General features: G+C 39.5%; 1 long non-coding RNA gene across 1 annotated transcript, besides 1 other annotated feature; it reads right to left on the bottom strand.

Annotated features, from left to right (window-relative positions):
- Nucleotides 18,010–18,511: an enhancer, noted in NCBI's record as "H3K4me1 hESC enhancer chr8:137207595-137208096 (GRCh37/hg19 assembly coordinates)". NCBI's record gives its function as "activates a minimal SCP1, AML or CMV promoter by ChIP-STARR-seq in primed H9 embryonic stem cells {active_cell/tissue: H9 hESC(primed)}" and the evidence as "EXISTENCE:reporter gene assay evidence [ECO:0000049][PMID:30033119]".
- On the bottom strand, nt 47,659–51,391 carry LOC107986979 (uncharacterized). Its single transcript, XR_001746101.1, has 3 exons — nt 51,330–51,391; nt 48,520–48,641; nt 47,659–47,929 (listed from the first exon to the last, which is right to left on the bottom strand). It is a non-coding gene; the product is annotated as an uncharacterized LOC107986979 (long non-coding RNA).
- Nucleotides 51,392–72,089: the final 20,698 nt, after the last annotated feature.

Raw genomic sequence — 72,089 nt, 5'->3', positions numbered from 1 at the left:
TTGTTTTTATGGCCTCATAAATTTAGGTTCTTTTTGTCTACAGATCATGATTCACAGAGAAGAACAATTTGCAATAGGGGGAACAATAAGAGTCTTGCTAAACTTAACATAAAATTAGGCACGTTTTCCCTCAATATATTACTTTTCACACCTTTGAAATTCTATTGCTTCTGCTGCTATTACTGGCACTACCACCATTAACACCACTACCACCATCACTGCCACCACCATAATGACCACCATCACCACCACCACCACCATTGCCATCACCACTATCACCACCACCATCACAACCATCACCACCACTATCCCATCATTATCACCATCACCACTACCACCATCACAGCCACCACTACCATTACATCACCAAGACCTCCACCATCACAGCCATCACCACCACTATCCCATCATTATCACCATCACCACTACCACCATCACAGTCACCACTAGCATTACATCACCAAGACCTCCACCATCACAACCATCACCACCACTATCCCATCACCACTACCACCATCACAGTCACCACTACCATTACATCACCAAGACCTCCACCATCACAACCATCACCACCACTATCCCATCACCACTACCACCATCACAGTCACCACTACCTTTACATCACCACCATCACAACCATCACTACCACCCTCAACATCATTACCAAAACCATCACCATTACCACCACCATTATCACCTTCGCCAGCACTATTACTATCAACATCACAACCATTTCACTGCCACCTTCTACTGAAGACTCTTTTTTGCCTTATATGCATTCTTAAATTTAGTTTAATGTACAATGATCTTACGAAGTAGATACCATGGCTATCCCTATTTTATAACTAAGGCAAGTGAGGCTTAGTGAATTGTTTTAAATGTTCCAGGTTTTCACAGCTAATAAGTAATAGACTCTGAAATTCAAATCCTGGAATTTTAATGTCAAAACTTAAGAACTTAAGCAATATACAAATTATCTCTAAGTGGTGTTAATTTAGTTAGGAAGTACATAACTTGTCTTTCTCCATGATAGCAAAAACAGCAATAGTAACAACAAAACAGTGTTCCACTTGTTTCACTGTTATTGACTGGTAGTAGAAAATCACAGGGTTTGGTACCAGAAGATGTCTTTTCTTTTCTAGTTTCACTTCCAATTGACTGTGTGACCTTATAGAAATCTGTTAACTTCTCTGAGGTATAGCTGTAAAATTGAGAAAATAATCTTAGATTGCTTTACCCAGTACTGGTAAGAAGGATCAAAAAATACATGTGAAATCTCAATGTGAACTATCATTCTTATAGAGCATAAATTACTATGATTTCTGCTTAATTTTTCTCTCTCTGGAAAGCTAGTCTCTCTCTCCATCACATAATCTTAGATTCTTGTCTCTAGTCCATCTCTGGAGGGATACTTACAATATTTACTACAAATGATTATCATAAATATTTGAACTTACTAGCTTTTCAATAGCAGAACAACTACCATTTTTCATCTTGATGTCTAGCAAAAGAGGCTACATACTATTGGACAAGGTCCTCAGAGGGAGCAGGACATCAGGAAGTTTCCCAAATGCTCCCAATTCAATTGGAGGGCAGGTGATGAGGGAGAAGTAAAAGCTCCTATTCACCCCAAAGAACCATTTCTTAAAGGAGGTTCTCTGACTCATGAGGTTCCAACAACTCTTTAATTATTCTGGACACAAAATGACTATCCCTTTATTTCATCCAGAAAGAAAATGAAGGAGATATTCTGCATCTCCACAGGTCAGCTTCTTATCTGGCTTATCTTTTATGGACAGAATTGACAAGGTCCTACACGGAAGAGAAGACCTCAGGGGACACGCTGCCTTGGAGTGTATTCATGAATGATTGACTTCTTGGAAGGACACTTTGAGCTTATTCTGCACAGGTGATGTGCTGTTCACAACCTCCTGAGTCATTCTGGACCTACCTGTAGAACTTTACTGAATATAAACCGCCATAGACATTAAAGAAGAATATATACAATTCCACAGAACTCGCTCCCACTCCCTTGACATAAGATTCACCAACTACAGAATCTTTGCAAAAGTAGACATGACTTCTTTATCTGGATAAGGCTTCATTTTTATTATTTTAAATGCAATTAAGAGTGAGTTATGGGATGCAAAGATATAGGAAGCTGTCAAAAGGCTTTTACTGTTCCTTTTATATATGCATAGTTCTGTTAAGCAGTACTCAGCTATTTCCTGCATTTATTTTATTACTTTGGCAAGGAGGAAATTATTTCAAACATGGGTAGAATCCTGCATCCTCACATGGTCTAACCTACTTTTTAAAATGGGTGAATACTTAAGAGTTCGCCTATAATTCTCAGCCCAAATCCAAGGATTCAAACACACAAAGGCTTCCAAAAAGTAAAATGTTCTAATTTATTTATTTTCCCATATGGAGCAGAAATTGTGTGCCACAAAACCTCCATTCATAACTTTTGAGCTTATTTGAACACTAAGATACATATTTCACTATATTCTCTAATTAAACTGAACAAATTTTTTCTGAAATAGAGAGGGTTTTCATTGGCATGTTGCAAGCTTTACCTGTTATCTTCCCTTATTGCAAAGTGTATAATTTGTCTTCTCAGCAATGGCACATATATCTTAATGTGACTTATGTTAGAAAAATAGCCCATCATCAGAGAATATTAATTGCTCTTGTTTTCTCCAAAAAGAGAGGAAAAAAGTGGTATTCATTGCAAGAGCAGATTCATCTTCAGGTTTTAAAGGGAACTTAATGCAATGTTTCCCATAATATCATTCCAATAAATGTTAGGCCCTAGAATCCTTCCAAGTCGCCAGTTCTGTTTCTCCATTATTCATTTACAAAAAACCCTTCTCTGTAGACAGTCAGATTGTCTCCATTTTCTAGATTGTCTCCATTAAGTACTTATTTTTGTCTGAATTTCTACCTTTGAAAGAGTTATAACATGTTATTTTTGAGTTCATATTCAAAGTATTGCTGTATGTCTTACACTAAGGGACAACATTGTAGCTTTAGAGATTATATTTTAATTTATTTAAAGTGATAGGAAATATTTTCTCACTGCTGGGTTGAAAAAAAAAGTCAGTGTGTGCAGAGTGCAATGCCAATAATAAAGTGGCAGGCACATATGTGAATAAAGCATTGGCTGATTTTATTGTTCTTACTGGTGCTTCCTCTCCCATTGCCATAGGACTAAACCATTCCAAAAGTATCTCAAAATTCTGCAACAAAGTTTTCCCTGATCCTCATACTTTAATAGTTTTTATATCTATGGTTTTTCATAGTACTCTCTTCCTGACCACCTCTTGTTTAATATGTGACTGTTAACAATTGTTGCTTTTGCAAATGTATAATCCCTAGAAATAGACTGTAAGCTTCCTGAGAGTGGGTCTAATTCCTTAAGCAGTTTAATGTGACCTAAGTTACCTGGACATTGCTTGACACTAAATAGGGACTTACTGACCAAGTAGGTCCTTAAAATGATTATTGAATATATATTTTAAGAATAAGATACCAGATGATGAAAAATATTTATACAAAACAAGAGCCCATAAGCCCCTTGTAAGCAGTATGTCAGTTATCTCCCCAGGCTGTTGGGAACATAGAGGAATAAAGTCATAGAGATGGTGAGGTCTTAAGAAACACAGAGTTGATTGTAAAGCAGGAAGTGTCTACATTGTCGCATTTACTATATTTGTTTTTCATGTCCTTCCATCAATGGCTTAGATTTCTAACACTCTGGAGAGAATGACATTTTGGATGTCACTGGGTCACCATTACAGCACAATTCAGGTTTCATCTGGTGCAAGGAGAAGGGGGTTGGCTCTCATAAACGTTGGCAGTAGGAGATAGGCATTTTCTCCCACCAAGATTACACACAATGTAAGAAACGCTAGTTTTCAAAAGCAAACCAAGGTGATACTAGAAGAATATTGAATATTGGAAAATCAAAGATGATAAACATTTATTAAACCTCAGTTTGCTTAATAAATGGAATGTAGAAGATACTTAACGATAAATACGTCACTAAGAATTCTTTGCAGGCATTTAAACCCAGAACTTGAAGCATATCACTTCCAGATTTATGAGTGTGCCTATGTATCTGTAAATAAGGTATCACTAAACTACACTTGACACTGAGAACAAATTATGTTATATTCTAATTAACTCAATTATAGCCAGGTCAAGTTCACACTATTCATAGTCAAACACCATGGCTCTCAAAGTATTTCTAAGCATCTCACAAAGTTCTCATGAATCTATTCTTTCCCATGCTTTATATTCTTTAGTGAATCAAAAACGTATATGCCCCATTCCCTGTTGATTCTCAATAACACTGGTATTGTCATTTTCTGAGGATCTGCCAAGTCTAGGGTTTGCTATTTCTACCCCAATTGTTTTCCTGAGTAAACTCTTATCTAAGCCAGGGTTGAAATTGCTGAACTCAAAGCTGGAATTGTGTCTATTCAACTACCCATATCAATCTAAGACCTCCCATTACTTCACAGCTGATAATTTAGACCACAGATGTGTTCACACCTCAAGTGTCACAACAAATAAATAAAACACTACAAGGAAAAGGAAAGCTCCCATTCCTCTGAGCCAAATTCTTTTCAACTGGTTCCATAGCATGCTTGCTTGCTTTTCAAGCTATCACTAAGTTTAGGTATATATCTTCAATAGAACATCTTTGTCTTGGAACGTTGCAAAGAGCTATTTGATTACCTTTTAATGCCTATATGAAGAAGTGAGTACTTGTGCAAAAATATTTGCTGGTTTTCCATAGCTCTAGATGATGAGGTAATAGTTCAAAGATTATTATCTCACCCTGATTATCCTTTTTGAAATTGCAGTCTGCCTCCATGCCCTTTATGCTATTATAATTTTTCTTTTTCACATCATTTATCACCATCTAGCAAGTAATACATCTAATGTTAAATATATTATTTGTTTTCTGTCTTCCTTTGCTAGAACATAAGCAGCATGACAGCAAGAATTCCTTTTATTTCTTGGCGTATTTCAAGGGCCAGAATTGCACATTCCAATACTAAGTTCTTAATATACATGTGTTGAAAGAATAAAAAAGTGGATTTGTTTAAGTTACATATTAGTCTTTATTTATCCTCAGGGACAATCATCAGCTTCTTTAGTTTCTAGCTTGGAAAAGACTCAGGCATCAGCCTCACTTTGTCCCTGGCACTGGTTTTCTCCTCCAGATCTCTGGTGTCTCTTGGAAATCTGAACATTTTAGCACTCCTTAGACTAAATTGTTTCTCAGGATTTTCCATTCACTCGAAGTCTGCCAGGTAGACTCAGTATGTCTTAATCCCAGTTGTGGAAACGAGTTGAGTTTTCTGTTACTTTCTGTTACATTCTGCCCATTCCCAAAAAAAGTTCCATCACTCCTACCTAAAATAAAAATAGGCATGTGGAAAGGAGAAGAATAGCCTACCTGCACTGCACATGCCAAATACACAGAAAGCTTTGCTATAAGCATTTTCTTTTATAGAGAAAGACAATGATAACGAGAACATTGGAAGACTTGCTTCAGAGAGCCAATGCATCAATGTTTGAGGAGGAATTGTTATATCTTCCCCAACTCCCCACGTTGGTCTATAATCAAGCAATTTCCATCCTTATAGACCTATTGCAAAGAATGTGAATGTCTGTCTCATAGGGAAGGCCCTTTTGGGCTTGAGAAAAACAGATGAGCATTTGGGCTGACTATAGAACAAAGAGTGTTAGAAAATGGTTATGTCATCTGGTGGAGCTGCTGTGCAGTGTATGTGGAATCATGTAATGAGAGACAAGGTAAGAAAGATGAGCAGGGGTAAGCAGGACTGGGCAATAAAATGGGAGGAGATCCCGAAGGTGTGGCATCCCAGAACCCAAGTAGAAAAAATATTTCAAATAGAAGGAGATCTGCAATGTCAAATGCTGCTGAGATACCTGATCATCAGAGGATGGAGAAGCAGGGAATTCATAGCATTGAGGTCTTTAGAGATCATGCCAAGAGCAGAAACAAAGAAACTATGATATAAAAGCCTGAATGTGAAGAGTTAAAAAAAAAAGGACAGAAGGTATAGAGTAATCAAATATTTAGGACATTTTCCGTAGCTTTGTTATAAAAGAAAACTTGAAATGAGTAGAGAAGGGAATTAGCTAGGTTTATTTTGTAAAAGACAAAACTATCACAGATTTTTGTAGGCAAGCAGAATTGATCCAATATAAAAAAAATGTATTATTTTAGAAGAGGGGATTTTATATATATATATGTATATATGTATATACACACATATATGTATATATGTACATACACACATATATGTATATATGTACATGCACAACATATATGTATATATGTATATATACACACATATATATGTATATGCATGTATATATGTGTATATATACACACACACACACACAGTGTTTGTTTGAGTAGGAAAAGTCAACAATGTAGGAACAGTTCAACCTTGTAACAGGAGTGAGAGCAGAGTATATAGGTACAAGCTAGACGCTTGGTAGGGAAAAGATAGAATCATTATTTTTAGATGGCTCCAATTTTCTCCATGAAGTAAAAGGCAAGGTTATCTCTAAAAGTGAGAAGGGGGTGGGCTTAGTGGCAGCTTGAAGATGGAGGAAGCTGACGAATAGCCATTTGGGATTGCATATTTAGGATACATTTTAAAGGTCACCTGAATAAGTAGTTCCCAAACTTAGCCAATCATCCACATGGATGGTGTCCACAAACATACTTGGTCCCAACTCATACTTAGAGAACAATACTTATGCAAAATAGATCCAAAAAATATTCACTTAAAAAAATAAAGGAAAGGTCTTTTCAGGAGATTCCGATGACCTGCCAGATTTGGAGACAGCCATTATTGTTATGTTGCAGCCCCACCTATGGCATATCTAAAGAAGCACGCTTATCGTGAAAAGAAACAAGTTCATCATTTACAAAATACAGGAAATGACAGCCCCATATTCTCAGCTCTGAAAGCCTCACGTTTGCAGATCATCATGGTGGTCAGTTCCACTTCACAATGTTGTCAGTTATATCTCTGCTTTTTCAAAGCTTAAAGACTGCTTTACTTGAGTATCTTTAATATTAGCACAGAGACTGGCACATAGAAAACACTTGATACAAAGCGTATTCGTTACGGAACCTCTACTGCTAAAACGGAAAACCTCAAATTTGCAGTAATTTGCCATAAGTACAAGGTATTTCTCGCTTAAATAATGTCCAGTCATTGGATGAGTAGATGAAGGAATTCCTTCCAATCCAATCAATTATGGAAGTAGATAACAAAGACTTTCCCATCTTCATTGACCACATGGCTTCCATGGACACTCTGGGAATCTAGTAGTCAGGTTGGGAGAGACAGTATGTGAAGAATGCCACAGAAAGTGGTTTAGCCTGGAAGTGGCTCATATGACTTTTTCCTACCTTCTCTTGGTCATAGGACCTTCTTAGTAATAGGACCCCACCTAGATATAAACTGGTGCGGAACTTGTATATCCTGGCTGGGTATCTGCTGCCAGCAAAAATTATGAGACTATGGAAGTGGAACATAAACCATTGATGGCATTTTTGACCAACTCTGTCAAAAAAATTGTAAAGAAGATATTTTTTGAAGCTTTCTCAGAGTCCTTTTGCAACTATTACTAATTCTTAATAATTTTCATGAGAATAACAATCTTATATATTTTATAGTGTTCATGCATTATTCAACATGTACTCTGCACAAAGATACACACACATATGCCCTTGTAGAGTCATATGGGGGTTGCATTATGAATACTCATTTTAAGAAGCTCATAATACATAAAGCGACGGAACATATGGATAAACCATTATGATAAAGCCTGGTATGTTCTGCGATGCTGACTGTATGAGCAGTCACAGAAAGTGCATCTTCAAGTCAGTGGCATTAAGGCAAGCTTTCCAGGAGAGGTGTTTCAGCTGATCTTGAAAGGAAACTGGGAATAAGATGTTGGAGAAGAGAGGGGAAGTACCCCAGATACTGTGGCAGAGGAGCTATGGTAGTTTTGTACGGCTGGAGTGAAGAGTTCATGGGGAAACAATGGGAGATATGCTTGGAACGCAGGCATGGAGACCATCACAGAGGGACTTGTGACTGTCTCTTAGGTCTTTATGCTTGCATATTTTAGCACATGCTATTTTTTGTGTTTTTTTTTCTTGTTTAAGTTCCAGAATACATGTGAAGAATATGCAGGTTTGTTACATAGGTATATATATGCCGTGGTGGTTTGCTGCACCTCTCAGCCTTCATCTAGGTATTAAGCCCTCCATACATTAGGTATTTGTCCTAATGCTATTCCTCCCCTTGCCCCCGACCCCCACAACAGGCCCTGGTATGCGATGTTCTCCTCCCTGTGTCCATGTGTTCTCATTGTTCAACTCCCACTTATGAGTCGAATATGTGGTATTTGGTTTTCTGTTCCTGTGTTAGTTTGCTGAGAATGACGGCTTCTGTTTCTTCTACTTAACATTAATTGCCCACTCTTTACCTGAATTTACGTGTTGTTGTTTTTTTGACACTTAGATTTCTTATGACATCTTCTCAATTTAGGTGTTCTTCAGGTTTCTGCTAAAGATGACTTTTCCTTAAGATGCTTTTCTGGATCCTATTCTTCTTTCAATTGGTATTATATTTTCATGTTGTTTTTTTCATAGCAATTATCACAAGGACTATTTTAAAAATAATATGTGTTTTTATCATGTATGTGTTCCTTGCTGGGTTGCATTATTTATGAGACTGAGAGCTGATCTGTAGTTGTCACAGTCATATACCTCTCACTAGCACAGAGCCTAGCAGAGAGGAGGTGACATGAAAGAAAGAAAGAAAGAAAGAAAGAAAGAAAGAAAGAAAGAAAGAAAGAAAGAAAGAAAGAAAGAAAGAAAGAAAGACAAGAAAGAAAAGAAAAGAAAAAAGAGGAAATTGGGTGCTCTCACATACCAGACATTGTGCTAAATGTTTTAAGGTTATTTTATCTCATCCTAACTTCCGTGATTGATACTATCAACACCCTCAATTATACAGACGAAAAAACTGAGGCCAAAAGAGTTAAATGAATTGCTCAAGGCCATATACCTGGTAACAATGTTATTCATTTTCATTGTTATTTTAAAATTCCATTATCTCAACTACTGTAAAGCACAGTAAAGACTACTGTGACATTAAGCAAGCTCTGTGGGCTTCATGTGTTTCACTTATAAAATGAAGGGGTGATTTCTATAATCTCCATTTGAAAATAGATTTATATCTGAGGACACAAAAACAGGTGGGCTTAGAAGGGTTAGATGTTTTACCCAATGTTATTGAGCTGGTATAGATCAATGACAGGAATCCTAAACCCCTGATCCTCATAAAACACATTTCAGGGCCAGGCGCAACGGCTTACTCCTGTAATCCCAGCACTTTGGGAGGCTAAGGCTCTGTAAACCTAAGGTCAAGGGTTAAAGGCCAGCCTGGGCAACATGGTGAGACCCCATCTCTACTAAAATTACAACAATTTACACCGTGTGGTGATGGGTGTCTGTAATCACAGCTACTCAGGAGGCTGAGGCAGGAAAATTGCTTGAACCCGGGAGGCGGAGGTTGCAGTCAGCTGAGATCCTGCCATTGCACTCCAGCTCGACTCTGTCTAAAAAAAATAAAAAAATAAAAAAATAAAATTCAGGAAGCCTTTCTGGGTGACTTCCAAATGGGTCCAAAATACAAGAGAAATAGTTCATGTAGTTCTAGGATTACCAGAATCATGAATACAATGAAGCAATCCAAGGAATTTTCCATTTCATTCAATTCATCAACATTTAATGAATTCCCAGTATTATGGATCTCCCATGCATTAGGCATTTCATACTGGCTCTCAAAGCACTGACTCACACTTTAAAAATAAATTCCCATCATTTAGCTCATTCTCAGGATGGGTTTTCTCATAAAAAGTTTTCTGATCAGCTTCTGCTCAGTTCTTAGCTTGCCAGGTGCACGACAAATGGCAATGTGGTGACGTGGACTGGTGTATTCTTGTTAGTACCAACAAGGAGATACAAAAAGACCCTTCATTTACGCGTGTGTCTGACTTTTAAACTGGTCTTGAAAACTGTCAGTTCAGATCTTTGTTCTGTCTTAACATGAAGAGTCACAGTTTCTGGCTGCTTATCCATAAAATACCACTTGATTTTTATATATGTTGTGATTATAAGGATTTTCATAGGTGCACAATTACAAATAAGCAAGAGAATTCTATTACACACACACTTCATACCTTACACTTAGAAAATTCTGAAATAAGTTTTTTTTTGTGAATTTCTATAGGCCTGATGAAATGCCTTTGTATTCATGAACTACACATTGGAAACAATACAGATAGCACTGGGCTTGTATTAAGGAAAGCTGCATTCAAATTCTAGCTCCCATATCTGCTGGATGTGTGTCCTTAATCAAGTTATTTTATATCTCTAAAATTTGGTTTCCTTAACTGAAAATGAGTATGTTGAGACAATTCAATCATATTTCAGAAGAAGATCACTGAGAATGGCTAGTACAAAGTAGCCATTAATAAATCCAAGTTGAATTTGAATCTCAGGTTTATCTCTCCATACCCCCTTCCCATTTACATACACTTTCATTTTTAAGGCAACGCTCCACATCATTTTGCTGAATATATCCTATGTGTCAAATATATCCTATGTGTCAAACAAAATACTGACCCAGAATAACTGACTTGAAACAATAATTAGCTATTTTCAATATAAGCTCTGAGCTGGGCTGAAGGACAAATGTCCTTGTTCAAATATCACTGGTGCTCCTTGCCTTGGTTAAACTCCTCAGGCCTCAGCTTCCTCATCTATTAAAATAGCATGGGTATACTAATGCCCTTCTATAAAATTACCGGGAGCATCAACTGTAATAAAATATAAGCTAGTTCTCAGAAAATCCATAGACATTTTACAAATAATGCTATTTTTGGTCTGTTTTTATTAATTTTATAAGCCATTCACATTCAGGGCAGAAATTGTGAAATCTCATGATATCAGTATAGCCAAATATAGAGCATAACAGGGAATACTCACTATCCCTTAGATACAGCATGAAGACAATGTATGAAGAGACCATACTCTTTTTGGTCAGGGCAGCCATTAATTATTCATAATTAAAAAAATACTGATGTTTATATTGTGCTGCTATTATGACATGATACACGGTAAAATACAGATCATATATTTTTGTTTGTTTTAGTACAATTTTGACAGTTTTTTTTTCGTGACAGTCTCGCTCTGTAGCCCAGGCTGGAGTGCAGTGGAGGGATCTCCGCACACTGAACATCTGCCTCCCAGGTTCAAGCAATTATCCTGCCTCAGCCTCCTGAGTAGCTGGGACTACAGGTGCGTGCCACCAGGTCCAGCTAATTTTTGTATTTTTAGTAGAGTTGGGGTTTCACCATGTTGACCAGGATGGTTTCCATCTCTTGACCTCATGATCCACCCACCTCAGCCTCTCAAAGTGCTGGGATTACAGGCATGAGCCACCACGCCCGGCTGACAATTTTTTATCCTTTGGAAAGTTGAACAAGAAGAGCTGTGTACTCGTAATGTCAATCTTTACTGATTTCTTAAAGCTCTGTTTACGAGGATGACCATAATTCCACTGGTGTTCATGCTTCTATGATCACCATTTGACATAAGCAGACAGAAAATAAAAAAGCCAGCATAGTAAGAAAGAAACATCCTTCCAGGGGTCTCCCATATGCTGAACTGGCACTGCTATTTACCATAATTTTCTGAAAGTTCATGAAAATCCTTAAACCTACATATTATCATTGCAGCTTTAAGAATCAGAAAACTTGACCCAAAGAAGCCATAATATACCACAAATCAAAGAAGTAGTAAGATGCAGAAGTAACTCAATTGACTCCAAACTGTTGGAATCCAAACTCCATTTCCTTTTGCTACACTAGACTGCCTTCATGTGATGCTGACTGTAGATTAACCACACACATGTACAGCAGGTCACTGTAAAGGCCCAGCCTTGATCTGCCCAATCCTATTATTCAAGAATCAGACTGGAGTTGAAAAATATTTATTTTCTCACAACAAATTATAATGATTAGCTCAATGTGTAATCTAAGAGGCTGAGCATACACTAAGCAACAAATCTGATACTCTCATAATTTCTTCACTTCCACAAGCTACCCTTAGAAATCAGCACTATCTTAAACTACCAGGACAAGGCAAATACAAAATAGGGCCTGACATTTCAGCAGTTTTATAGACAGGAGAGTCTAGATTATCAAAATCAAGTCCACATATAATTATATCACATACAAAATAAAATGTAGCTCCAGATAACCCCAAATCACTTTTGTTACTGTGTGTTTTTCTTTAAATAATACTTCTATGACCATAGGCTTATTCTCTTATATAAAATATGGCATTATCATATTGTTGCCTGAGAAAAAGACACACACACACATTCACAGACACTTAATAATGAATCAGAACCAAGAGTGATTATTTGCTTTTCACTTTTTCCTCTCAAAGCATATAAATGAGTCTAGACATGACCAAGTAAAGAAGATGTACTATCTTGAGTTCATGAGATCTTGAGCTGCTTGCTTAAATTAATAGAAGAGAAACACAGCAAAATAGGATTTTAAAAGCTTATTTATGCAAAAAAGTACTTTTCATGGTTTAACAATTTTAGCAGAGCATACATGAAGAGAACTCTGCTGAGATCCCTAGAAAAGAATGTCACCTATTCCTGACCCTCAGGTGGTCTTCATGGGTGGGCAAAGTAAATAGCACCCATGTGGCATCATTGATAGGGCACAGGAGAGTTTCCAGAAAACAACTGCTTAACTCCTAAAGATCCACTTCTTCTGTTTCTACGGCTGTTTAAATATAGCATTGACTTTCAATGCATGACATTATATAACTATTTGAAATGAGTATAAGCTCTTGGAAGCCCTTTACATCTGGGTATGAATTTATACTCTGCACTGGGGAGCTGCAGGAGCCTGTCTCTTCCTGCATAAACTGTGAAATACTCCCCTATCTGCCTCACATAGTTGTCACGTACATTTAGTGAACCAATTATCTGGTCCTTATATTCTGCTTTATTTATCCAGCACCACTCCTCCTCTACCCAAAAACATCCCTTCCCCTCATGTCAGTCCGCATCTGAGAAATGCTCTTTCTTCCATCCCAGCCTTAGATTTATCTGGAAGCTTCCAGATTCTTTTGGAGTGCTTGATTATGATTAATTGACCCAAGATGGTATCCCAACTTTTTTTTTTTTTTAACTGGAACTGAGAAAATTTACTACGTTTTGGTTCTGTTCCCCTCTGGCAGCAAATCTCTAAGATGTCAGTAAGATGCTACTAACAGCAAAGTTCATGGTCATTCAAAATTTGAGTCCCATTCATTGAAAACATTATTAAAACAGTTGACCATAGTCCCTTTTTCCACTTGCTGATCTCACATTCTACTTTCAATTAACTTCCATTAGGTTTTTCCCTCTACCTCTCTACTAAATATGTTCTTACCAAGGACATAATTCCCTCCATTTTGCCAAATTCAATGGTTGCTTTTCTGCTCTTTTATTTAATGGCATTACAGCCACATTAAATGTAATAAATACCCCCTCTGCCTCAAAACACTTTTGTTGTTGTTGTTGACTTCCAGTACACCACCCTATCCTTTTTACACACCAGATTCTTGGTGACTTTTTCTCAGCATCTTCTCTGGTTCTTTCTCCATTAAAGCCCTAACTGTAAGAATACCAGCATAGGACCAAGATTGATCTAGCCCCCTTTCCTCTCTCTCAGAATACTCTCCTTAGCTAACCTTGCGAGCCCTTGGGCTTTAAATGACATTGGCATGCTTATTTTCCTAACCCAGAGCTTCCAGCTCTGACCTCTCTCTAGAAGTCCAGATTTATGTGCACAACTGCCCGTAAGTCATCTCTATGTAGATGCCTAATGGATATCTCAAGGATCTGAATATCACTTTTGATTACCCTTTCTACTCTTTGATTTCCCTTCTCTACTCTTGTCACCTAAGTAATACCAAATCAGCCAAGCCAAAACATGGAGAAATTATCTTTGATTTGGTTTCACAAGTCCCCCTTCTTTTCTGCCTTCACTGACTGTTTCCCGAGTGCCTTCTAAGTATAGTCCCATATAAGGCCCACAGTTCATACCTTCCATTTCTTATCCTTGAGGGCAAAGAGCATCAAAAGGAAGCCCTCCTGCAGACTTGAGTTTAACTCAAATACAGACCAATGATTTTTCTAATGCCTTGTCCTACAGACTTGAACTTAACTTGGATAGAAGCCAGCTATTTCTCTAACACCTGGTCCTATAGGTGCAATCAGGGCCACACAGGACTTTCTACGTGCTGTCATTTTGGGTGGTCTCTGATCACAAGTCAGCCTGAAGTAGTTGCGACTGATGTCTCTTAACTCGCTATCTACAAGACATGATTGTTGTCTCTCTCTGGGACTCTGGACTCTGTGATCCTCAAGGATGCTCTCATTATTGGATTGTTCTTCTCTGTAAAAAAAAGAACAAAAGCTGAGCCATTTCCTAATTTTACACTGAATAGACCTTTTCTGTTTGCCTACACTTATTCTAAGTATTCTACGTGTGTAAACTTTTTAATATTCACAACAAACCTTTAAGGTAGGAATTGCAATGCAGCTAAAAGCTACTTGACAAACTATAAGAGAGGTGCTCCTCTTTCACTCTGTGAGTTTGGGCTTGTGGTTGCATTGCATTCTGCTCTACACTACAGGCCTAATTGGCACAGAGCCTGGCACACTTTAATGCTAATACCTAACATGTGAATTAACATGCTCAGTGTGATGGAGACAGGCAGGTGAATCTACTCTAAAGATCACTGTTATAGGCTAATTGTGTCCCTCTCAAGATTTATATGTTGAAGTCTAACCCCTAGTACCTGAGAATGTGACTGCATTTGGAGACAGAGTTTTTAGATAGGTAATGAAGTTAAAATGAGGTCATAGGGTGGGCCCTAATCCAACATGACTAGTGTCCAAATATGAAGAGGAGATTAGGACACAGATATGAAGAGAGGGAAGACCATATGAAGACACAGTGGGGTATAGTAGACACTTGCAAGCCAAAGACTGGGTCCTTAGAAGAAATCAACCCTGCTTACACATTAATCTCAGACTTCCATCCTCCAGAATTGTGAGAAAATAATGTTCTGTTGTGTAAGTCACCCAGTCTGTGCTTGTTATGAAAGCCCAAACAAACTAACAAAGTCACTATGGTGGATGCCATGGGCTCCAGTAATTCATGAGCCACTGTCATGCAGGTGAGTCACCTTCATCCAGACTCAGACATTGAAAAAGCTAGCAGAACAGAGGACACTTAGATGGAAGACAAGAGAGAGTCTATGGCAGAAGAAACACCTCACCCGTTCTACACATATGGCCTTACCTAGACATATGTGTAAGTAACTTGCCGTCTAGAAGACATGATTGCTCTCCCTCTCTCTAGGGACTCTGGACTCTGTGATCCTCAAGGATGTTCTCATTATTGGATTGTTCTCTTCTGTAAGAGAAAGAACAAAAGCTGAACCATTTCCTAATTTTATACTAAATAGACCTTTACTAGATAGGAGCACTGGTAATAAACTGGAATAAGCCTAAGCAAGGACCCAAAAGACTGGGCTCTAGGCCTGACAGCTGATAGTCTGTAACAGTGGGGAAGACCATCGATGTGTCTAAAATCCAGTCACTCCACTGGACAATTTATTAACCATTTGCGCTTTACAGGACAACTCAAGGGGATGACGACTAGCAGGTGACTTTGCTAATTCTGGTATGCTCTGCAAATGTGAGGGGTCACTCTTATTATTTTTACTCCTGTTTTTATTTTACAAAATCTAACCAGTGGCCCAGGACAAAATGCATCCAGCTGCACTGATGAATACTGCCTGCCTCTGCAATTGCCTTCTTCATTTGTTTCTATTTCAAACACTCTGTGAACAGAGTAATTGAGTTTGAATTGCTTGGGGGATCCTCCCCCCTCATGATTCCATTCAAGGAGAAGCTCATAGTTGTTAATGATTTATTATTTTCCCTCCTAAGTATATTTGGTACGTGTGCCCAGCACAGTAGCTACATAAGGGGAGCACACACGTGCCATCACTTCCAATACAGACATGAATAAATCCAGGGCAGCCCTTCTGCCTTGATCACTTATGGAAGCAGCTCTTGTATACTCTAAAATGGATTATTTTTTTAATCTCACAGCCCCTCTCGTGGGAGCTGTGTCTAAATTAACTCCGTGTCCTCAAGCACCCTGGCTTCCACCCAACCCTTAATGTTTCCACTGCTCTGAGAAGGCAAGAAGGACTCTGTAAGTTTTCAATTGCAGAGATATTCCTGTGAATTTCAGCCCACCTGTAAATAAAAACAGCTCAAGTATTTCAGATCAGTCATTACATGCTAAGCTGTGTCATAAGCTTTTAACAAGTGTAGCTTTTTTTTAAGACTTAAAACTCAGTGAGGTAAGAATTATTATTGTCTTATTTTATAGGTGCAGTGGTTTTAAAATATGACTGTGAATTCTTAGATATTTCTTCCATGATAAGGTGACGTCTATGCCCTCTTCCCTTATATCTGGGCAGGCTATGACTGCTGGCCAATAGAAAACAATAGAAAAGACACTCTGACTCCAGAAGCTTGGTCATCAAAGGCCATGTAACAATCACCTTCATTACTGGAAATCTCACTTTGGGATCCTAGAACCATCATGTAAGAATTTCTAGCACTCTACCTGTAGAGGCCCTGCCTGCCCTTTGGTCAATAGTTGCATATGAAGCCAGTCTCCCAATCATCACTGCCAAGGTGCCAGACATGAGAGAAGCCTTTCCTGGATACCCTAGACCAGCCACCTACCAACGGAATACCATCAAGTGACATCTGTCAACACTGGGGAGAAAAACAACAGCTCAACCAATCTCTGCCCAGATTCTCACCTGGAAAATTATGAGATATATAAAAATAGATGTTAATTTAAGACATTAAATTTTCGGGGAGTCTCTAGACACACAACAGTAAATTACCTAGATACCAGTTGAAGAAAGTGAGGCAAAAAATAGTGAAGAACTTATCCAAGGTCGCAATGATATGTCATGAATTGGAATTAGACTCCAGAGAGTCTGATTCTAGAAACTAACTTCATATATAGCCTTTTAGTCATAAATCCATAACCATATGATAATGACATTTTGAATATAGACTGGAGAAAAAAAGTAGGATCTGACTCAACAAAAGAAGTGAGTTCTTACAGCAAATGCTGTCCAAACAGTAAAGTCGGGACAGTTTCAGCTTTTAAAGATATGGGATAGTCAAATATTATAGCTTTAAATTCTTCTCCAACCCCCTATCAATTGTGTAGCCCTGACCCAATAAGTGAACTTTTCTAAACCTCCACTTTCTCTTTTGTAAAATGTAAAGATAATAACTGAGAGATTCACATGAGACCAGATCTAGCACATAGTATACACTCAATTTTAAATGTTGAAAAAAATCTTAGAAGATAATTTCCTTGGGGGGAGGAGCCAAGATGGCTGAATAGGAACAGCTCCGGTCTACAGCTCTGAGCCTAAGCGACTCAGAAGATGGGTGATTTCTGCATTTCCATCTGAGGTACCGGGTTCATCTCACTAGGGAGTGCGAGACAGTGGGTGCAGGTCAGTGGCTGCGCGCACAGTGTGTGAGCCGAAGCAGGGCGAGGCATTGCCTCACTTGGGAAGCACAAGGGGTCAGGGAGTTCCCTTTCTGAGTCAAAGAAAGGGGTGACAGACAGCACCTGGAAAATTGGGTCACTCCCACCCAAATACTGCGCTTTTCCGATGGGCTTAAAAAACGGCGCACCACGAGATTCTATCCGGCACCTGGGTCGGAGGGTCCTACGCCCACGGAGTCTTGCTGATTGCTAGCACAGCAGTCTGAGATCAAACTGCAAGGCAGCAGCCAGGCCGGGGGTGGGGCGCCCGCCATTGCCCAGGCTTGCTTAGGTAAACAAAGCAGCCGGGAAGCTCCAACTGGGTGGAGCCCACCACAGCTCAAGGAGGCCTGCCTGCCTCTATAGGCTCCACCTCTGGGGGCAGGGTACAGACAAACAAAACGATAGCAGTAACCTCTGCAGACTAAAATGTCCCTGTCTGACAGCTTTGAAGAGAGCAGTGGTTCTCCCAGCATGCAGCTGGAGATCTGAGAACAGGCTGACTGCCTCCTCAAGTGGGTCCCTGACCCCTGACCCCCGAGCAGCCTAACTGGGAGGCACCCCCCAGCAGGGACAGACTGACACCTCACACGGCAGGGTACTCCAACAGACCTGCAGCTGAGGGTCCTCTCTGTTAGAAGGAAAACTAACAAACAGAAAGGACATCCACACCAAAAACCCATCTGTACATCACCATCATCAAAGACCAAAAGTAGATAAAACCACAAAGATGGGGAAAAAACAGAACAGAAAAACTGGAAACCCTAAAAAGCAGAGCGCCTCTCCTCCTCCAAAGGAAAGCAGTTCCTCACCAGCAATGGAACAAAGCTGGATGGAGAATGACTTTGATGAGCTGAGAGAAGAAGGCTTCAGATGATCAAATTACTCTGAGCTATGGGAGGACATTCAAACCAAAGGCAAAGAAGTTGAAAACTTTGAAAAAAATTTAGAAGAATGTATAACTAGAATAACCAATACAGAGAAGTGCTTAAAGGAGCTGATGGAGCAGAAAACCAAGGCTTGAGAACTACGTGAAGAATGCAGAAGCCTCAGGAGCCGATGCGATCAACTGGAAGAAAGGGTATCAGCGATGGAAGATGAAATGAATGAAATGAAGCGAGAAGGGAAGTTTAGAGAAAAAAGAATAAAAAGAAATGAGCAAAGCCTCCAAGAAATATGGGACTATGTGAAAAGACCAAATCTACATCTGATTGGTGTACCTGAAGGTGATGGGGAGAATGGAACCAAGTTGGAAAACACTCTGCAGGATATTATCCAGGAGAACTTCCCCAATCTAGCAAAGCAGGCCAACATTCAGATTCAGGAAGTACAGAGAACGCCACGAAGATACTCCTTGAGAAGAGCAACTCTAAGACACATAATTGTCAGATTCACCAAAGTTGAAATGAAGGAAAAAATGTTAAGGGCAGCCAGAGAGAAAGGTCGGGTTACCCTCAAAGGGAAGCCCATCAGACTAACAGCGGATCTCTCGGCAGAAACCCTACAAGCCAGAAGAGAGTGGGGGCCAATATTCAACATTCTTAAAGAAAAGAATTTTCAACCCAGAATTTCATATCCAGCCAAACTAAGCTTCATAAGTGAAGGAGAAATAAAATACTTTACAGACAAGCAAATGCTGAGAGATTTTGTCACCACCAGGCCTGCCTTACAAGAGCTCCTGAAGGAAGCACTAAACATTGAAAGGAACAACTGGTACCAGCTGCTGCAAAATCATGCCAAAATGTAAAGACCATCGAGACTAGGAAGAAACTGCATCAACTAACGAGCAAAATAACCAGCTACCATCATAATGACAGGATCAAATTCACACATAACAATATTAACTTTAAATGTAAATGGACTAAATGCTCCAATTAAAAGACACAGACTGGCAAATTGGATGAAGAGTCAAGACCCATCAGTGTGCTGTATTCAGGAAACCCATCTCACATGCAGAGACACACATAGGCTCAAAATAAAAGGATGGCGAAAGATCTACCAAGCAAATGGAAAACAAAAAAAGGCAGGGGTTGCAATCCTAGTCTCTGATAAAACAGACTTTAAATGAACGAAGATCAAAAGAGACAAAGAAGGCCATTACATAATGGTAAAGGGATCAATTCAACAAGAAGAGCTAACTATCCTAAATATATATGCACCCAATACAGGAGCACCCAGATTCATAAAGCAAGTGCTTAGTGACCTACAAAGAGACTTAGACTCCCACACATTAATAATGGGAGACTTTAACACCCCACTATCAACATTAGACAGATCAACGAGACAGAAAGTCAACAAGGATACCCAGCAATTGAACTCAGCTCTGCACCAAGCAGACCTAATAGACATCTACAGAACTCTCCACCCCAAATCAACAGAATATACATTTTTTTCAGCACCACACCACACCTATTCCAAAATTGACCACACAGTTGGAAGTAAAGCTCTCCTCAGCAAAAGTAAAAGAACAGAGATTACAACAAACTATCTCTCAGACCACAGTGCAATCAAACTAGAACTCAGGATTAAGAATCTCACTCAAAACCGCTCAACTACATGGAAACTGAACAACCTGCTCCTGAATGACTACTGGGTACATAACGAAATGAAGGCAGAAATAAAGATGTTCTTTGAAACCAATGAGAACAAAGACACAACATACCAGAATCTCTGGGACGCATTCAAAGCAGTGTGTAGAGGGAAATTTATAGCACTAAATGCCCACAAGAGAAAGCAGGAAAGATCCAAAATTGACACCCTAACATCACAATTAAAAGAACTAGAAAAGCAAGAGCAAACACATTCAAAAGCTAGCAGAAGGCAAGAAATAACTAAAATCAGAGCAGAACTGAAGGAAATAGAGACACAAAAAACCCTTCAAAAAATTAATGAATCCAGGAGCTGGTTTTTTGAAAGGATCAACAAAATTGATAGACCGCTAGCAAGACTAATAAAGAAGAAAAAAAGAGAGAAGAATCCAATAGACGCAATAAAAAATGATAAAGGGGATATCACCACAGTAATACAAACTACCGTCAGAGAATACTACAAACACCTCTACGCAAATAAACTAGAAAATCTAGAAGAAATGGATAAATTCCTGGACACATACACTCTCCCAAGACTAAACCAGGAGAAGTTGAATCTCTGAATAGACCAATAACAGGAGCTGAAATTGTGGCAATAATCAATAGCTTACCAACTAAAAAGAGTCCAGGACCAGATGGATTCACAGCCGAATTCTACCAGAGGTACAAGGAGGAATTGGTACCATTCCTTCTGAAACTATTCCAATCAATAGGAAAAGAGGGAATCCTCCCTAACTCATTTTATGAGGCCAGCATCATTCTGATACCAAAGCCAGGCAGAGACACAATCAAAAGAGAGAATTTTAGACCAATATCCTTGATGAACATTGATGCAAAAATCCTCAATAAAATACTGGCAAAACGAATCCAGCAGCACATCAAAAAGCTTATCCACCATGATCAAGTGGGCTTCATCCCTGGGATGCAAGGCTGGTTCAATATACGCAAATCAATAACTGTAATTCAGCATATAAACAGAGCCAAAGACAAAAACCACATGATTATCCCAATAGATGCAGAAAAAGCCTTTGACAAAATTCAACAACCCTTCATGCTAAAAACTCTCAATAAATTAGGTATTGATGGGACGTATTTCAAAATAATAAGAGCTATCTATGACAAACCCACAGCCAATATCATACTGAATGGGCAAAAACTGGAAGCATTCCCTTTGAAAACTGGCACAAGACAGGGATGCCCTCTCTCACCACTCCTATTCAACATAGTGTTGGAAGTTCTGGCCAGGGCAATTAGGCAGTAGAAAGAAATAAAGGGTATTCAATTGGGAAAAGAGGAAGTCAAATTGTCCCTGTTTGCAGACGACATGATTGTATATCTAGAAAACCCCATTGTCTCAGCCCAAAATCTCCTTCAGCTGATAAGCAACTTCAGCAAAGTCTCAGGATACAAAATCAATGTACAAAAATCACAAGCATTCTTATACACCAACAACAGACAGAGAGCCAAATCATGAGTGAACTCCCATTCACAATTGCTTCAAAGAGAATAAAATACCTAGGAATCCAACTTACAAGGGATGTGAAGGACCTCTTCAAGGAGAACTACAAACCACTGCTCAAGGAAATCAAAGAGGATACAAACAAATGGAAGAACATTCCATGCTCATGGGTAGGAAGAATCAATATCGTGAAAATGGCCATACTGCCCAAGCTAATTTACAGATTCAATGCCATCCCCATCAAGCTACCAATGACTTTCTTCACAGAATTGGAAAAAACTACTTTAAAGTTCATATGGAACCAAAAAAGAGCCCACATCGCCAAGCAATCCTAAGCCAAAAGAACAAAGCTGGAGGCATCACACTACCTGACTTCAAACTATACTACAAGGCTACAGTAACCAAAACAGCATGGTACTGGTACCAAAACAGAGATATAGATCAATGGAACAGAACAGAGCCCTCAGAAATAACGCCGCATATCTACAACTATCTGATCTTTGACAAACCTGAGAAAAACAAGCAATGGGGAAAGGATTCCCTATTTAATAAATGGTGCTGGGAAAACTGGCTAGCCATATGTAGAAAGCTGAAACTGGATCCCTTCCTTACACCTTATACAAAAATCAATTCAAGATGGATTAAAGACTTAAACGTTAGACCTAAAACCATAAAAACCCTAGAAGAAAACCTAGGCATTACCATTCAGGACATAGGCATGGGCAAGGACTTCATGTCTAAAACACCAAAAGCAATGGCAACAAAAGCCAAAATTGACAAATGGGATCTAATTAAACTAAAGAGCTTCTGCACAGCAAAAGAAACTACCATCAGAGTGAACAGACAACCTACAAAATGGGAGAAAATTTTCGCAACCTACTCATCTGACAAAGGGCTAATATCCAGAATCTACAATGAACTCAAACAAATTTACAAGAAAAAAACAAACAACCCCATCAAAAAGTGGGCGAAGGACATGAACAGACACTTCTCAAAAGAAGACATCTATGCAGCCAAAAAACACATGAAAAAATGCTCATCATCACTGGCCATCAGAGAAATGCAAATCAAAACCACAATGACATACCATCTCACACCAGTTAGAATGGCAATCATTAAAAAGTCAGGAAACAACAGGTGCTGGAGAGGATGTGGAGAAATAGGAACACTTTTACACTGTTGGTGGGACTGTAAACTAGTTCAACCATTGTGGAAGTCAGTGTGGCGATTCCTCAGGGATCTAGAACTAGAAATACCATTTGACCCAGCCATCCCATTACTGGGTATATACCCAAAGGACTATAAATCATGCTGCTATAAAGACACATGCACACGTATGTTTATTGTGCCATTATTCACAATAGCAAAGACTTGGAACCAACCCAAATGTCCAACAATGATAGACTGGATTAAGAAAATGTGGCACATATACACCATGGAATACTATGCAGCCATAAAAAATGATGAGTTCATGTCCTTTGTACAGACATGGATGAAATTGGAAATCATCAATCTCAGTAAACTATCGCAAGAACAAAAAACCAAACACCGCATATTCTCACTCATAGGTGGGAATTGAACAATGAGATCACATGGACACAGGAAGGGGAATATCACACTCTGGGGACTGTTGTGGGGTGGGGGGAGGGGGGAGGGATAGCATCAGGAGATATACCTAATGCTAGATGATGAGTTAGTGGGTTCAGCGCACCAGCATGGCACATGTATACATATGTAACTAACCTGCACAATGTGCACATGTACCCTAAAACTTAAAGTATAATAATAAAAAAAAAAAGTCAAAAAAAAAAAAAAAAGATAATTTCCTCCCCCAGGGAAATCCACACACCAAGTATGTATAAAACAGTGGTTGGGACATTTGTCAATGGCTGATCACTGAGGAGGTGCTAGTGGAAACCACTCAGTAGAGGTCGGAAATTGTGACAAACATCCAGCAGTGCACAGGCGAGTGCCTGTTTCTGCTCCCCACTAGCAAAGAATTATCTATTGTACAATTTTGATATTGCTGCTGTTACTAACACTTTATAAAGGGATCTTTACATTGTGTAGAAGTTGAAATAGATAATACCTAAGATCCCAGCAAGATTCAATTGCAGGACTCAAAAATGCTATTATTTCAGTTTTCTAACACACTTGGATTCTGACCTTTAACAATTCTATGATCCCAAGATTATAGGAAACCTATAAGGTTTTAAGTGATATGATTCTAAGAAGCCACAATTCTAAATTTCTAAGATTCTATTTATTATTGTAAGGTTTCTTTCAGTATAAGACTGCTTTTCTAAGCTTCTATGATGTTAAGATCTTGAGAGGCTTTTTATCTTAGATTGTAAGGTATCTTGAGGTTATGTTTCTAATAAGCTCTATCTCAAGAAACAGGGCTGCTTTTATTCTAAGATAACGAATGCTGCAGTTCTAAGATGCTAACGCATCGTAATGTACGTTTCTAGATTTATGTATCCAGAACACGGAAATGTACTGTGTTGAGGTGAGGTGTTAGTCTATATCCCATAGCTTAGATTCCCAAACTGTTTGATCTGGTTTTATAATCGACAAGCAATGTTTGAGGAATAAGATGGGCATTGAAATGCTTCTTTCAGTAAAGGAAAGTTTAGTAGCTATGATAGAATATAGAGTTGCTGGCCCAGTTTTAACTAAGTTCATGTTCTTGGATATAAAGAGGACACTAACATTTATATCCATTACCTTGAAAAAGCATATCTCATGGGATACACTTATAAGGTAACTTTATTTTTATCTCCTGTTTTCCCTTTACATTTATTCTGCAGTGATGGTTATGTTCTGCCCCTGGATTGCATTTAGGGTAAGTCTTGTACTTTTTCTGGTCATGCATAAGTAAGTAGTATATAGGAAATTAAGAAAGAATTAGTTTGTCTAGATGTTCCAGTGGAATAATCAAAACTTTTTTTTTTTTTTTTTTTTTGGTGAGACGGAGTTTCACTCTGTTGCCCAGGCTGGAGTCCAGTGGTGTGATCTCAGCTCACCGCAACCTCTGTCTCCTGGGTTCAAGCGATTCTCCTGCCTTAGCCACCTGAGTAGCTGGACTTACAGACATGTGCCACTCTCAGCTAATTTTTGTATTTTTAGTAGAGATGGGGTTTCACCATGTTGGCCAGACTGATCTTAAATTCCTGAGCTCAAGTGATCTGCCCGCTTCGGCCTCCAGAAGTGCTGGGATTACAGGCGAAGACTTTAAACTTAATCAATATTGCAGCTACTTCTCTTTCCTGGGTCTGGCTCCCTGAACTCCAAGAGAGGTGCATGGTTGGCTTCGTTTTTCTTCCTCTAAATTGCTCTTTTACTATCTCATCCTATCTTCCTAAGCCTGATTCAGACCCCTCCAGGCTAGAGAATAGGAATGGGGCAGAAGGAGGGAGAAAAGAGGTGGAGAATATATTACTTAAGTAGAACTGTTGAGAGAGAACACAGGTTCTCCTTGAGGCTGGCAAGTGTCTAACCCTGCCTCTCAGAAAACATCTGTGAATTTCTGCAGATAATGTTAGCACATCTGTATGGCTGGACTCTCCCCCTTGCAGTGAGACAGTGCATTTCTAGTTCAGCTGATCATGTAGGGCTCCTCTTTTAGCTTCTTCTTTTTGGTCTGGCCTTTTTCAATCAAGTTCACTCACCCTTCCCAAGCAAGAGCTAAGACAACTCTCTTACGTGAGGCCCACATTGGTCCGCAAAAGACCACAATGCATCCTTTGTCTTTAGAAATGCTGAGTTCACGTGAGTCCCAATTCAGCTACTTTCTTCTCCCTTCAAGCTATGGGCTAGCAGGTAATGTCTCAGGTGTGAGTGAGACACAAGTTCACAAAGGCTCCTCTTTGAGTGGTCTCTTCAAACCCTCTCTCATCTGAGATGAAAAAGGATGCTCTCCAACCTGCTACCCTGTGCTTGGTGTGCGAAGGGGGTGATAGGGTAATCAGGGACTCACCAGAAATGAGTCCTTTAATCCCCAATCTTCTGCTAATCTCTCACATTTTTATCCATCTGCTCCAACCTCTTTCATAGTCTAGAGCAGGGGTCAGTGAACGATCGTATTCTAGTCAAGTCCTGCCCACTCCCTATGTTTATAAGTAAAGTTTTATTGCAACAAAGCCACATTCATTAATTCGTACATTGCCTGTGACTACTTCAACTCTGCGGCAGCAGAAGTGAACAGGTGCAACAGAGATTATATTGTTCGTAAAGTCTGTTTACTCTCTGGTCTTCTACAGAAAACGTTTGATGAACTCATTCTGGAGACAAGAGCACAAATCTGGTTCCTGCCACCTTTTGCAGATACAGCAGGTGCTTCTTGCTTCTCTTTTTGGAAGGTATTATGTTGAGACCTATATGAAACTGAGACTGAAATAGATTTGCTTTAACCTTCTTTCACTCTGTTGAACATTTGTCAAGTATCTACTGATAAGCCAGGTATCGCACTGGAATATTTACCCAAGTTACCTTGTCTAATCCTTATAAGGTACTGTGAAGAAAGCAACATGTTCTCATTTTACAGAAGAGCATATTTACCCTCAGAGAAGTGTGGTAACTTGCCTGAGGATATATGGATAGTAACCAGCTAAGGTAAGAAGAAAACTAGTTCTGACTATGAAGGAAATGCCTTTACACTTGTCTCAATTCTGTCCAGCTGCATTTTCCAGAGACTAGAAACTGTGTTGCAAAGTTCTTCTCACATTACTGGTACTTATTTTCCATCCCAGAGATGTAGGGTGCTGTTATCATCACCATTCCTAGAACATGTGATCTGCTGTCTTTGAAGGTGGTGACTGGAGTGATCTGGGAGCAGTGGAGACACTTCTTTGTTTGAATAGCATGGGAACTATATATCTAATAACTCCCTTTCAAATTAGGATTGAGATGGATGCTGTCAAAGCCACCATCTGCAAGTGTACATTCCAGCTTCATTTCAGAACACTTTGTTATGAATTTCCTCCTGGGGAGAGTGTTGTTTTCTGACTTCTGCTTGTGAAAAGTGACATCAAAAGAAGACAAAATAAACCCCTAGGACCTTTCAATTCACTTTTATTGCAAGAAAGAATGTAAAAGTTAGAAAGAGATTTTTGACATAATGTAGAGAACTCCCAACCTTACTTCCGACTGTCCTTTTTTTTCTTTTGAGACGGAGTCTCACACTGTTGCCCGGGCTGGACTGCAGTGGTGCGATCTGCAAGCTCCGCCTCCTGGGTTCACGCCATGCTCCTGCCTCAGCCTCCCGAGTAGCTGGGATTACAGGCGCCTACCACCATGCCCAGCTAATTTTTTGTATTTTTAGTAGAGACAGGGTTTCATCATGTTGGCCAGGTTGGCCTCAGCCTCCCGAGTAGCTGGGATTACAGGTGCCCACCACCAACCACATCCAGCTAATTTTTTGTATTTTTAGTAGAGACAGGGTTTAATCATGTTGGCCAGGCTGGCCTCGAACTCCTGACCTCGTGATTCACCCACTTCAGCATGCCAAAGTGCTGGGATTACAGGCGTGAGCCACCCCGCCCAGCCTCACTGTCCCATTTTTTAGATGAGAACAGTGAGATCTAAAGGAAACAAAAGAAAAATAGTGAAACAACATGCACAGTAATTAACTACTGAGTTAAGAGAAACCAAATTTCAGACTCCAAACATAGTTTTTTCTCTGACTGAAACAAAAGATAACCAAGCCTTTTGCCTTTTTTCATCTAACAAATAATATTCTGTGTTTGCTTATTAGATACCCATGGTTTTTTGACGCTATAAGAGAAAAGGGTTAAAAACAAGTCAAGATTTCAGAAGTTAATAGAATAGGTCAAGTTTATTCAGTGAGAAGATGATCAAGCCACCTTCAGGAAGACCAAATTGATCTAGAGTATATGGGAAGCAGGGAGTATACAAGACAGCAGCGAAATAAAGTCCAAAGAGGGCTTGGGAACAACAGAGATATGACAGAAATTTGGTGGGGTTGCAAGTAGGAAGATTTGAGTGCGGGGCATAAGCACATTGTACACAGGATTTTGAAAGATCAATCGTATTTAAAATTATGCAAAATCTTCCATTTTTATTATATAAATAAACTAGTAAATTTCCAATTACTTTTTATTTCTCTTGCAGATGTCAGACTAGTGTTTCTTTCAAATACAACATATGCTGAGACATAACAGATGGCTTTTTTTGTTCAAGATAATTTAATATCCATCAGTCCTTTGTCCTTCATTCATCCAATTCATTTGTTGACTCATGCCACATGTATTTCCTGAACACCCAAAATTGTCTCGTACAGAACTCTCACTCATTCCCTCAGGCATCGTTTTCATCCAGAAGCCTCCTAGACCTATATTGGGCAAGCAACATGTTGCAACGTACATGTCTTGTTTGTGTTTTTGTCATGCCTGTCATAGCATGTAGTGCCTGTGGTAACCTTCAGGAAACATGTTTATATGAAACAATAACTGGGGACCCAGGTGACTGACTCAAAACTTTCATCATTAAGTGAGTCATGATAGATTTGGGAAAGACAGGCAAGTAAAAATATATTACAAAACACTATGGTGAGAAGTCAAAGAAGATGAAAGAACACGCAGAAAGTACATAAAGAGGCCTTGCTGAAAGGCCAATCACATGCTTTCACATTGTGTAGATGAGAACAGAAAGGTCACTCCAGCTGCCAGAGAGAGACACTTGTTCTTGAAGAAAGAACAAAATTAAAATCCTGAACCTCTCATCCTACTTGTTGTCAGGTACACTGCACTGATTACTTACATTTCTTGACTGTAAGAGGCTTTGACAAGCAACAAGTGTGAAACATGCTGGAAGTTGATTATTCTATTGAATTGGCTCTAGATAAGTTGGATAAATGAAAGGCATGCTGCTTGCCTCTGAAATCCAGGCTGAGGAAATAAAGTGGAATTGGCAAATACAACATTTCGAATGAACTCCAGTCACCACCTTCAAAGACAGCAGAGTCAAACCAATGCATCAAGTTCATAGTAGAATCCAAGGCGCTCAGTGCATATTAATTGGCAGTGTCACTCCTGAATCCACATTACATACAAATATGTTGAATCTCAATTCCCACTCAACACACATTTATTAAAACCTGGCTCTTCATTTATTTATGCATTCAGCACTTGTTGTACAAATGTTTTCTGTGCCCAGATTATGCTTGAGACTATAGAAACAGGGTCGAGCTTAGCCAACATTGCCCCACCCTGAGGAAGCTCCTCATCTAGTGAATGATCTCACATAAGCATTCACACAAATAATCAGTTTAGATTTTGATAAAAAATACTAAGAAGAAAATGTACAAAGTGTGAAAAGAATGTACAATTAGAGGCCTGGAGGTCAGTGGATTTCTCCCTGAGGAAGGGATGTTTAGGAAAGGACATGAAGGTGAGTTGGAGGAAACCAGGTAATAAGATGGGCTGTCTATTTAGGAGAAACCTCCATCATCTGCCACAGTGCTGGTGACTGTGTGTAGGGAGGGAGAGAAAGAGACTAACAAGACCCGTGATAAGCCATTGTGATGGCTAATATTGAGCGTCAACTTGATTGGATTGAGGTATACAAAGTATTGTTCCTGGGTGTGTCCGTGAGGGTGCTGCCAAAGGAGATTAACATTTGAGTCAGTGGACTGGGAGAGGCAGACCCACCTTCAGTCTGGGTTGGCACAGTCTAATCAGTTGCCACAGTGGCTAGAATAAAAGCAGGCAGAATAATTTGGAAGGACTAAACTGGACAAGTCTTCTGGCCTTCATCTTTCTCCCTTGCAGGATGCTTCCTGCCCTCGAACATCAGACTCCAAGTTCTTCAGCTTTTGGAATCTTGGGCTTATACCAATGGTTTGCTAGGGGCTGTTGGGCTTTCAGCCACAGACTGAAGGCTGCACTGTCAGTTTCCCTACTTTTGAGGTTTTGAGACTAGGGCTGGCTTCCTTGTTCCTCAGCTTGCAGATGGCCTATTATGGGACATCACCTGGTGGCTGTGTGAGTCAATTATCTGTAATAAACTCCCTTTCATGTATACATCTATCCTATTAGTCCTGTCCCTCTAGAGAATACCGGCCAATACATCCATATCAGTCATACCAATACATCCATGTCAGTCATAATGACCAATACATCCATATCAGTCATAACGCTTTTACAGGCCACATTGGAAATTATGAAAAAATTAATGAAAGGGTGAATAATACAAAAGTTTCTCTCTCTCTCTCTCTTTCGCTATTTTAAGCTCCAGCTTTTTCCTGATTCTGAGTCTGGCATTCCTTGCAGTCACAAGAGGGCTACCAAAAGCAGAGAATGTGCTTCTATGTTCATATTCAAGATGACAGCACAGAGGCATCTCCCCAGACATAGACTGTTGGACCTATCATTCAGTTCTCCTGGTCTAATTAAGTCATTCCTATCATAAGGGAATATAATGCACTGAATGGTTTAGAACAATAAGGGGCTACACTTGGAAGCAGAGCATGAAGCCAACATCCACTAGAAAGGACAGAGGTGAAACAGAAGCAAAGCTCTGGAAAGACAGAAGCAGCAGGATGTGTGATACAGGTGCTGAGGTACCTGCCATTAGTGTCACTACATCAATGAGCCCAGAGAAGCCCAGAGGAGACTCATGGTCAGCCCATGGCTGGATTAGGACATTAGGGCATCAGCTTTGGTCTTGAAAAGATCTGGATTCTATTGCTGTTCTTCCACCTGCTAGCTGTAACAACTAGAGTAACAACTCAGCATCTCATTCTCAGCTTGATCATCTTTAAAACAGGGAAAATAATTACAAGTGTATGGTAGGTTGTTTTTTTAACCATTATGGTACATTTTTTGATAAAAAAAATATGGTATAAAAAAACATATGGTATGTTTTTCGATAATACAATGATACAGATAATAGATAATGTACTTGATACATAACACACAATCAATGTATGTTCTTCCTTCCTCGTGCCTTTCATCCATCCTGTCCCAGAAAAGGGGGAAAAATTAATTCTCATATAAAGTCATAGTGAAGCTATGAAGGTTCAGTGGCAAAAGTGGGTTAAAAAAACTGGGAGAGGAGGTCGTGCAGAGAGTGACGCTTTCACGTGACGCTGGTGATACAGCAGCACAACTTAACATTGAGGAACAGAAAGACAGGCAGGATGTCTGGTGTGGATGCAGAGGATGTATGTGGTTGAGGTGAGAGATGTAGGGCAGAGCAGAAATGTATCTGGTCTGTTTAAGAACGGTCACCTTCCTGGACTCAGAATCAGCCTTTCTTTTGAACGCTAAGGCCTCTTACCATATCAAGTTCACTGTGTCCTTTTCTTCAGCAGGAATTCCCTTTCGGGAGGTTCCTCAAGGCTCATGCAAAGAGGCTGCATGTAGGCCAGCCCTGCCAGTTCACCCAAGTGCCCAGGCATGCATCAGTGCTACCTAGACTCACCCAAGAGGTCACTGTAGGAGCAGGATGTGCTTAAGCAAAGGTAACAAAGACTGACTCAACAACGGCATGCAATGCGGTTTCTTTAGTGTCACTGCCAATTATGGAAACAGAATCTGATTTTGCTCGTTTCAACAATTCTGAAAAATAAATAATAAGGTCACACACTAAAGGAGAGCAGAAAACATGGGGAGAAAACAGAATTCTAAAGATAACACTCTCATGAAATCCAGAGGGGTTGGGAATCTTTTCTGTGTGAAGGGGGTTAAGGAATGAAAGTAGAAATGTAATATGGCCCTCAGGGTTTGCTTTTGGAACAGGCTGGAACATTGTAAATGTATTTTGTGAAGCGGGGAATGGGAGAAGTGCAACATAGCATATTTGGGGAAAAGTAGGTAGCTCAAAATTGCTGGAACATATGTTTTGCATAGGGGCTTTCAGGAGATGAGGCTGCAGACTCATAGGCATTAGGAAATAAACAGGCTCTTCTCCCATACTAAGATGTTTGCCCTTTATGCTGAAGGTGAAACAGAATCTCAGGATGTCTCTAAAGTAGGGACATATTATTTATATTTTTGAAAGATCATTCTAGCTGCGTAGGAAAAATAAATTCAGTGACTACAGACAGAGAATAGATTTCTGTAAAGATCTGAATGAGAAGAAACATCATCCTGAAAATAGGAAGAAATAAGGAATGGCAGGAAATGAAGCTGGAGAAATGGGATGAGCAGATAACAAAGGGACTCCTCTGCCATCTTAAGTGACTTCTGTTTGAAAAGTCAGAAAAGCTTGAGGTTGGGAAAAACAGGCTGTGGTCATGGTGAGCGTCAGTGAATCCATTGTTTGTGTAGACATGTTCCTTGGTTCGGGTGTTGAAAGTGGAGCCCGGACTCCATGTGGGTATCTGCCTGAGACTCCGTTACCTGAAGCTGAGAAGACAAGAAAGAAAAGGGATGTATTGAGAGTTAAATTTTTCTGAAAGGGATGATGGGTTTCTGTTTTGAAAGTCTGATCTGACTGTGAGGAAATCAGTAATAAAATTTCCATATTATTCACATTTCTGGCATTTATGTTGCTGAGCATGATTATTTGCATTTCAGTTCTGACACATGAAATTTCGTGGTATTATGGGCTGAACTGTGTTCTTCCAAAATTCATATGTTAATGTTCTAACCCCCAATACCTCAGATTGTTTAGAGATAGGTAAGGCCTTCAAAAAATAATTAAGTTAAAATGAGGCCATTAGGGTGGGCCCTCATTCAATATGATTGTATCTTTATAAGAAGAGACAATTAGGACACAGATATGCACAGAGACACCATCACCATCTGAGGACACTGGCAGAAGAAAGCCGAGGAGAGAAGCTTCAGAAATCAACCCTCTACTGGCACCTTGATCGCTTCCCTCCAGCCTCCGGAGTGGTGAGAAAATAAATTTACATTGTTTAAGCTACTCAATCTGTGGTATTTGTCATGTAAGCCCTATTAGTATTAAAAATTAGTGATTAGCAATTAATATTATAAAAGTAATACACTTTACATAACCTATTGGGAAAGCTTAGTTGGACAATTGAAACTACTAAATGGAATGAATGGTAAATTTTTGGATAGTGTTTTTTTGAGGTTATCTGAATTAAGGTATTTTTGTGATTTATGATCTAAAAAACATTCTTTGGCTATTACTAAAAAGTCAAAAAATAACAGATGCTGATGAAGTTTTGGAGAAAAAGGAATGCTTTTACACTGTCGGTGGGAGTGTAAATTGGTTCAAACACTGTGGAAGAAAGTGTGGCGATTCCTCAGAGACCTAGAGACAGAAATACCATTTGACCCAGAAACCCCATTACTGGGTATGTATCCAAAGAAATATAAATCGTTCTATTATGAAGACACATACACACATATGTTCACTCCAGCACTGTTCACAACAGCAAAGACATGGAATCAACCTAAATGCCCATCAATGATAGACTGGGTAAGAAATATGTGGTACATATACAACATGGAATACTATGGATTCATTAAAAGGAACAAGATCATGTCCTTTGCAGGAACATGGATGGAATTGGAGGACATTATCCTTAGCAAACTAACACAGGGCAGAAAACCAAACACTGCGTGTTCTCACTTATAAATGGGAGCTGAATAACGAAAACACATGGACACATAGAAGGGAAAAACAAGTCTGGGGCCTATCACAGGATGGAGGATGGAAGGAGGGAGATGATCAGGAAAAATAACTAATGGGTACTAGTCTTAATACCTGGGTAATGAAATAGTCTATACAACGAACACCCATTACACACATTTACCTATGTAACGAACATGCACATCCTGCACAGGTACCCCTGAATTTAAAAAATTTAAAAGAAAAAATCCCACTATCATGTCCCTTATATTAAACATAGTTTGAAGAAATAAAAATAATAAAAACCCTTATTTAAGAATTACTAGAATTTGAATGATACATTTCAATGGTCACAAGAGAATGTGTAGAACATAGGAAGGTTTGGAGAAAGCTGCCCAAGGTGGTGAGCAGGACTTTAAGATTCCTATCATCTCCTTCTACCAGGGCTACAGCCAACCCTGACCAATCATCCAGAAACATTACTATTAATTTAAGTAATTACTATTAATTTAAGTAATTTCATTAACATGAAAAACAAAAATCAATAAAATGGCTTCTAGAGAGTGCTCATTCTTACCATACCTCTCTCAATGCACCAAACACCAATCTTTTTGATTCAGATAGGGTTCAAGATTTTAGGGCATTTTTGTATGACCTAGCCCCTGTGTAATTACCACTGGCATTGTATTTCTTTTCCCCCTCTGTGATCCATCTGCACCAGTCTCATTTCGAATCTTACTCTACACTCTGGCACTTTGAACTTTCCTTTCTCTACTTTGTTTCCTCTACAACTATGTTTATCGGGGATTCTTTTCTTCCTTTGAATCTAATTGAAACATCACTGTATTAGAAGACTTAAAACGTCAGCCCAGTTATGTGACATATTAGAAGAATTCCAAGAGGACTGTATTATCTGGGACTGGTGACAGGTCATACCCAGGAGCGGTTTCCTATGCCAATCCCCATTTTATGGTTCTAGTTCCTTTTTACCTGAGAAAAAGGGGTTGTCATTTCTTCACATCATGGCTATAAGATCAGAGCTATCAGGTTAGGTTTGAGGAGTGGGAGCTTGGGAATCATAGAGAGGGAAATAGCCTGGCTAGACTTGGTGAATCTTGGTGAAACATTTAGTTTTAGTAAAATTGATCTTTCCATGAGCTCGGCTTTGTTTATTAGTTCATATCTAAGGTTTTGCATTAAGGTTTGAGGCCAGAGCCTTAGTAAATACTAAAGGGTAATTTGTTTTATTTTCCTTCTTATGCGTGTAGGCCTCACAAGGGGAGTGTGATGGGATAGGGGAAGGTTTGACTATTCCTAAGTCACTTGGTCAGAATATCATCATACTATTTTAATTCTGTGCCTTTGACCCTCCCAATCTTGTCATAATTCCTAAGCAATAGCAACCATTGATGGCATTTAAGTGAATCCTTTATGGTAAGATCTGCTTTAAAGATAACATAAGGGGGTGAACTTGAGGTAGAAGTCACCAGAGGCAGAAAAACCTACTAACAGGTTTCTCCAATGGCCCTTCATTTATTCTATCCATTTATTTTACAAATATTCATCAAGGGCTTATTTTATGACATTCATCTTGGATCTGAGAATGTACTCATTGAAAAAATTCAAGGAAGTGCCTACACAAAGTTTTATGTTAGTAGAGGGAATCAAGGGATACATATGTTTATGTGTGTAAGTCCTATCAGGAAAGAGATACAACGATGCCATTGGGGGCTGCTGTTATATTCAGGGAGATCTAATCAGTCCTCATTCATAAGAAAATATTCAGCAAAAATGAAATAGAATGAGGAAGCAAGCCACAGGGACACCTGGAGAGGGAGGATTTTAGGCAATAAGACCAGGTGAAAAGTTTGTGAGGCAGGAATATGCTTGGCTTGCTAGGGAAAGGGTAAGGAGGCCAGGGTGGTTGGAACAGATTCATTAATGGGGAGCAGGATAGTAAATGCATTTGGAATGTTAGCAGATATGGGAAGAGGAATAGCAGATCATATAGACACTTACAAAAATATCTCTGTGTCTTTTGGTCAAAATTTCATCATTATGATATTTTAGCTTTTTTACTTCGGTGTTCCCAATCTCATTTGTCACCATTCCTGAGCAATGGGAAGCTGCTGAGGGTGTTGAAATGGTCATTGACATTGTATTGGCATGATAAGTGTTTGGCAAGTGGCCTGAGTCAGCATAGCAGCTATAGACATGGACAGATAAGGTTGAACAAGGTTCTCAGTGACTTACCCAGAAAGGCAGCAAGGCAGTTAAGGTGTCCTGAGTGGTCTTATTGAAGAAGTATGGAGGAGGTGAAGAAGGTTCTCTTTAGTCTTGGTCTGAATATGCCTTTTGATTCCTCAGTTTATCTGGTTTATCCAGGCATGGCTGTTCCCATGAACACTCGCATATGGTAACAGTACTGAAAGCTGTGGAAAAATGCTTTGATGTGTGAGCTGTCAGCAAATGTTGACTTCTCAGCAAATGCTCTGTCACTTCCTGACAGCCATGCTAGCAGCTCTGCACCTGGCAAGAGGCCATCTCCTTTTCTTGGCAGCTGCCACAGTTCTTGGCCTTCACAGTTGCACCTGCAAGTGGGTGCTGTATCATGTTTGTATTGAAGAGGCAACAGGAATAAATGGAATTGGATTCCTTTTACGTTCCTGTTGATTCTATCATCACATCATCATCATCATCATTGCAAGCATGTATTCAGTGCTCACTGTATGCCAGGCATTGTAGTAAATCCTTTACTTGAAAATCTTATTTAATTCTCACAACTCTATAAGGTCTTATCATCCTCCTATTTAGATAAGAAAACAAAGAGACAGAGAAACTAAGTAATTTACCCAAGTACACAACAACTAACCTCCTAGTCACACTGCAATCCTGTAATGATAGGAGATTGATAGAGCTGCACACCTAATGATTCCACACTACTTTACAAAGCGAAGACCTGGGAACCTTACGTAACTTATTTAAGGCCCCACAGCTGGTTCATTTCAGGAGTTAATTGCTTATGTGTTTCTTTTAAAGTTAATCCTCACAAGAACCTAAATTTTACAGATGAAGAAACAGAATGCAGGGTCCAAGAGCCATCAGATAGTTGGCAGGAACTTGAACCCATGATGAACAATGGAGTATTTGCTCCTGGCACCCACACTATCAAAACTTTCTTTGAGTAGAGCCTATCCTAGGGCCCAGATTTTCAGGGTGCAGATTTGGCTTAAAGAAAGTATTCAAGTGCAACACCATATGATAGAAATAGGATGTGAGCTATACACACAACGGTAATGCTTCAGATAGCCACATAAAAATAAGTTTAAAAAACAGGCAATATTAGTCTGTTCTCACACTGCTATAAAGAACCGCCCAAGACTGGGTAATTTATAAAGGGAAGAGGTTTAATTGACTCACAGTTCAGCATGGCTGTGGAGGCCTCAGGAAACTTAGAATCATTGTGAAGGGCAAAAGGGTTAACAAGGTACCTAAGTCACAAGGCAGCAGGAGGGAGAAATGAACACAGGAGAAAACACCAAACAGGGATGAAACCATTAAATCTCATGAGAACTCACTCGCTATCATGAGAACAGCATGGGGGAAACTTGCCCCATTATCCAATCACCTCCACCTGGTCTCTCCCTTGACACATGGGGGTTATGGGGATTACAATTCAAGATGAGATTTTGGGTGAGGACACAGCTAAATCATATCACATATCACAGACCAAATTATTAAGAAGGTAAAAAAACTGAAGACAAGAAAAGCATGGATAAAGGAAGAGCTCTGCACTTAGAGTCAAGAGAGCTGAATTCAAATCTCCCACCTGCCACTAACTGTGTGTCTCTGTGAAACCTATACAAAGTCAAAGATTTTGCTGCTTCCCTCTGTGACTTGATGCTCTAAGAGAATCAAGCATCCTCAGCACTCCATGACCTTACATGCTTCCTGCCTTGTTCAGGCTTGACTTTTATCTGAATGTTCCTTCTGCTCTCCCTACTACTCATCTATTTGCAAGAAGGCTGCTTATCCAAATAATACTGACACAATAACTGATTTAGTTAAGCCAATACTTACTCACTAGTGCCTCATTTAAAAAAGGCCACTACTAATCAAATATTTTTTCCTAAAAGCTATTAATTCAGTTAAATAAATGAGTCTGTATTCTCTCTCTCTCTCTCCTCTCTCTTTCTGTGTATGTGTGTGCGTGTGAATTTTTCCCACAGTATAGTTGATAGTCGGATAAGTTGTATTGTTGGTTCATAAAAGTGCCAGAGAGTTCTGAGCATCTAGGGGGGCTCAGTAATAGATAAATATCCTGAAATAAAATCCGTAGCCACAGTAGGGCCCTCAATAGACCTGAGTTTACATTTTGCAAAATAATATCACCAACTTAATGGTCAGTCTTCATATTGTCACTTTCTTTCTACACATTGACTCTGTTTTCCCTTTCCCCTTGCTCTCATATATTCTAATGCCTATTTTGCTGGTAATTTCCAAATTAGTATTTCTGGCCCCAACCTCACTTCTGATCCCCAGACTTAAACAACCAAATGTTCCTTTTATATCTCTTTAATGCCTCATAACATGAACATGTCCTAAACAGATCCATGGTTCTTTCCTGGAGTGTCAGAAAAAGAAAATAAGGCAATTGAATAAGGAGCACATGAGTAAGTAAATAGGTTGTATTTGTTCATTTTCACTCTGCTATGAAGAAATACTCAAGACTTGATAATTTATAAAGAAAAGAGGTTTAATTGACTCACAGCTCTGCATGGCTGGGGACGCCTCAGGAAACTTACAATCATGGCAAAAGGCAACTCTTCACAGGGTGTCAGGAGAGAGAATGAGTGCCGGGTGAAGGGGGAAGCTCCTTATAAAACCATCAGACCTCATGAGAACTCACTCACTATCAAGGACAGTATGAGAGAAACTGTCCCCATGATTCAAATATCTCCACCTGGTCTCACCCTTGACACATGGGGATTATTACAATTCAAGGTGAGATTTGGGTGGGGACACAGAGCCAAACAATATCATAGGTAGATGTAATAAAGAAAACATATAAAAAAGCTGCTCTCACTGAGAACAGGGCTCTGTAGCCTGCACTGACATTGCTGAAACTCAGATGTCTGTCTTGCTGTGACTGATTCTGTATGCCTCCACCTTCTTCTGGATACTGAGTCTGACCTGATGTCTCCTAGAGCACATCCAATTGCAGCAGCCAGGGAATGTGCCCACTTGCCTTCACTGCAAAGAAATCTGATAAAAATTCCATGTTCCTGATTGTGGAGCTTGTCCTGCAGCTCATGTGCTTGGATGATCAGAATCAAACTCAACCAGATCCTCACAGAGTCCACTAATGCTGCAGATATGCATATATATATATATATATATATATATATATATATATATAATCTCGCATATATATCTCTCTCTCATATATATGCATTTGGGTGGGGAAGTTGTGATCCACTCTGAGTTCCCAGTTTCAGCAAATAAATAAGCACATCATCCATCCAGTTTTTAAGCCTGAATCTTAGGAGTAACTGTTGATCCTCTCACACTTACTAGCAAATCCCCATTCTTTCCATTCCGAAGACCTCTTGAGCCTATCTTGAAAAGTTTACACCATCTTTACTTTTTTCTCATCTTTTACTGCCAACAATAGTGTGACCCCTATCATCTCTCACCTGGATTATTTAAATGGCCTCCTGACTGGTCTCAGATCTTCCAGTCTCACTGTCTGCTACATTCTATTTCTCCACAGAGCACTCAGAGTATACTATTAAAAATACAAACCAGATGACGTCAGTCCATGGCTAAAACTAGCCAGTGTCTTCCCATTACACTTCAAGTAAATGCCAAATCCCCTTCTCAGGCCTGCAAAGTCCTGGATGACCTAGCCCCTGTGTGTAATTACCATTGACATTGTATTTCTCTTCCCCCTCTGCGATCCGTCTGCACCAGTCTCATTTCAAATCTTACTCTACACTCTGGCACTTTGAACTTTGCTTTCTCTGCTTTGTTTCCTCTACAACTATGTTTATTGGGGGTTCTTTTCTTCCTTTGAATCTATTTGAAACATCACTGTATTAGAAGATTTCCTTATCATTATTTTATGTATAATTTCAGCCTCTCTTATTTTTTCTTGCTAACATGTAATTCAGAATAATTTTAAATATTTAAATATTTGCCTTTTAACTTGGATATGGTTATTCTAGGCTATAATGCAAAATTTATAAGGGTTTTTTTTTTTTTCAATTGTTTTTCACGTTCGTCCTTGTTGTCTAACATTGCTGAGGAAACTTAGTAGGTATTCAGTAAATATTTTTTGAAGAAAGAAAGAGAGGGAGAGAGGGAGGGAAGGAGGAAAGGAGAAACAAACACATGGACAAATGAGGAAAGGAAGGATAAAAGGGAGAGAAGGAGGCAGTTAGATAGGGCTTAATTTAATGGATCTTCATATAACTCCTGTATATTGAGCCACATGAGTTGAATTAATCATCAAGGATTTTTGTGTGATAATCAAACAAAGCAATTATAAACAGTAAAGCACCATGCAAATCACAGCCATTAATGCTTGTTAGTGACCCTTCCCTGCCTACCTCTCCAAGGCTGTCTCTTACTCTTCAGTGTTCAGACAAACAGGATGCAACTTCTCTCCTAGACTGTGTCCACTCCTCTGAGTGCCTGCTTTATTTTCTCTGCCTTAATGCCTACTCACCCTTTAAAATCTCCTCCATAGCTTTTTTAGAATGCCTAATTTTCCTGCATTTTGAGTTAGAAATCTCCCATTTATATTTTATGGGGTCCTACATGCCTGTGGTAAGAGTGTGGCAGTAAGCCACTGCCCTAATCACATCGTTTGATAAGACTCTGTATGCGAACCTGTCCTCTGATTGGTGAAGAGCTGCTTGAGGGATATAAGCCTTATTCATTATAACACTAGCACTTAGCAAAATAACTGGCAGATAACTGGCAAAGAGTAAATATTAAATCAACATATGAAAAGGTGATTGAATAAGGAGTGCATGAGTGAATAAATAAATATTTTATACCTGCGGAACACAGGCGCTATACTGTTAACATTTTCATACACTTTCTAGAACCTAGTGTCTTAAATATAATAGGCATATAAATTCATGGAAGCTATATTTTTGGACGTATGTTTATTTCTCTACAGAAGAACCACTTTCTGTCTCTCTTTTTTTTTTTTTTTTTTCTTTTGAGATGGAGTCTCATTCTGTAGCCCAGGCTGGAGTGCAGTGGCGCGATGTTGGCTCACCACAAGCTCCACCTCCCGGGTTCACATCATTCTCCTGCCTCAGCCTCCCAAGTAGCTGGGATTACAGCCGCCGCCACCACACCCAGCTAATTTTTTTTTTGTATTTTTAGTAGAGATGGTTTTTCACCGTGTTAGCCAGGATGGTCTCGATCTCCTGACCTCGTGATCCGCCTGCCTTGGCCTCCCAAAGTGCTGGGATTACAGGCGTGAGCCACTGTGCCCAGCCAGAAGAACTACTTTCTCTACGGCTATGTGGCCCAATCAGACTTCAAACAAGGGTATTCTGCACATCAAGAAAAACCAACAGGTATTATTCTAGAGACATCCACTGCCTGAGCAAGAGCAGAGTCCTTAATTTACTCTGACAACTTCTCTTAAGTAGCCAAAGTGAATTGGAATCTTTCCCTTGAGACATTCATTGGAAAACACAATTTGGATTAGTCTAATAACTGAATGTCAACTGACTTCCAAAACAAAGCAGTGAGGCACGCTTCCCTCTTTACAAATCAAGTAACCCAGAGAGTACAGCCTCAGTAACCACTAATAAGGGTTCTCAGAGGATTGAGGCCAGCCAGGAAATTGCTTTTACCTACAGGCTAAAGTGCATAAACCTTAACTTGGCATCCACAGTCTTTTAGAAGTTGACCCTGACTTTCTCAATCATTAGAACATGAGGTGAAATCCCACAAGCATTTCTAAAGAAGCACAGGAGAGAGAACATTTCAGGTAGAAGGGACAATTTGAATAGAGGTGGGAATGTTGGTTAAGGACAGCAAATCAGGAATGTTTGTAAGGTGTGTATGTGGGAGGAATTAAAAATAAAACAGAGAAACAATGGCTTGGCTGTGGAACATCTTGTATATTAGGTGAAGGATGATGGTTTATATCAATAGGCTATAGAGAGCAATACACAGGTCTTTGATAAAGGGCAAATCCTATTTGGGGCAGAAAAATGTACCTCAAATCAGATTATTTATTATGGGTAGTGCAGAAACATGTATCAGAGAATAAAAGGAGAGGGCCTGCTTATATCATAACCGAACACTTGGTACAAATGTTTCTTGGACTTCTGGTACAAATAAGATGGCATAGCTTTTCCTTGTTCCTCTCCAGGAAATGCCACTATAAACCCCAGAACTGGTGGAAGAGATAACCATAGGAGAACTCTAAGGGGTGTAGGAAGAGGGCGAGCTGATTTGGAACTCCAAGGCTGGAAGAACAGCACAGCACAGCAGCAGGGCATGTTTTATCCTGTCATCCAATTGAGGAAGGCCACCCAGACCTGGCATTTACTAATCCCTGACTTACCAACAGAGGATAGCTCAGGTAGGCTCATTCTGCCTGCAAATCCAACTGGAGCCTTTCTGACAACACCAGTTTATCCCAAAACCACCGTCAAAAGGGGTTGATTGGTAGACCCTAAAATAGTAGGAGTCCAGGCAAAGAGTTCTTCTTTCCCATTGGGCCTGAGACTGACTTTTTCCATTGAAAGATTCTGTATGGGTCAGGCATGATTGCAGGAATGACCCAGTAAAGCAAGCAGCCAAGTCCAGGGAGCCTCTTTGTTCCCACAGATCCAAGACTGTCCTTCCCCATCCAGAGACACCAGAAGAATCAGGGGCTTCAGTAAGTGGGGATCCCGCTATACCTTTCACCAGTGAAAGACACCTAGTGGCTAGACTTGAGAACCCCACTTCTGCAACCTGAGGGAGCACTAGCCAGAACCAGTGGGAACCCAGCAGCACCGCACCAAGTAGATGAGAGTAACACTGTAAAGGTTCTGCAAATTAAACTCTCCTTGAAACCACAGCTCATGAATTAGGCCAAAGGCTGCATTCTAAACCTAGACTAGATGACTGCCTGCAAAAATAAAATATTTAAATAGAAACAAAACTATTCTAATGTAACAGACAAAATGTCCAGGAGGATATAGCTGAAAATTACCTTTAATATCATACCCCACCACCACCAAATCATAACTTGAATAAGAAAATCAACTGATGCCATACTGAGATGAATCAGATGTTGGAATTACATGACACAAATTTTTTAAAAGTAGTTATAAAAATGTTCCAAAATTCAATCACAAATTATTTTGAGACAAATGAAAGACTGAAAAATCTCAGCAAAAGAAGTTACTAAAAAATAGCCAAATGGAAATTAAGAAACTAAAAACTACAACATAGAAAATATCTCATTGTGTGGACTTAATACAAGTGAAAGTGATTTACCATATAGCTGCAGTAATTAAGATTGTGTTGTGTTACTAAATGGTTAGACACATAAATCAATAGAATAAAACTAAGATCCTAGAACAAGATGCACACATATATGTTTAACTGATTTTGGCAAGGGTAAGAAGCTGACTTAAAGGAGGAAAGATGATCTTTTAAACACATAAGGCAGGGGCATTTGGTCATTCATAGGCCAAAAAATTGTACTTCAATGTAAACCTCACACATCATAAAGTAATCAACTCAAAATTGATCATAGACTTAAATGTAAAACATAAATCTATAAAACTTTAAGACAAAAGAGGAAAATCTTTAAGATCTAAGAATAGTCTAAGAGTTCTCAGACTAGACACCAAAAGCATAATCCAAAAAAGAAAAAAATTGATAAATTGCATCTCATCAGTGGCTACAAAAAAAAGTTCTTTCCTTTTTTTTTTTGTCGGGGGGAAGAGGAATTGTTTTTTTTTCTTTTTTTTTTATTATACTTAAATTTTAGGGTACATGTGCACAACGTGCAGGTTTGTTACATATGTATACATGTGCCATGTTGGTGTGCTGCACCCATTAACTCATCATTTACATTAGGTATATCTCCTAATGCTATCCCTCCCCCCCTACCCCCACCCCACAACAGTCCCTGGTATGTGATGTTCCCCTTCCTGTGTCCAAGTGTTCTCATTGTTCAATTCCCACCTGTGAGTGAGAACATGCGATGTTTGTTTTTTTGTCCTTGCAATAGTTTGCTGAGAATGATGGTTTCCAGCTTCATCCATGTCCCTACAAAGGACATGAACTCATCCTTTTTTATGGCTGCATAATATTCCATGGTGTATATGTGCCACATTTTCTTAATCCAGTCTATCATTGTTGGACATTTGGGTTGGTTCCAAGTCTTTGCTATTGTGAGTAGTGCTGCAATGAGCATACGTGTGCATGTGTCTTTATAGCAGCATGATTTATAGTCCTTTGGGTATATACCCAGTAATGGGATGGCTGGGTCAAATGGTATTTCTAGTTCTAGATCCCTGAGGAATCGCCACACTGTCTTCCACAACGGTTGAACTAGTTTACAGACCCACCGACAGCGTAAAAGTGTTCCTATTTCTTCACATCCTCTCCAGCACCTGTTGTTTCCTGACTTTTTAATGATTGCCATTCTAACTGGTGTGAGATGATATCTCATTGTGATTTTGATTTGCATTTCTCTGATGGCCAGTGATGATGAGCAAGTCTATGCGAAGAAGAAGAAAAGTCTATGTGAAGAAGAAGAAAATACAACCTACAATCTAGGAGAAAATATTGCAAACTTTATATCTGGCAGAGGACTGGTGTTTAGTACATATAAAGAACTCTCTAGATTCAACAGTTAAAAAAGATGAAGAGACATTTCACTGAAGAGGATATGAATAAAACAAATAGCACATAAAAACAATGTCCAACATCATTAGCCATCAGAGAAATGCAAATTAAAACAACAATGATATATCACTATACCCCTATCAGAAGGGGTGAAATTAATAACAAAAAACATCATCACCAAATGCTGGTGACAATACAGAGAAAATGAATCAGTCATATATTGCTGTTGGGAATGTTTATTAATATACCCACTGAAAAACAGTTTGACAGTTCCATATAAAACTACACATAAATTTACCATATGACCAGACAGTTACATACTTGGGCATTTCTCCCAAAGGAATGAAAACTTATTTTCATACAAAAACCTGTACATGAGTATTCATATTAGCCTTATTTGTAATAGCCAGAAATATGAATGAGTCTGAATGTCCCTCAACAGTGGAATGGTTAACAATCTCTAGTACGTAGGTAGCATGGAATACTATGCAGCAATAAGGATGAATAAACAACAACTTGGGTGAATCTGCAGAGAATTATGCTCCATGAAGAGTAAATTCCTAAAGGTTAAATTCTGTATTATTAAATGTATACAGCATTTTGAAATGATAAAATGTTAAAAATGGAGAACAGATTAGTGGTTAGGAGTTAGTGACAGAGCTGGGCAGGGTGGAAAAAGTATAATTATGGGGATAGCTGTAAAAAGGCAAAATAAGGATCTTTGCGGTGTTGGGACTTCTTAGTATCTTGACTGTGGTGGTAGATACATGAGCCTACAAGAGTGATAAAATTATAGAGAACTTGATATACACATATATGCATAGAGTAAAACTGGGGCGATTTGAATCAGTGGACTGTATAAATCTCAAAGTCCTTGTTGCAATATTTAATATAGTTTTGCAAAATATTGCTATTGGAGGAAACTGAGAGAAGCATAGAAATTATATCTATGTAGTATTTATTGTAATTGTATGTGAATTTACAATTATCTTAATAAAAGTTTCAATTAAAACTGTTGCTTGACTTAATTTGGGAGCACTACATGAGTTGACTGAGAATATAGCTCTAAAGGAGTGACCAGGAGGAGTTGGGGTGACGATGTGTGTTGCTTTATATTGGCTGATCTTAGGAAAGTATTAAAAGAAAATGATGATGTTAGTCAATAACTGGCTACTTTATAAGTAGAAAAAGAAAGAGACAAGCGGCAGTTCAGACATTTGGGACCTTAAAGGGTTGGTAAAATCACCACTTCTGAGACCTCAAAATAGGAAGTAAGATTGAAAAAGCCTTGGATTGACAAAGATCCTTGAAGATTTAGCATTTTTGCAAAAAGTAGTGTCTCAGCTTAGTTGTCTTGAAAGCAGAGCCTGAGACAGTTTTATGTTTGGGTGTCTTATTTGAGTAAGAATGAAAGACTAGGAAAACAATGCAGGCAAGCAGAAAGTTCCAACCTAAGATATATAATGACAGAGGCCACTGCTGTGTGTGACAGGTGCCAATCAAAACAAGACCTTCTGAGAAGGCTTATGCAATGTGCCTCAGAATGTCAACCCATTAAGTGGAAAGTAAGAGGCATGGGGAAGGAAGGAACAAGTAGATTATAACCCTCTTACTTTGGGGATAAATCATATTGTAAAAATACTACCAAACAGCCCTTGATTCTTTGATGTTTGCTTATTTATTATACTTTAAGTTCTGGGATACATGTGCAGAACGTGCAGGTTAGTTACATAGGTATACGCGAGCCATGGTGGTTTGCTGCACCCATCAACCCATCATCTCCCAGTGCTATCCCTTCCCTAACCTACCACACCCCGACAGGCCCTGGTGTGTGATGTTCCCTGCCCTGTGTCCATGTGTCCTCATTGTTCAACTTCTACTTATGAGTGAGAGCATTCAGTGTTTGGTTTTCTGTTCCTGTGTTAGCTTGCTGAGAATGAGGTTTCCAGACTTGGAACCAACCCAAATGCCCATCAATGATAGACTGGATAAAGAAAATGTGGCACATATACATCATGGAATACTATGCAGCTATAATAAAGGATGAGTTTACGTCCTTTGCAGCGACATGGATGAAACTGGAAACCATCATTTTTGATATTTAAAACAGCTCTCAAGGCCAGGAGTAGTGGCTCCTACCTGTAATCCCAGCGCCTTGGGAGTCCAAGTGGGTGGATCACCTGAGGCCAGGAGTTTGAGACCAGCCTGGCCAACATGGAGAAACTCTGTCTCTACTAAAATTACAAAAATTAGCTTGGCATGGTGGTGGATGCCTGTAATCCCAGCTACTTGGGAGGCTGAGGCAAGAGAATCATTTGAATCTTGGAGGCGGAGGTTGCAGTGAGCCAAGATCATGCCACTGCACTCCAGCCTGAGTGACAGAGCAAGACTCCATCTCAAAAATAAAAATAAAATAGCCTTCAAGACTCCATATGTATACCAGCAGAAATGGACTTTACAGATTTACAGAAACCTGTCAGATCTGAAATATGCACCCTGGAAAATGGACAAGAAAATACTCCCAGAGGATAGAGCAAATATCCATAAAGAACAAGGGACAACGATGTTTCTTCCAAAGAGCAGAAACAGGATTTAATTAGGAAATGCACCTGCTTTCTCAGGGTGGATGACCTTCATAAAGCCTGTTCAGTGGGACATCCAAATTGCTGCAGACCAGTTTCTTCTGTGGTTTCTCATTCATTCACTTTCTGATTTAGAATTTCTTCAAAATTGAGGAAGATTGGAGGATAGACAATTTCTTTTTCTTTAAAATAAATTATTGAATGATAGGAAGACCTATCCAGATCTGATGGAAAAGCTGAGCACCTCTTGGAGATGCTCCATATTAGATTTTGAACAGGATGCATTGGGATGTGAAATATCCAGCTTGATTCTCTTGGGAAAGGTATGAGAGTTTTGCTGTGGGCGAGACAAGGGAAACAGATGCTTTGGCAGTGATCAGAAGGGTGGACTGAGAACTGAGAACACTGTCCACCTTTTTCTCTTTTTGGGCACACAGCTAGACTACATTTTACAACTTCCCTGCAACTACACAGAGGTGACATCCAGCCAGTGAAATGTGAGTAGGATTAACTTGCTTAATGCTTAGAACTGACCCATTAAATAACAAATCTCCCATAGATAATTTGTAATTCTCTTTTTCTATTTGTAGCTGTGTGGAAAGACTTCAAAGAACTTAAATGTAGGTGGAGACAAAGATAGAGAAAGACTGGTTTCCAAACATCTTTGAAAATGCAGATTCCTCTTGCTAATCCATACTGAACTCTAATTTATGTTGTACGGTAAAGAAAATACATTTTTCAGATGCAATTCAAGCCTCTAATCGATTGACTTTAACTTAATCAAAAGCGATATTATTCTGGGTGGACATTACCTAGTCATATGATCCCTTTCTGAGTGACTACATGTCATTCTTGGAGCAGAAGACTCTTTCCATTGCTGGCTTTGAAGAAGCAACGTGCCATGAATCCTATAGCCACAGGAAGTTAATTTTCTAACAGTCTGATGGAGCTTGGAAGCAGATTCTTCTCCAGCTGGGCCTCCAGGTGAAGAAAAGTCCTGGTGAACACCTGGATTTCAGCCTGGTGGTACCCTGAGCAGAAGACCCAGTTAAACTCTACCCACACTTCTGAGCTATAGAAATTGTGAGATAATGAATGTATGAAAGCATGCAGTTTTAAGATGCTAAATTTGTGGCTTTTTTTATGCAGCACTAAAAAACTAATGCAGTTACCTTGCCTAATATAAATCTTAATTATTTTCCAAAAAAAAAAAAATCTCATGAGGGTCTTCTTAAAGCAAAGAGTCTTTCCCTTATTTTTTTCATTATTTTCCCTTATTTTCTGATATAACCTCAGAAAAAGTTAAATAGAAAAGAACCCCTGGTGTGTAGCATTTTCTCTTTCACAGCTTTGTCTCTCTTAAATCTAACTGATCTATTGTTGTGCATTACTTTTTAGAATTTTATCATACTGATGAATCACTTGAGATATAATTAACTACACTTTTTCTCTTTATATCAGCTCTCATTTTTACTTATTTAAGTCTATGCAAAGAGTGAGTTAGCTATGATAACACTAGCTGCTATAAGAAATAAATAATCAAATCTCAATGACTTAGCAGAGTAAAAGTTTATTTCTTCTTATGAAACATTCTAAAGATGAATATGCTCCAGCAACTAACCTGTGCAACTGTCTTCACAAGGCATTGATTCAGAACCTTTTTTTTTCTAAGTTTTATATCTCAGTGGTCTTCAACATGCAGTTTCTAAAATAGTCCTGGTGTTCATCTCCATATCATCCAATCTGTGGGTAAAAGAGAATGAAGAATCATACATAGAAAGTTTCTATGTGCTAGGCTTTGAAGTGGTTCCCATTATATCTGTAAACAATTTCATGTACTCTAACTAGTCCTGGAGATATGCCTAATTACAAGGGCTGAGACTGACTTCTCATGGGTTGAGGCCAGGGATGTTGATAATTATTCTCTAAAGCACAGGGCAGGCCCCCGCAGTGAAGAGTTGTCTGGTCCCAAATATCAACAGTGCCAAGACTGAGAAACCCTGGAATAGAGTAAATAGCAACTGATTTGTAAATTCTCATATTATTTATTTATATTGGAAAAACCTGAAGCATATCCTATGTGCCAGTTACTGCTGTATGTTCAGTGATGCAGAAGTGATAAGACAGACAGAGCCCTTTTCCTCATATGTTCTGGCTTATTACATATTAGGCCCTGTTAACCTCCCTGAAATTTATGTTTCTTACCAATGAAGTAAGAGTTAATATAGCTCACAGGGCACATATGGAGTTTAAATGAGACAATGCATGTATAACGGGATGTTAAAATGGAACTCTTCATGCTTCATGAGGCATGAATTCAACAGATGCTACATTCCAAAGTGAACTGGGACAGAACACCATGGAAAAATAACTGGTTGCATAGCTGTCACAAAATGATACTACAAAAGGGTAGACAGAGTAGTGATCCAGGAGTCTGCAAAGGAGACTTCTGGAAAGGACATTGGGGCTGATGCAAGTGTGGAGAGGTAGGAGACTGATAAGTAGACTGTAGCAGTGCAGTGCGGTTTGACATGTGTTCCTGTAGTTGAGGCAGAGGGGCAAGAGTGGGTGCTGATCCATGCCTGAGAGTATTGCCATAACTTTAGGCTGCAGGGTGGAGGGCCGCACCTGGGAAGTAAAGTCAGGTCACTCTCTCTGAGAGCCAAACATACATGGGGCTTTAGGACCAGATGAGGTAGGATGGGAACCCTGGATCCTCTCTAAAGAGGTCCTGCCAGAAAGGGCAGCCTTCCAGGGTGACAAAACCTAGCAGTAATGGGCTGTGTAGGTTTTTGGTATGGCAGAAGCCCAATGGTAATTTGGGAGGAGACAACCAAAGGAGGCCACATCATAGGAATCGCAGTGGTAGAATACCAGAAACTCACAAAAACACTCTCCCAAAAAACCGAAAGGGCAAGCTCTACTCATCTGCCAAATGTGAAAACAACAGATACAAACTTTGTTGTTCACAGTACTTCAACTCTCACCTCTCTGCTTGGAGGGGTCAGAAAACTATTTTATGAGTTTGGGGCCGGGTGCGGTGGCTCACGCTTGTAATCCCAGCACTTTGGTAGGCCGAGGCGGGTGGATCGCAAGGTCAGGAGATCAAGACCATCCTGGCCAACATGGTGAAACCCCATCTCTACTAAAAATACAAAAATTAGCTGGGCGTGGTGGTGCATGCCTGTAATCCCAGCTACTAGGGAGGCTGAGGAAGGAGAATAGCTTGAACCATGGAGTCGGAGGTTGCAGTGAGCTGAGATCATGCCACTGCACTCCAGCTTGGGTGACAGAGCGAGACTCTATCTCAAAAAAAAAAAACAAACAAACAATTTTATAAGTTTGGAGAGAGAAAGACCCAGTGGGGGCGGTTGGGGGGGGGGCGGTGGGGAAGTAGGAGGACATTGCCACCCTCTCTCACTTTAAATGGGCGGTTCAAAGTCAATGCCAGCTTGTAGAGGACAGAAGATTTGAAACTAAATCAAGTTCAGGAAATTAGTCAAGACAGACTAGATAGATGAGATGACAAACTCCACAAAGCCAGTCAATTCACACCACACATCTGCATTTCTCCTCCTATAACATGTCTAAATTTTGTCAGTGGGTATGCATATGTGTTAGGTAGAGGGGTTGGCAGGACTCTGGTTCACAGCTTCCCTTTTTTTTTCATATTCCAATGGCCAGAATTCAACAAGTAGGCAGCAAACCTAATTGCAATGAAAGTTAGGAAATATTATTTTTCTAAGTGCCCAGGATGTAGAGAGTTAGATGAGTGAGCACTTGTAAGCTCCCAGCTTTCCAAGTTAAAATTCACGGAGACTGGACATTTTCAATTGCTGACTTCAGATGGTGTTTGCAAATAAAGTGTAATCAAGGAAGTCAGGGAAAGTCACTAAGGGGAAGCAAAAATATGGCTAGCCCTAAATGGGTTTAAAAGGGTTAGAAGCAAATATAAAGTGGTTTTATTAGACTCCATGAGTCCAACAAGCTTGACTTTCTGGTGACATGAATAAAACACTAAACATGTTAAAACACACATAGTAGGCACTATGGGAGGATTTCCTTCCTGTCTTTCTCTTGTCCATGGGCAAATAAAGTTTCAGTGTCTGCCTGATCCCAGATGTAAAGAAAAATCATATCCAATGCAATTTCATTTTCGTTAACACTTGTCATTTCCTTAGCACCCACTTTAAGCCACATGCTTTGCAATACCACTTTGATTTTCTCTATATGACAATTAGTGGGTGGCCCCATGTTTCTGCAATGGGATGGCGTACGACTATAGAATGTGAGGATACACAAAGTCATAACTTTCTTGATCAATAGTTTTACTCAAATATTGAGCAAGTAACCTCACTTGTAAGAAATAGCAAATATTATATGTATTTTGGAGGACAGAGTGTTTGTGTGTATGTGTGTTTAATTTTTTACCTGGATAAATGTGTCAGAAAATTCTTCTGTTTTCTGAAGAGGAAATCATCTCTGAGTCACTGAAGAAAAAGCAAATTAATCAGTGGATATAGAACATTCTGATGAACACAGATGAAACCCACCCTTTCATGACTATAAGCTAATTCTATACTCTGGGGAGGAATGTTATAAGATTGTTAATATACTGAGGCAAAAAAAAATAAGAGCTGCTTTGAGTCCTATGGATGTGACTCTCTGAGAGAAAAATATCAACAGGAATTTAGGATTTACATAGAGGCATATGTGTGAAACCCATTCAGAGCCAGGATTTGGAGAGCAACCGATGGCTCAGGTAAAGGCATGGTACACAGCTGAAAGTCATGGTGAGAAAGTGAGTCAGCTTCCTCGAACTCCACATCATGGAACACCAACACATTCTCATCAAGGTTACTCACAGCATCATTTGAGACATGGAGAACCAGCTCATTCTAAATCTAGATGACAGTGATAAACTGATTGAACAAAAGTACTCTACTCATTTGAGCATGGAAGGCCATCTGACCCAAAATGCACCCAATATTTGCTTGCATTTTAGATCATTTTCATAGGATATCTTCTGAAAGGGGGATTACTGAATGAACAGTGTCATCATTTAAAAAATAAGCATTTTAAAAGATTAAAATTTTTTAAAACCTGCTTACAAAGAATGTGTGCGTTGACCGGGTGCAGTGGCTCACACCTGCAATCCCAGCACTTTGGGAGGCCGAGGCAGTAGATCATGAGGTCAGGAGATCGAGACCATCCTGGCTAACACGGTGAAACCCCGTCTCTACTAAAAATACAAAAAATTAGTCGGGCGTGGTGGCGGGTGCCTGTAGTCCCAGCTACTGGGGAGGCTGAGGCAGGAGAACGGTGGGAACCCGGGAGGCAGAGCTTCCAATGAGCCAAGATTGCCCCACTCCAGCCTGGGCGACAGAGCGAGACTCCGTCTCAAAAAAAAAAAAAAAAAGAATGTGTGTGGGGATGACAGTAAATGAAATGAATGAAATGCACAGCTCAGTTTTTTTTTGGGTCATTGCTAAACACGTTTTTAGTTATATTATACTTGGTTATATTGCTACACACGATATAACTAAGCATCTTCCATGCTGTCCAGATTTTCTTGTTGAGAACAGGTGGGTGTGTGCAACTCATGGGAGGAATACTGTGGTTTTCTAACTCTTTTTTCTTCTTCTTCTTCTTTTTTTTTTGTTGTTATTGTTGTTGTTTTGTTTGTTTGGTTTTTTTGAGATGGAGTTTCACTCTTGTCGCCCAGGCTGGAGTGCAGTGGCACAATCTCGGCTCACTGCAACCTCCGCCTCCCGTGTTCAAGCAATTGTCCTGCCTCAGTCTCCTGAGTAGCTGCGATTACAAGCACCTGCCACCATGCCCAGCTAATTTTTTTTTGTATTTTTGGTATAGATGGGGTTTCGCCATGTTGGCCAGGCTGGTCTTGAACTCCTGACCTCATGTGATCCACCCACCTTGGCCTCCCAAATTGCTGGGATTACAGGCATGAGCCACCACGCCCGGCCTCTAACTCTTCTTTCTTTGCAGAAAACTCCTGGTCTCTTTTCCTCACTCCCTTTGCCATTCACTTTCCTCCTCTTTCCTCCATGCCCCTGTCCTCCCACACCAGTAATTAGACACAAAGTGCCACCCTCAATCCATCAGCACATTGCACAGAGCTCCTTGGGGGCAGCTCCCTTACATCTCTCTCCCCACATGTAGTTGGTCTCAGCTGAAGAAGAAAAGACATTACTTTAGGTGACCAGGTACAGATACAACTCATATTTCTTCAGGGTTCCAGGGGACCCTCTCAGAAAAAGCAGGAAACTTTACCCTAGTAAATGGATAAAGGGAATATTTGGGAAAAGTGAGAGATTGACCAAAACAAAAAGGAGCTACAAACCTTGGCTCTAGGGCAACCTTGAAGATGAGAATCTGTGCCTTTATCAATATCATTATAGCCAGAATATTAATAGAGCTTCTCCTCTGTGGTAGGGAGTCTATAAACCTTACTTCATTTAATGTCTCCAATGACCTTTTGATGTAGATACTACTATTTAGGATATGCTCACAATAAATTTGAGACCCAGAAAGTTAAGCAAGTTTTGCCAAGGTCAGGCAGCTGTACCTATGTATTAGATTGGTGCAAAAGTAATTGTGGTTTTTGCCATTACTTTTAACGGCATTATGGAACAATGACACAGAGTCTCCCCATCTCCCTGGTTCCCACATCATGACTAGTCTTCTCCCTGGATCTGCTCTATAAGGCACTGGGGTCTGTGTTGCATCCTAGGTCAAAAACTCAGAAACTAGATCCTGGAAACCCTCATTCACTTTCCCACCTTCATGAGCTAGGTTGATGATACCTCTGAGAATCTTTTCTGCCAGAGGAAAGTAATAACTTCTGAGGTTTTCAATAGAATTCATGAAGGAAGATTTTAATTCCAGGTCAAGAAAAACAGTTAGTGTAAAAAGCCCCAAGCAAAGCTAAACTCTAATGATCATCTCTGTACTGATTGCTTTAAATCTTTTCCAAAACGAGGCCAGCTATAAATAAATACATGAATTGATAGCAGCCGTGAAGATAATACAAAACACTAAGAATAGTGAACAGCAATATTTTCTAAACCAATGTCTCATGGGATACTAGCTCAATGAAATTATCCGTTAAAAAAGAGAAAGGATTATATGGTCATGTTGTTTGGTAAATGGTCAGAGCTTAGAAACTGATATTAGCATTATGAAAATTCTCAGAAGTCTGGTAAGACTATAGTTAACTTGGCTTAACCCAGCAATTTCTAAAATCTCTTAGTCACAGAACCAAGTTTTCTGTAGAATGAATGCTCTTAATAACATATACTGTGTTATGTCTGTCCTGCAGAAACTTGTTGATAATGCCAGTCGGGAGACACCTCTATTTCTCTTCCCTGCCCATGGTTCAAACCCCTTTATTTAAGACCTCTAAAACCAGCTACATCTGGCCTACTGATAGAAGACAGGATCAGGGAAGTGCTGGGTGGAGAAGGGTGGGGTCCCTGGCAAGGGCTCCACCCTCAAGCCTGTGCCCACGGATTTAAGTGAGAACAGGCACTCCTGCTTTTGCGTCCAAATGTCGTGTTTTCCAAGACCACTCTGGCCCACCATATCCCCATCCTGTGCCCATAAGAACTCAAGACCCTAGCAGGCACAGACACAAGTGGCTGGACTTCGAGAGGAGCAGAAGAGCACGTCGACAAACACCAGCAGACACTGGCAGGCCATTGATGGCAGGACAAGGAAGAATTCAGCCCAGGAGGTGGGAGGAGGGTCCAGCTGACTCCAGGGGAAGATCATCTTCCCACTCCATTCCCCTTATGGTTCCCTATCCACCTCACTGAGAGCAACCTTCACCACCCAGTAAAACCATGCACCCATCCTCGAAGCCCACATGTGATCTGATTTTTCTGGTACACTGGGGCCAGAAGCCGGGATACGGAAAGCCCTCTGTCCTTGAGATAAGGCAGAGGGTCTAACTGAGCTGCAGACAGCAAAACTGAAAGGGCGCACTGTAACACACACCCACTGGGGCTTTGGGAGCTGTAAACACTCAACCCTAGATGCTGTTGTGGGGTTGGAGCCCAAAAACGCTCCCCACGATCTGCCCATCTGCATGGTCCCCCTAGGGGTTTGAGCAGCAGGGTACTGAAGAAGTGAGCCACATCCCTATCACACATCCTGTGAGGGGGATAAGGGAACATTCCCATTTCACTGCCATCACAGCTAATCAAAGACTGCAATGAGGACAGCATAAATCCAAATCTAGTCTATGGCTCTTCTCTTGGCCACTCCATTTCCTTTTCCTTCACTCTGACTACTCTGACTTCTTGGGTTCTGATTGGGCTTTTTTTTATTGACCTCGCCCTTTGGATTATCTGGATGGAAGCTTGTCCTTTGAGCTCTAAGCCAAGTGGCCTTGATATTTGATCTTGACACTTCTTCTCTGACCTATGAGTTTTCCATTCTAGTATATCTTCCTTCTAACAATTCAACAAATTGTCACTGAAAACCTGCACTGAATGAACCTAAAGGTGAATAGGGCAGACAGGTAAGTTCACAGGGGTTAAGTTTGTAAATTATAGCTGGACAAGCCAGGGCTCATAGGGCAGTGTAGTAAGCATCATGGAAGGGAAATCGCATGCTGATTACAAAGAGCATCTAACCTAGACTTGGAGGTTAAGAGAAGACTCTGAAGAGGACATGGCGTGTCCTCTAGATTATGAGAGTGAATAGCAATGTCTAAGTGAAACAAGCAGAAGCTGAATCCAAGTGCTGCAGGCAGAGGGAACTACGAGGGCTAAAGTCAGGCGCTAAGAGAGAGACGAATCTTAGAGGAAGAAAAATAATTTTCTTCAACTGAAAAATGTGGTTTGAGGAGTTGAGTAGTGAGGCATAAGGTTTGATAGTAAAGGATAGAGAATGTGTGCCCTGGACACACCCATCCAGTCCTAGGACTGGATGCTTGGCCAGGCCTGTCTTCTGGGGCAATCATCACCTGAGAATGTAGTAGAATTATCCAACTCCTGAGCTCCACCAGATGTAGGCAATAATGATCTTTTTCTTCTGATCAGAATCCTGCCCCTCTGTCCAGCTCTTCAGCCAATTGAAGTAAACAACAGATGCATTTCAGAGGCCTCATCCCTACCACTCCAAAGTGAAATAGGATGAGAAGTGTGGAGGCTGAAGCCAGGGTTTCCATATATGTGGGGTCCCTACAGCGAGCATGGCTTTGAGCTCCCTCTCATCTACCATTTCATCTGATTCTGTAAGTGTTAAACCTACATATATAAACACACATATATGAGAATATGGAGCATGAGAGAGATTCAGTAACTCACCTAAGGATATACAGATTCTAAATCATAGTTGGAATCCAAACACTGATCTATTAAAACCTATCATCTTTCTATCAAGCTCAAGCTATCTCACTTCAATGACATGTGGGTTTTCTTGTTGGTTTATTAATAGCAGTGATAGTAACGTAATAGCATCTAACATTGATTAAATGTCTTTTTTTGGACCAGGACCTTTATTAGGTGTTTTGTATTCATCATCTTATTTAAACTTAACAACACTCCATGAAATAAATATTATTGGCTGGACATAGTGGCTCATGGCTGTAATCCCAGCAGGTCGAGGCAGGCTGATCACTTGAGGTCAGGAGTTCAAGACCAACCTGGCCAACATAGTGAAACCCTGTCTCTAGTAAAAATACAAAAACACTTAGACTGGCATGGTGGCATGCACCTGTAGTCCCAGCTACTTGGGAGGTTGAGTCAGGGGAATTGCTTGAACCCGAGAGGCAGAGGTTGCAGTGAACAGAGATCATGCCACTGCACTGCAGCCTGGGTGACAGAGTGAGACTCCATGTCAAAAACTACAAAAATATTGAAAGAAATAAATATTATTATAATTAATTTACTGAGGATAAGTTTAGAAAAGGTGATTTTCCAAGGATAGTGGTTATTACATACAAGAGACAAGGTTAGAATTCAAGTTCTTCTAACTCCAAATCACAAGTTCTTTCCATACCCAAACTGCCTCTAGATTGAATAAAACAATGAACAAATGCATGAACAATAATAATAGTCCTTATACTTATTGAAATGAAATGCATTTAGTGTTCTAACTGAATCAAAGTACCTTTTTATTATTTTTTTAAAATAAATAATCTACCCAGGAAAAGATCTTTGGGGGTATTGTGTACTTGTCTACAAGTGTCTGTTACAGTACTAGAGACACACATGTCAAAGCCTCCTACATCTATCATGGATTTGTTTTATTTTATTTCAAGGTGTATAATAAGCATCCCATTTATTCTAGGCACTTTTGTTGATGACATACTAGTTACCATAAAATCTGAAAAGTAAGATCAATTTTATGAGCAATTAAATGGGGTCTATCCAGAGGTAATTAATTTTATGATAGAGGTTGAACAAGGTGATAGGAGAGCCTGTTTTAGATGCATTGATGATAGGGAGGAATAATGGCTCATCAGTTATGAAATAGTTCCAAATTACCTTGCTTTCAGGTCATTATTTATATTTTAAGTCTGCTGCCCTGTTTGCATCATGAAGGGAGAGCATATTGTTATTCACAGCCTTTTAGGGGAGAGACCTACCTTTGCTCTTGTGAGGGTAATGGAAACTTAGGCTCTTAGAGAAATGGACTTTCCTTTCCTAGAAGACAGGTGTTGTATGATCCACAATGGAAGGAACAATGAGTCCATTTATCAATGAGAAGAGCTGGCACTATTTGAACTCTGGGGAAATTGATAGCAGGCAGATAAGAATCAGGTGTTTGGTTGTTATGCCACTGGTAGAAATAATTAATCCACTCAATCATTTAACAAACACTTATTGAGAATATTTTGTATGTCAGGCACTATGCTAAATATTGCAGATATAAAGTAAAATGAGACACAATTATTGGGGAGCTAGTGGGTCTGTGATGAAAGTTGTTGCTCCTGCCTTGGAATAATTCAAAAATTAAAACAAATTGCTTTTGAATGGACTTTACTGTCTCAAAATCCAGTGGTTACAAAAAGCGTGAGTGATGTGAATCGCCTCCAGGGCTGTGGATAATTCTGTATTCGTCCCTAGAATAGTGTTCCTGCCACAAAGAAAGACAAATTTACTTGTGATTATCAAGGACGAGATATCACAATGAAAAATACTGAAGGACATTCTACTGAACATGGTTTATCAAAGCTTTACTAATCGTTCATATCTTCCTCATGAAGCTTTTGTCTCCCTGAGTTTTCAGAGCACTCACTCTCACTCTCCTTTACTGTGTCTTCTGGCAGAGAATGGGTCTCTGACTCAAAATGACTCAGGGAAACTCCAGTTGTCCTAATTCTAACTTTGCTTTTAGGCAAGAAATTTTGTCTTGATGAGCCTCTCCCCTTCCACCTGCCCAAGAGAAAAATGCAACCCAAATTGCTAAGGGGAAAGCAAATAAATATTTTCCTAGATTGCATAACTAAGAAGTTAAGTGAAAACAGGCTTTAAGCACAGCTGTATTCATATTCACGTATGTCCTGAGGACTCTGTTTCACACTGTCACCATCATGCTCTCATCATTCTTTTGTTTTTCTGTTTTCTTTGTTTATCTCCAGCAGGACTTCTCAGATGATGGTCTCTGGTATCTCTATACTTGCATTGTCCCTATTGCCTAGAAATGTTCCAAAAACATTTCTTGGACTCATGCTAATTAGACAAACTTGGGTTTGATGTGCCACATCAAACTAACCACTCTGATTGACCAGATTTGGGGCAAATTCCCAACCCTGCAAGTAAAGAGTGGAGATTAACTCCATAAAGATCCTATGGACATAGGGAAGGTGGGTTTCTCAAAGGGTATTATGAGTGTTTCCCAATGAAGAAAGCATAATTTACTTAGCAGACACAAAGGGCAGAGACCACTTTACCCACTTTTCACAGCATATTGAGCATTTGAACCTCACCTCATGAAGTAGTTTGGAGAATAAAAATAGATGAGTGCAAAGTATCTTAGTGGGTAGCACAGAGTAGGTGTTCAGAGCCTGATCTCTTTCTTTTCTTTAAAAATAAAATACATTGCTTTCTGCTTTTTTGTCTCCAAACAGGTGGCAGAAGGTTTTCAGTTAGGTAGCAATTTATATTTCCTATCTTTATACAGATGTACCTGTCCTGTAGCCTGTACTCAGTGATAAGTGTAATTTATAAAGGAAAAGTGTTTATGAGAGCACAGAGTGAAATTTCTGGAACTGCGAGTAGATTTCTTGAATAAGATCATTCATGTTGATATGGCAGATATAAATGGTTCTCTTAGTAGCCACATCATCGTCCAAGAAGGGTTCACCTTGGGTTCCAGTTCTCCTGGTAGGCATAATGCTATTAGAAAAAAAAAAAAGGATTCAAAAGTAATGTATGACCCTAGCAAAAATCACATGACACAACTTTCTCAAAGGCCTGACAACCAAACGTTGTGATGGGTAATTACATAGCCTTTAATGTTCTTTCAGCTAGACAAGGAGTTTTACTAGAAGCACATCTTGCCGTGCCTATATATAAATAAAACAAGTTGAATAGAACAGACTGGGGTTAGGATAAAAGAAAAATTCATCTGACTTTCCAGAACAGACGCAGCTGGACTTCGAGATATTTTTTTGTTTGTTTGTTTGTTTGTTTTTTGGTTTGGGTTTGAACATCTAGCCTCCTGGCCTCAGGAACTACTACAAAGACGAAGAACAATTTTGTTTCCGGTAATTGTTTGTGCTACAGTTGGTCAATGTCTACTGATCAGAGTCTTAAATGCAATTGCACAGCCATTTTTTTTAATACCAGATGTTTCAGTAATTTATCTTGCAACCAAGAAGCAGGAGGAATTAATCATGAAGCAGGAGGATAGCAAAATTATTGCTATCCAATCATAGTATTACCCCAATTCCTGACAACAACCCACAACAGAGCAAACTCCCACTTCCATGAACTGTCCCCAAAATCAACTAACATAAGCCCAAATTCTATAGCAAGCTCCTCTCAACATCATCCTAGTGGGAGTCCCCATAGTTCTCCATGGTGTATTAGTCCATTCTCATGCTGCTAATAAAGACATACCTGAAACTGGGTAATTATAAATGGAAGAGGTTTAATGGACTCACAGTTCCACATGACTGGGGAGGCCTCACAATCATGGCAGAAGGCAAGGAGGAGCAAGTCACATCTTACCTGGTGGCAGGGAAGAGAGAAATGAGAGAATCAAGTGAAAGGTGTTTCCTCTTATAAAACCATCAGATCTCGTGAGACTTATTCACTACCACAAGAACAGTATGGGGGGAAACCGCCCCCATGATTCAATTACCTCCCACTGGGCCCCTCTCAGGACATGTGGGAATTGTGGGAGCTACAACTCAAGATGAAATTTGGGTGGGGTCATAGCCAAACCGTATTACATGGCGTGTGGTATCCCTTGCTTCAGCAACTCATAAATATTGTTGGACTGTGTGTTCTTTGTGGTCTTCTGTGTGTTCTTTATGGACACTGACACCCTTATTAGAAGACAGTCAATGTTAGTTTACTGTAGGGAGTTGTTATGAATAAGTTGAATTACATTAATGAGAGCTATTCTTTGAGTTCTGGGCTCCACTCTAACAGGCATGCATATTTGCCAGTCTCCATCCTAGCAGCATCTGTGGTATCTCTAGGATAAATCTGGAATTTGAACTGTGTGTTTCTGGATATATTTATGTTGATAGAACCTAATTTGGGTGAACAGTATGTGTTGTTTTCACAAATAAGGGCAGAATTGTAGGAAGCAACACTGGTCTCAGAAGGAAATCCTTCAGCAGATGGTGAAGAGAGAACCTGCTCCTCTCTTTGTAGGTTGAGACTATCAGGACTTTAAATATCTAGATTCTGGGAAGAAGGTGTTAAGATGTCACCTAACACATAAGAGAGAGTCTACGAATGTCCAGAAAAGTCTATCCCATAAGCCCTAGAAAGCAAGCCATAACTTGAAAACACATTGTGGAATTGTGTATGACTTGATGCATTGGTTTTTTGGTTAACACAGAGGCTTCACCATCTCTAATTTAATGTTTCAGCCTGGTTTCCACTGTGTAAATGATTATATAGAATATACTGACGACCATCCTTCGTCCAGAGCATCAAAGAACAACAACCCTAACCCCATCTCCCACCACATGCCAAAGGCAGTGAGGAGGTGGAGGTAGTAAGAAGCTGCATCCCTCAAATCATGAAATCTTTCAGGGACAACTTTGAGGATTCTGGTTTTATTTGTAAGAGAGACGGCAGTTCTTTTAGTGTCCCTTTGCTGATCATAAAAGGGTTACGCCCTGAGCCCAATAACAACACCTCCCTAGGTAACGTTATAATACTTGGAAACAAAGATGCAGATAAAATAGTGTGTGCTCTGAGAAATTCACAGACAGCCATCCCCAAAAGGAGCCAGTAGTCAGGCAAAAACCCAAGAAAAAATCCAGTTGATATAGTTACACTTTGTATCCCCACCAAAATCTCATCTTGAGTTGTAATCCCCATAATCCTCATAATCCCCACATGTCAAAGGAGAGACCACGTGGAGGTAACTGAATCATGGGGACAGTTACTCTCATGCTGTTCTGGTGGGTCTGAGTTTGTTCTCATGAGATCTGTGGTTTTATAAGGGGCTCTTCCCCCTTCACTTGGCACTTCTCCTTCCTGCCGCCTTGTGAAGAAGGTGCCTTGCTTCTCCCTCTCCTTCCACCATGATTATGAGTTTCCTGAGGCCTCTCCAGCCATGCTGAACTGTGAGTCAATTAAACCTCTTTCCTTTATAAATTACCCAGTCTCAGGCAGTTCTTCATAGCAGAGTGAAAACAGACTAATATGCTGGTAGTTGGGAGAATGTAAGGGCTTACTTTAAAGCAGCTCAATAATACCAGACCCTGCCCACCCAGTCCAGTTTTCACCTGCCTCTCTCATCTTTGGACACTGAAAATCACTGCCTGGATATCCTCTGTCTTGCTGAGAATGAATTTCTCTCTCTGAAAGCATTTTTGTCAGTTCCTTTCCGTGCTAATCTCCCTGCCTGTCATGCATAGGTAATAAGTGATTGTGGAGTTGTGATCTGTGAGTCCAGAAATGTATAATGCAGTTTGAACAAAGAAAATACTGAGACCTATTTGCTACTTACTGGGCAGGATTATGGTGTGCACCAGGAGCTTGAAATATTTAGATGTCTCAGAACTACAAGTGAGGATTCATCAAGGTCAGCAAAGCTTTTCTTCTCACAGAATTAAGTAAAGCAAGCCATAGAATTTTACTTGGGGGCAGTTTCCTTGACAGGATATTAAAATCAGGACCTTGATTGTCTCTGCTGCCCTCTGAAATAATTTTACATATTTTATTTACAGCAGTTTACTGCTGTGGCCAGCCAAAGAGAGCTCAGGGGATATCAGGACAGACTTTGAAAGACATGTCAAATTAGGCTGAATTTGTGCTATCCTGTAAGCATTTGTTGTACACCTACTACCTGTATGTGCCAACTCTTGTGTTTAATCCTGTACAAGACATGAGATGTGTGAACTGCCCTGAAAAGGCAGAGCGAGCTGGTGAAGCCTGTGGTTATTCTTCCTCAATCTTTCCATCCTCCTCACTCTGCACATCTATTTTATCCCAAAGCATGGCAGATTTCATTTATCATGTCCTCTCATTTCTGCCTCACACTCATCCAAGTCTGAAATTAATCACAAATTTGAACTCTTTCCTGTATACTTCTAACACCCTAGTTTTAGCCACCATTCTCTTTCTTTGGGAGAATAGTAAAGTCTTCCCTATGGCCTGTCTGCTGCCACCCTATGACTCTGCAATCCTTAAACCACTTTCCACACAGTAGCCTGACTCAGTTCAATTACAGAAGAGTTTAACTCAAATCACCTTAGTAGTGGTCTGATGAAAGTAGGGAAATTCCCTTTTTAACAAGGTAAATATTATCTACTTCCCTCTCGACTATATCTTACACAGGATATCTGGCACTTGATTTAAAAACAAGAACGTATGAAAAAGGTAGGAAACAGCAACTCATGGCCAAGAGATAAATTAGTCAATTGAAGCAGGCCCCATGTTGGCCATGAAGTTGGAATTACCACCTTGTGACTTTAAAATAAGTGTAAAAAATGTTTTTAAAAATCTAATGAGAAAAGTTGGCATGTGTGAGCAGAGAAATTTCAAAAGAGAATTTCAAAAGAGAGATTAAACTAATAAAAAGAGAAAATGAACTGTTAGAAATTTTTTTAAATGTCATTTCTTAGATTTCAAAGCATTTTGGACACAGCAGAGGAAAGAGTCACTGAACTTGAAGTCAGGCTAGTAGGCATTACCCAACCTAAAGTACAAAGACAGATAAAAGATGGAATAAAAACAGCTCCAGCACCCAGGACTTTGGAACAATTCTAATAATATAAGTCATGTAATTGGAGTACCTGAAGAAGAGAAGAGAGAAAACCAAGAAGTTTCCAACACCTTTCCAAAATTTTTGGAAGACATAAAATTTCAGAATCAAGAAGGGAAGCAAATCACAAGCAAAATTAATACAAACTGAATCATAATATAAAATAATCAAACTACAACATCTTTAAAGTGTTGAAAGAAAAAAAATCAACCTAGAATGATGTATACACAAAAATTATTCCTTAAAAAGGAATGCAAAATAAATACATTTTCAGTTACATAGAATGTGAGAAAATGTGGCTATAGTTTATCTAAAATATAATAATGATAAAAGGAAATTATTTGTTATACAGAAAAACAATGACATAAGAAAGCCAGATCAATAGGAAGAAGTAAAAAAAAAAAAAAACAAAAGGATCAATATACATTTTTATTATACACACAAACACACGTGTGTGCACACATGTGCACACACACACAGTTATAAAATTCCTTTGGAGATTGACTATTAAATCTTGCAAGAAAAACAATTATTGTGAGTCCATAGTATATGTAGAAATAAAATATTTGACAATAATGGCACACACGGTGGGAATAGAGAGGAGAGTAGAATCTAGGATGAGGTGGGCCGGGTGCCTGGAGTACACAATTTTAGGAAACTCTCATCCTCAGGGTCATGTTTATAAACTAGTTCTCTCACATGTCTCACCTTTGTTCTGACTGAGTGGAAGAAGTAAAATAGAAGTGTACTAGTATATTAACTTTCATTTTTCATTAGGTAGTATAATTTTACTTGAAGAAATATTATAAGTTAAACACACATGTTGTAACATCTAGAGCAAATATTACAAAACATAAAAGGAATAACTAATAAATCAATGAAATAAGATGGAATATTAACAAACAATTCAAAAACAGAAGAAAGTAATGGAGAAGCAAAGAAACAAGCACAAAGGGGATAAATATAAAGCAAGTAGCATTATTGTGGAATTAAGCCTAAACACATCAATATTTATATGAAAAATTAAAGAAACTAAAATACTCCAATTAAAAGACAGAAGTTGTAAAATTAGATACAAAGTAAGGCTCAGTAACAGGTTGTTAACAAAAACTAATTGTTAAACATAAAGACAGGTTGATAATTTTAAAAATGGAAAAATACATTAAAAATATTAAGAGTGAAATAGATGGTATGACTATATTAATTAACAACCCTATTTTAATAAATGATAGACCACTTAAGGTACTAATAGTAACAATATCATAACTTGTAGGATTTTGCTAACTAAGTATTTGTAAGGAGTATTTATAGCTTTGAATGCCTACAGTAGAAAAGAAGAAAAGTTAAAGGTAGTGATCTAAGATAATAACCTAAGGTATATACACAAGCAAATTAAAAACAAAATAGATCATAAGAATAGAAATGAGTGAAAGTTAATAAAATAAAAATTAGATAAAAACAGAAAAAAAGTCAATGGTTCTAACTTGGTTAATTTGAAAGGATTAATAAAATTGATACAAACCTGCTGGGATGATTTTACAAAAAGGAGGGAACAAGGAATCAGAATGTACCTAAGTGACCTGTGAATGGAGAAAGGAAAAACTTGAGCTTGGTTAACAGATGTACAGCTCAGTATGTGGCTATAAGCCAAAAATGGAACCTGGCTGTATTACAGCCTCACTCAGAGGTGGTCTTGTAAAACAGTGATAATGAAAAGTCTCCCCAATGGGTATATCTTTAGGCGTTACACCATGACATTCACTTTGATTGTAATAAGAAGTGGTCCAAGATTGGAAAATTATGGATTTATCAGCATTGGTGAATGACTTGGGAACCTCGTCAAGGGCTTGGATGGAAACAATTGCAAGATGGGAGACAAAAAGTTATGGCAAATATATATAAGAGATATATAGAGTCTTCATAAACTACGGAAATCATTGTATTGTATCTTAATATCTACCAGAAAACATCCACCATAGTAAGGGTACTAAGTAGGTAGAAAAAATAATTTGGACAGTTGGCAACAGCCAGCCTCAGTCAGTAATCTTGCCAGTGAATTAACCACTGGTCTTTCTAGGATAGCCCAATACAATAAATATCCAAAGTGGCACAAATGGAAGCTATGCATTGCCCCAATAGCATAGATTTTCCATTCCCAAGACTGATATAGCTACCTCCAATGCCAAACGTCCAACCTACAACAGAGAGCAAGGGTGAGCCCCCCATGTGTCACCATTCCTCATAAAAACTAAATTACTTGATGTCAATTTCAGTTTATTGGTCCATCCTAGAAAGACCCAGTGGTTCATTCACAAAGAAATAGAAATGTATTCTGCTTATGGATTTGTCTTTCCTGCCAATAGGGCTCAGACAGTATCATAATCCAAGGTTCTTTTGAGTGTTCAATCCACTAGCATGGGATTTCTTGTAAAGTCAGAGCAAGAGAACCAACATTTCAACAGAGGTTTAGGAATGAAGTGATGATCAATAGATCCAGTTTGATATTACATAATACATTAGCAGGAAGCTGCTGGCCTGATGCATTTCTGGAACAGCTTGCTGAAGACACAGTCAAGACATCAGCTCAGAGGTTATGCTCTGTGAAGATGGAATGCAATCATCCAGGATGCATCAGAGGCCTATATATTGTGCTGTGTATTCAGTAGGAAGGATACACGGGTTCAGGAACCAAGTGATGGAAGTAGGTGTGGCCTCACTTACCATGACCTCCAGTGACCCCTGGGGAAATCTGTGCTTCTCCTTCCTGCAATCCCAGACTATTGAGTTAGAGGTCCTGGATCTGAAAGAGAGCATACCCTCACCAAGTTCCCCTCTTGAGTCACACTGAATTAAAAGCTGTGACTGTCACCTGGTTACTTCATGCCTTTTCCCAAGGATGTGTGGGCAAGTAGAGGAGTCACCATTTAGCAGCAATAATTGACTCTGGTTATCAGAAGGAGTTAGGGCTGCCATTACATGAGATGGGGTAAAAAAGAATATGTGTAGAATGAAGGCAATCTACTTCGGTGTTTCTTTGTAATATCCTGAACAGTTGACTGTACAATGACTGTACAGTGACAGATAGGGATAGAAACCTCACTCTACAAAGGACATGAGGACCAGGGGCTTAGACTCCTTAGTGATGACAATATGGATCATGCTACTACCTATGTAGGTCAGCAAAGGTGGTATCTGAGAGAGGAGGCTAGAATTGATGGAAGGGAATGACAAAAACTATCTACTGAGGCCCGAGACTGCATGGAGGGGTGTGGTTGTAGTTTATCCCATTAATCCCCCTCTTCAAAGTTTCTTCTCTGACAGGTGGATTAGGGGTTGAGACCCTAGGAGAGTGGCTTCTAAATGATTATGGAAGATGGATTCCAACAACACAGAAGGAAAACTACTGTAGCCATAAAGACACACTCCCCAGGATAATCTCCCACCTCAAGGTTCTTAACTCAATCACATTTGCAATATCCCTTTCGCCAGACAAGATAACATACTCACAGGTTCCAAGAACACTAGAACATGGACATTGTTGGAGAAACCACTATTCCACTGACCACAGATCCCAAACTGAGACATGTCCCAATAGTCTTAGCTTTTACATTTCTCATCTTTAGAATTGTATGGGAGATGAGTTGGCAGCTAAAATATCCTTCAGATCTAATAAATCAGACTCAGGAAGTTGTGAAACTCTCAAAATTATATAAAGGACTTTATTTGCTGGCTCATATGTACTTTTCTGAGAGTGGGAGGACAATAATAAATCTTCTTTCCAGATTCTCCAACTAGCTTAACAACAGCTACTCCAAATTCTTACTTTTTACCATTGGTGAACAATTCACGTAGCATGTCCCAATAACTAAAGGACAGTGAGTCATCTTCACATGAGAAATGTAGCTTCAAAGACACTCCATGAATGAAAGCTGCATTAGGAGACAGTCACTTATACAGCTAACATTATATTTTTATAGCCAACATTTACTGGCTGTTCACAGGGATCCAGTAGTGACTGTGCTTAGAATTTTACACAGATTGGTTAACTTTGATTTTTTGAACCCTGTGACATAGTCACTTTAATTATTCCAAATTCACAAATGAATAAAATCAGAACTAACAAGGTTAAATGATTTTCCTTAGGTTACCTTAGTGGAATTTATACAGGCAATCTAATCCCAGAATCCACACTGAATCAACGCTACTGTTTCCAAAATTTGCTTAATCCTAGAAATGTATTAAGATTGTGATAAAATACACATGGAGATGCATTTATTATCTGTTTTTACTCTTGAGATTTTTGAATTTTTAATAATTGACTTAGAAAGAGATAAGTCAGTTCTCTCTGGTATGGATATATAATTTGTTAAACTATTAAAATAATTCAGTTATGTTTAGTAAATAGCCACTTTCTCAAGCCCCCTGAGTGTCCCTTCTCACCCAGTCACCCAACTTCCCAGGACCCTCTGGCTACTCTAGGGTCTAGTAGGTACAAGATTAATGTCCAGGATAGCATAGGACCCCCCAGACCCAGTTCCAACTTCACTATCAACTTAACCTCCTTGTGCAAGATTCTTCCTGATTCTGAGATCACTTCCTCATATGTAAAAGTAGGATAACAAGATTTCAGGATCATCATGAACATCAGACAAACTAATTATGTAAAAGCACTAGATTAAAGCACTCTACAGTTGTAAAGAGTTGCTATTTTTACTCCTAATAGAAGAAACTTAAAGGAATATTTATCTGATGAGATACAAATATGAACCCAGCTGTACTTCAAAGACTGCCCCAAACTACCAAATATCTTTTTAATTGCAAGTAAAAGACTGTCACTAGAATCTCTGGGTCTTTCAGTTGAATTTACTCTTGATCTGGAGATTAACCAAAATTAACTCCATGCCCAATAGAAGAAATCTTATACCGGCCACTTAGACTTCAAGAGCCTTGAGCATGTGATTCCTTGTCTGTAGAGCCCTGCATATTTCCAGGCAGATAATAAATTATCAGAAATGTCTGTTGAAGAAATTTCTATCCAATCTCTATAGTTCAAATGAATAAACTGATGATGTACACACATGGACTTCTATATATAGTATTCTCAAATGACTTTGTCAAGTCTCACACTAACACTGTGGAGTAGGCAGGGCCAATAATATGATTAAAACTTTCAGATAAAGAAGCATCAGACTGAATGCATTCTCCTAGTAGTCAAGCATCACTCTACTAAGATTCTGAAGATGCAAATTGCAGGTAGGTAGATAGATGATAGATAGATAGATAGATAGATAGATAGATAATACATATATGTATATGTGTTTGTGCATATGTATATATGTGTGTTTTTGTGCCTATCTTATCTATGTCTATATCTATCAACCAACCAACCCATCAATCAACATGAAATACTCACTGTTCTAAAATTACAAATAAATTTCTTTACTAGACTCCCATTGATTGACATCTATTCTGGTTTTTCAGCTTAGTGCTCTTTTCCTCACAGCAAAATGTACTGGAAGATGCTAAGCCAATAGCAATGTCACTAATAAATAATCAAACACATGTGGCTTCATGGGGGTTATAGCACAGTACAGGTACTAGGGCCTGAGGGAGAAAGTCAAAAATAGTGGACATGGATGAAATGGAAGGAGATGCCATTGGGGAAGCAAAATAGCTCTTTTCCCGAAGGGCTAAAAATGATAACCCATTCTTCCCACATCATTGACTCAAAAGGCTGTAATGAAACTATAATGATTCATCACATCAGATGATACTGCTGTTTGGGGAGTAGTTGATCCCTGGGTTGCTGGCGTGGTGTGCTGTGCGGAACCATCATGGTATAGTTTGCCAATGAGCACCGTATTTAGGGATCCATGGCTCCCAAAAGGCTAAGCTTTTACCTGCTAACTCTGTGGGTGCCAGTTCCGAAACACAAAGTGGAAGATTAAGGAGAAAAGGTTTTCAGACAAATTGCTACACTATATGAGAGGCAGGGGAGGACAGGGAGAGATGGAAGAAAGGTGAGGAAACTAACAGAATTATATTAACAGGATTTTTTAAATTCAAAAGTATTCACCCGAACCTGCTTCATCACTTCAGGTCAATCAGTCCGTAGGTGGGCATTAAGCCTCTGGGTAAACGAGATATGAGGATGAATAGGAAAATGGAGAAAATATGAAGTGATAAGTGGAAAGGATATCATCCTTGGTCTGTCTTCCTGTAAGTATATTCCTATAAGGAAAATGTAGGTTTCCTGGGTTGTTGTAGTGGAAACAAAACAGAATTTGATAATCTGGCTTTGCACTTTGTTGTACCGGTTACCCATCCTATGACCTTGGGCTAAGAATTTAACCTTAAATTTCCACAGAAAGAAGAAGAAAGAGGAACAGGAGGAGGAAGAGGAGGGCAAGTAGAAAAAGGAGGAAGAGGAGAAAGATTCTCTAATGTTAGACTAAATTGGTCTATAGAATGAAGGGACTCAAAAACTGAAGTTCCATCCTATTTTCTACTCTGAATTTATAGCAGACATTGTGAAAGAGCTGCTGGGTTGTTTCTACGTTCTTATCTCCTTCTCTCACCTGACCTTCTCCGTTCAGGTTTTCATCACCAGTATTTCACAGACAGAGGCGTTTCAACGTTACTGAGGACTTCCAGGTAGTCAGATCAAGTGACTGAGTGTCACTTTTAGCTTGACCCAACAACAGATTTTAACACAGCTTATTACTCTGCTCCTTGAAACACGTTGGGCACTTGAATTTCGGAACAGCAAACTCCCTGGTTGGTTGTTTATCTCAGGATACTCTTTCTCGGTCTCCTTTTCTGGATCTTTTCTCCCTTTCCAACCTCTAAATGTGGGAGATCTGTTACAGAGATCAACTTCGAGCTTTTTCTTCTCTCGTTTCACATTCACGCCCTAGATGATCCTACTGAATCATGTGTCTTTAAATACCATATGTACACAGCTGATTGTCAGCTTTTCTCCCTAATTTACTTATCTCCAATATTTCCACCTCTATGTATGGTAACCTTTCAACCAGGCATTCAGGCCAAACACACGCACACACACACACACACACACACCACTAAGAATTATCCTTGAATCCTCTATTTGTTTACACCCCTCATGCAATCTGATAAGGCTTTCATGTATGCCTTCAAAACACCCAGTAAGAAATACCTACTCATCACTGCCATTGCTGCTACCCCGGCCCAAGCCACCATCAACTCTCACCTGCATCACTGTCTTAGCCTCTGAATTGGTTCACTGATATTATTTTTCCTCTCTATAGTCTTATTCAAATTTTATAATTTTCTTTAAAATTATAAATCTATTCATGTCGTTTTATTGCTCTAAACATTTATCTTCAGAATAAAACTGAAATTCCTTAAAACTTATCCCAACGTCTTATATCACTTTACATCATCTTGCATCTTCCTACGCACCCCCTACTAGCTGCCCCTTGGTCACTGCACTCTAACCACCACAGCTATCTTGTTTTGATTTTAAAATGTCAAGCATGTTCCCACCCCAGATCATTCTACTTGTTCTCCCTTCTGCTTTGAAGATGTGTTTGCATGGCTTGCTCTCTCAAGTCCACAAATTTCCAGGGAAACTTTATATCCTCAGAGAAGCTTGTTCTGGTCACCATTGCTGAAATAGCCTCCTGCCCTCCAAAAACCTTTTCTACCTTTGTCATTCTTCAAGCCATCACTGCACTGCTTTATTTCTCTTCATCACAGTAACCTCTTTCTGAAATTATATTATGTATTGAGCAAGTGATATCATAGTTTATTACATCTTTCCCCAACTCTCATAACAATGTCAGCTCCACAAAGGCAGAGACTTTTGTTGTGTTCTGTTTTTTGTTCTATATTATATCCCACATGCTTAAAGCAGTTTGGATCGTAATAGAGGATATGACAGATAGCTAGATAGATAATAGATAGGTAGGCAGTATATGTAGATTTAGATTCAGATTCATCTTCATGTTGAATGAATGAATGAATATGAACTCCATAGCCTGGGTGTGTACGAGTGCACAAGTAGGGCTACAGCCTCAGCGTGTTGCCTCCCCTGACCACTCTGGGTAATTGGAACAGCTCCAGAATGTCAATCGAGAATTCTCTGGGCTGCAGCTAACAAGGTGCAGACCTCTATCTAACAACAAGACCTTTTGGAATCAGGTCTCCGTGGGCCCTTCTGAAATAACACAGATACAGTGCAGTAAAAACAGCCTGCAGAAACGGCATTTATAACTCTTTTTACAACTGAAGTCTATCACAGGAAATGCCGAGCAAACATATATAAATAAAAATGGATTCTCAGATTTATCTGCTGAGACTGTAACAACCTAATAAGGTGTCCCTGGAAAAAGCAGGCAGCCAGGGAGGGTAAAAATACCCTCAATTTCTTCTTTTCAATCCACATATAAAGGCAATTCTTCCTTGTTTCCAGCTGGGGCCTTTTCCAGTCGCACCCAAGTGGTTCTAGCTACCTCTGATTGGAAGTAAGAAAGAAGGAATCGTGTGTTTGCCTTGCTGAATTCTCCATTGCACATAGTGGGACCCGTCTGACCTATTCCCAGGCTTTACTTCCTTCTCCCACTATGGAGGCCGATGTGATCTATCACTGCCTGAAAGCTTAGCCATAAAAATCTCAAAAGAAAAAAAAAAGCACATGTGTGGACACACTCATGCATACAAATATGCACTTTGTATATTTTGTATATACCTTTCCATTTATCATATGTGCACATATCCTGC

The sequence above is a fragment of the Homo sapiens genome, chromosome 8 (assembly GCF_000001405.40).
Source record: "Homo sapiens chromosome 8, GRCh38.p14 Primary Assembly".
Classification (NCBI taxonomy): Eukaryota; Metazoa; Chordata; class Mammalia; order Primates; family Hominidae; genus Homo; species Homo sapiens.
The sequence above is the reverse complement of the archived record's forward strand: the minus strand, read 5'-3'. Positions and strand labels throughout refer to the sequence as shown.